This window comes from Cryptomeria japonica, chromosome 2 (assembly GCF_030272615.1).
Source record: "Cryptomeria japonica chromosome 2, Sugi_1.0, whole genome shotgun sequence".
NCBI classification, from domain to species: domain Eukaryota; kingdom Viridiplantae; phylum Streptophyta; class Pinopsida; order Cupressales; family Cupressaceae; genus Cryptomeria; species Cryptomeria japonica.
The window spans coordinates 10,800,004-10,861,594 of NC_081406.1; the positions used below are offsets into that span (position 1 = coordinate 10,800,004).

General features: G+C 36.1%; 1 protein-coding gene across 1 annotated transcript; it reads left to right on the plus strand.

The window, feature by feature from the left end:
* The first annotated feature begins 53,541 nt into the window (after positions 1–53,541).
* On the plus strand, positions 53,542–55,215 carry LOC131053538 (allene oxide synthase 2, chloroplastic-like). The gene has a single exon (XM_057988151.2). It carries the CDS (start codon positions 54,190–54,192, stop codon positions 55,135–55,137), a length of 948 nt encoding a protein of 315 aa, XP_057844134.2. The 5' UTR covers positions 53,542–54,189; the 3' UTR covers positions 55,138–55,215.
* Positions 55,216–61,591: the final 6,376 nt, after the last annotated feature.

The window sequence follows — 61,591 nt, forward strand, 5'->3', positions numbered from 1 at the left end:
TGAGGTGTTTTTATGATCCAAATTATGGATTTAGATTACAACACCTAGTCTATGACCTGTAGTATTGTAGACCCTTTTACAACAAAATTTAGAACAACAAATTCGTAAAGAGATGTATAAAACTCAAAAAGGTATCATATTCAATTTTGAATTCAGTTTATACAGTTTGCATTAAATCCCAAAAGTCACCAGACCCCTTCGAATTTGAAATGAACAATCGAGATGATTTTTTTTTCAACAAAACCAAAAATTTTTTAGAAGAACTATATATTTTTATTAGTCCAACTTCATAGGTCCATAAGTTTTCACTCAGAGCTCGAAATATGGAACCTCTTACACTATTGGAAACATCTAGATGACACTTCCAACCTCAAATTCCACTCCAAAGGCCTCCAAAAATAAAATTTACTCGAACCTAGAAAATAAAATAAAATATAGATTTTTGATATGTTCCTTTATCACTTGTGCCAACATCATTAGAGTTCTCATGAATTATTATCTGATCATTTTATGATGACATTCAAAGAGATTTTTTTCTTTTGACCTTCTATTTGATCATTGCAACATGGATTGTGGGTGATTTTGGTTCTCAGTTTTTCTTGCCTAGGTGTCAAATAGTGGTTTGTTGTAGAGAGATTTTGGTAGCTTGGGTATTGATGGTGCAGGTCGAGTGGGGTAGGTTGCCTTTTCCTACTCTTTCTATGGGCGGTTTTGAACATGAGTGGTGGTAGGAATAAAAAAACCCAATTTCCTATGATAATGTTCAAAGAAAAAAGGAAATTTGGTAGATTCTGGAAAGGGGCAAAGTTACTTCTTATTTAGAGCGTCTCCATGGCCATGACCCAAAGGTGACTAAAATGTTCTACAAATGATGGAAGAACAAAAAACTTTCTATGGGAAACAAGAGCATGGATATTTTAGAGGAGCTAATTGTGAAGATCATTGGGCTTTCTATGGAAGGTATAAATATTTTCAGGGATAAAAAATCTTCTAAGACCATAGTGAATATCTTTCTTAAGGGAAAGGAGGGGAAGAAGTTGGTTTAAAAATCGAATGGTGGTTAAGTAAAGTCCCTGAAACCTCTATGGGTGGGTGTGATTGAAGTCTTCATTCAATACTTTATAGTGGAAGGGCAGTCTACCACTATTTATGGATACCATTTTCATTTCTAGATCATTTTCAGCATTAAAATAATTTCTCCTTTCCATTTTACCTTTTGTGCTCTCTAGAAGCTAGTATTAAATAGCATAACAAAAATGACAAAAACCCTATTCTTCATGAGGTTTTAATACTTCGTATATTGAAACACTTCAAAGAACTATCATCTTCCCCTAAGGGTAAAGGCAATGAGAAAACCCCTACATAGATTGAGAACATGAGGTTTGAGGATGATATGGACACAAAAACACAGGATGGGGATGAAGAGTCCTCAGATGAAGATTGGGAAACAAAGGATAGTATTCATTTAGAGTAGAAAAAAGGTAATTACCCCCTTAGGGATGAAAAAGGTAGATTCACTAAAAGGAAAAAGGTAGGTCGGGATTCTCCTAGTTGAGTGGAAGAGGTTTTTGTGGCTGAGGAGTTGACTGAGAACTAGAATAGTATAACATAGAATGAGGTTGGTGTGGGGGAAGGCTACATGGGAGTGGCCTCTTCCCCTCCCTCTTCTAAATGGGTTGATGAGGAAAAAACTAGTGGCCCTCCCTTCCTAGGGGATTTCTAGAAAGACTCCCCTTTTCTTGGTGGCAATCCTAAGAACCCTCTAGACCTTTTGGGCATTGCCAGAGATGTTGTAGTTGACCACTTTCAGATAAATTCAAAGTGTTTGTTCCTGGAAATGAATCGAGTGAATATCAATATCCAGTCCTTAAAAAGGAAAATGGTTGCATTGGATAAGGGTGGTGCTCCATATTGTTCTAGGGTGGAGATGGAAATTTAATTACAGATAAAGAAAAGAAAAGATTTTTATCCATTCTTGAGAATGTTGCTAAAGAAGTAGCTCATTTGAAGACAAAAATTATAAAGGAAGGTTGGGGGTTTTGGAAGCTAAAATGAAGAGAATACATGAACCTCATAGATGGGGTGAATATGAGATACAAAAGTATTCATAGCAACATTGAAGGGACTAAAATAATTGTGGATCAGTGGTAGAAAATGCAGGCTTCAAATCTAGAGATAATATTGTTATTAATCTTGATAAAGTTGATAAGGATGAGCAGGTCAATGATGATAATGGCCCTTCTACCTGTGTGTGTGAAATTTGGAAACTATGTCTGAAACACAAACACTCAATAAATCATTGCATGCATGGTTAGTTGATCAAAATCAATGAATGTAAAAGCATAACAAATCGACCTATTGCCTCCTAAAAGATGCGAGCATAAATTTGCTCTCAGATTTATCTAAGCAATACCAGTGAATAGACTACACCAAGACGAAGGATTTGATCTATACGAATGCAAGATTAAGCTATGTGAAATCTAGATTCAAGCAATAATTATCAAGTTATATGATTTTATCAAGCTAACATAATTAAGGTAATATGATTAAGCTAATATGCAATAAGCTAAGATGTAATATTCTCAATCACTCTAGAGAAAAACTAACATGATAACAATAAAATATCTAGCCTCTTTTTGATTGAGAGACGAGAGCCTGAATTTATAGAAAATCCAAAGAGAAAGCGATGGTCAAGATTGATTGTTGATGATCAAGATTCTCCCAGAAGTAGCACAATCCGGGTGATTTGATATGATTTGTTGCTTTCTTTAGATTTGAAGGAGATAAGATTGACCTAAAATTGAGATAAAATCAGAAAAACTTATTTATTCCATTTTGCTTTCTTAAAGCAAGCTTTCTTTTATTTAGTCCCTTTTATTCAATTTTGCTCCTTTTTTGAAATTTATTATTCAAAATAATTCCTTTTTTCAAAAATTTAAATGGCAAATTTATTTATTAATTAAATATGCTAGGAAATTTAATTCAATAAATAGGATAATTGATTAAAGAGATTTTGATGATTTATTTAATTGAAAAGATTAATTTGCCATGTGACATTGATGATTTAGGAATTAATTAATTAGGTGCTCAAAATTGACTTAATTGCCTTTGGTTAGGACCTTGGTGATGTAGTCGAGATTAGGGGTACATGGTTTAGATGACCATTTTTAGGGTATTACATTTTCCCCTCTTGAATTGATGTGCGAGTAGCGCATTGATTCAAAGAATAGTTGATGTCAAAGAGATACTCGTTTTGAACTTGATGGATCACGAATGGATGAAGAGCGAGATATTCAGCTTGATTTAAAGCAATGAAACTGAACAGATTGATCAAAGAGATACTGATCCCGAACTTGATTGAACTTGGACCGATGAAGAGCGAAGATATTGATCTTGAACTTGATGGATCAAGAAGCGGGTACCGATCTAGAACTTGATTGAACTACAATCGGTTGAGCGAAGAGATAATACCGATTCTGAACTTGATTGAACAAGAACCGATTAGCAAAACATAATGTCCAACTTGATTTGATGTGAGGAAACTGAACGCCTATTTGGATTGAGTGTGTGATCACTATAAAAAAGTCTCTTTAAACCCTTGATTAGGTTTAAATGAATAATCATCTTGATGAGGTGTGATGAAATTGATTACCATTAAGAGACTGATTCAGATTAAGACAATATTTCCTTGATTTGGTGTGATGAAACTGATATGCCCTTAGAGATTTATTTGATTTGAAGAACATCAACTTGATATGATATGATGAAGTTGAGATGCCCCTAGCAATGAGGTCTTATTTGATGAGATTTGATTGATGTTCGATTAATCTTTGATTGAAAAGATTTGCTGCTTGACTTTTGATGTTTGAAAAAAAAATCTTGACTTTTGATGATGTAATCACTGATAATGATGATGTAATAAGTATGCCCCCTCAGAAGTAAAATCAAAACATGGCAAGATACCATAGTGATTTGAGGCAATTCGAGTGATAAAAAGATTTAACGATGATAATTTGAGCATAGAAAATGATTTAAGAATTGATTTGAGATAAATTAAAGGACTTCTGAGTTGATTGGAAAAGATTTGAGCATAGAGTGATGCAAAGATTGACTTGAAGATGAATGTGCCAAGTGGTCAACTTTGTGAGAATTTGACTAGAAAAGTGATGTTAGATTTCGATTTTGATCCCGAAATTGGACTCAGGATGGTCAATTTAACACTAATTATCATGAATGTTTTTTCGTTTTCATATGAAAATGAATGACTTAATGGATAAATATGATGATTCTGATGCAAATGTGAATGCCATGTAACTTATTTTTTTCTTTTGTAATATGATAATATGGATGCAAATGAATATGCAATGTATTCGTGGATCTATATGATATGCCCATGTATGCGACTAACATCACATGTAGGAATTGTGATGTCAATACACAGGTACTCAATCGTGTTAAAGATAATGATATGTAGTTGACCACTTGGCAGAGAAATGATGATCATTTTAGATTCAAGCTTTATTGAAAGGAAAGAAAAAGTAAAGTCATCATGCTAGAATTTCTTGAAATGCACAAAGCTTAGTATGAATGCAACCTAAGACTTTAGTCACTAGATTTTCTATGCTATTTAGCATCATCAAGCATTTTAAAATGTCGGAGATAGACATAAGCACCGAGGCATAAAGTGTCGGGATGACCTAAATGTCATGTCCTTTTGATTTAGTAAGTGAACATAAGCACCAAGGCATAAAGAGCCAGGATGATCTGAATGTTTCTTACGTGCAAACACACAAGACAAAGAAGAGATCCTTTTTTATCTTACTATGAAATAGTGATTATCTTGTCTGCAATTACCCTTTTATCATTCATATCCGAGGAAAGATTAAACATGAATTTAGATTGCATAATAAAGAAAGTTACTCAAAAGAGACAAGGAAATAGTTTCAAGCCCCCTATAGCATGCAAATAAATAGAGTCGAGGTATGTGTGACAATTTCACGTTGATGTGAAGGCACTTATCATAGACACCCAATTTATGAGATGTTTCCAGATCATCGAAATCATTCCTTCAAGTAGGAAACAAAGAAAAGTATTATGCCCCAAGTCCTTTCTCCTCTTAGTCAAGATAGACTTCCTTGAGTTACTTAGAGGGAATAATAAGAGAAAACCAATTTAAAAGACAACATAGAAAATTTCAATCATAGCTCAAACAATTTTAGTGATTGTTTTCGTTGTTGTTGCTTTGTGTGTTTGATGAGATGTCAATGGAAAAACCCTACAGTGGTTAGGAGATAGGTAACTGACTCGGATTGGATGAATCGATACTACTAACATAAAGTTGACTTGGTTAAACTTCTTAGGACATTTATATTGATCGATTGATTGCCCTAAGACTATGACGTTTGATCAGTTTCAATCCATTAGGGTTCCAAGAAGAACCAAGGTGTCACAAAAGTGACTGAAGGATATGTACAAGCTAAAGCAAAAATATAGGAAAGCGGGAAATAAAGAAGGAAATGTCAAATTTGCATTGATAGATGGAGCACTTTAGTACAAGAGGCACCTGCTTACCAAGTTTTCACCTTCTTGGCAGAGATTTCTTTTTTATATTTTATATTTTTATTTTTATTTTTTTTAGGACTTTTTAGCTGTAGAATTTCTTCAGGTGGATGGAAATGATCAGTTCACAGAGCTATTCTCCTACAAGTGTTGAGAGTTGGTAAGCTCTAGAGCCAAAGACTACGATAACAATGTAGGGACCTAGCCAGCTAGGTTCAAACTTCCCTTTTTGTTCTCGATATTGTTGATTTTTAGGATTCTCTCTCAAAACAAGGTCACCAACTTGGAATTCTCTATGTCGAACTTTCTTGTTATAGCCTCTAGATATTCTCTTCTGGTAAGCTCTCTGATGATCGAATGCCACTTGTCGACGTTAATCCAACAACTCGAGTTCTTGCAATCTAGATATTTTGTGATCTTCATCAATGATAAGACCTTGCGAAGAAATTCTCAAAGAAGCAATTTCAACCTCAATAGGAAAGACTGCTTCAGTCCCATAGACCAAAGAAAAAGGTGTAGCCCCAGTAGGTGTTATGATGCTTGTTCTATAAGCCCATAGCACTAGATTGAGTTGTAGATGCTAATCCTTTCCAGATTTGTTGATTGTTCTATGTAGGATGGTCAACTGAGTTTTGTTAGATGCTTCAGCTTGTCCATCACCTTGAGGGTAGTATATGGAAGACCAATGTTGTTTGATTTTGAACTTGTCATAGAGCTCATCTATATCGTTGTTTTCAAATTTCACCCCATTGTCAGTTACAATTGAGGAGGGGATTCCATACCTACAGATGATGTAGTTAAGAATGAACATAGCCACTTGTTTGTCAGTTTCTTTGATTAGCAGAACTGCTTCAACCCACTTAGTGAAGTATTCAGTGGTAGTTATGATAAACTTATGTCCATTAGATGATGAAGGATAAATTTGGCCAATGAGGTCAAGTGACCATTGTTGAAAAGGCCAATGTGTGATAAAAGGTATGAGCTCCCTTGCTGGAGCATGTATGAGATTGCCATGCAGTTGGCATTTATGACAAGTTTTAGCAAATTTTACATCATCTTTTTCCATATCTGGCCAATAGTAGCCAACCCTTAGCAATTTCTGAGCTAGAGTTAGACCATTTGAGTGAGATCCACAAATACCTTCATAGAATTTAGATAGCGCATGTTGAGACTCTTCAAGTTATAGAAACCTAAGAAAAGTACCATCTAAACCTCGCCTATATATATCGTTAGCGATGATGACATACCATGAAGCATTACGGATTAGGTTTCTTTTCCCGTTGCAAGTAAGGTTATAAGGGATGAATTGGTCATGTAAGTAGGAATATATATGGGTATAGAGAGATGAGTCATCCCCAATGATAGAACAAACCATATTGGAATTAGGGGAATCATAAGCTAGATAGCGAAGCTCTTCCACCGGGATCTCATAGTGGAACTATGTTTCTTGTAGTTGTGGTATAGATGCCAATGTATCCATAGCATCTGCTACTCTGTTCATTAATCTAGGAATCTGCTGAAATGAAACAAAGACAGTATTTCTTAAAGTCATCAACCATTCTTTTATAGGGCATTAGTTTTTTATCCCGAATTTGATACATATCATTGATCTGGTTGATTATCAACTCAGAATCATCATAGATGTATAGCTCAACAACTTTCCATTCAATAGATAGTTTGATTCCATTCACCAAGGCTTCATATTCTGCAATATTATTGGTACAAAGAAAGAGGATCTTGTACAACTTTGGAATTGAGTATATTTGAGGAGTAATAAAAGAATACCAACAATAGAACCTTGTTGAGTAAAAGATCCATCAAAGAACATTTTCTAGGATCACTGAGTAAGATGCATTATGGATTCATTTGGAAACTCTATGTTTAGAGGTTTATTATCTTCAAGTGGTGTGCCAACAAGTTGATCTGCAATGACTTGTCCTTTTATAGCTTTGCGCTCTACATACTCAATGTCAAATTTTGTGAGTATCATAAACCATTTAGCCAATCTCCTTGTGAGTATTGCTTTGCTTAGAAGATATTTCAGAGAATCAATCTTAGCAACTAGTTTGATAGAATGTACCAGCATGTAATGTCTCAATTTCTGTGAAGAAAAGACCACTACCAAACAAGCTTTCTCAATGATAGTGTAATTCATCTCATAGGACACCAAGATCCTGGTGATATAGTATATAGCTCATTCCTTGTTGTTCTCATCCTATTGAGCCAAAAGTACCCCTAGTGATGTGTCAGTAGCTGATATATAGAGAATAAAAGGTTTTCCTTGAATCAGTGGCGTCAAAATGGGTGGATTGGAAAGATATTCCTTGATCTATTTCAGGTGTTGTTCACATTCTTCATCCCAGTTGTATGTAACTCCTTTCTGTAATACTTTCGTGAACGATTGATCCTTATCTGCTAGTTGAGAAATGAAGCATCTTATTGATTGGACCTTCCCTTGTAGAGTTCTCATTTGACTTACATTCTTTGGAGGTGGAATTTCCATTATAGCTTTAACTTTTTTTGGATCAACTTCAATCCCTTTTGCTGAAACAATGTATCCTATCAGTTTGCTAGATGTGACTCTGAATGCACATTTCTTAGGATTTAGTCTGAGTTTAAACTTTTCCATTATGTATAAGATTAGACCCAATTCTAAGAGATGTGTCGATCTTTTTATAGATATGACTAGGGTATCATCGACATAGTCTTCCATGTTTGTGTACATCATGTCATGAAATATTATAGTTACAACTCTTTGATAGGTAGCACATGCATTGTTTAAGACAAAGGGCATGACATTCTAGCAAAAATTTCCCCTGGCACATGTGAATGTTGTTTTCTCTTGATCTTCAGGTGTGATTTTGATTTGGTTGTAGCCGGAAAAGCCATCCATTAGAGAGTACATTTCATAACCAACAGTCATCTCTACTATCATGTCAATGTTAGGCAGTGGAAAATCATCTTTTGGACATGCCTTGTTTAAGTCTCTGAAGTGCAGATGTAGATTGATTTATCAAGTTTCGAAATAGAGACAATGTTGGATATCCACTCAGCATAATCAATTGCTCAGATGAATCCCACTTTAAATAATTTCTCTAGCTCATCTTTAACAAGCAATGCAACATGAGGATGCATTTTTTGATTTTTTTTTTGACAGGCTTGACTCCAGGAGCAATAGAAAGATGGTGCATTATAAGGTCAGGATCTAGACCCGGCATATCAGAATATATCCATGCGAAGTTGATCTTTTTCTCTATGAAGAAATCAGTAAACTCCTTCAATTCTTCTATTGATAGGGATTGAGCCACATGTATTATATGTTGAATTTCCTCTATTCCAATGTTCATTGATTGTGTAGGTTCAATCAGTACTGATGGTCGCTCTTGAAAGTGATTAGGTAGGATATCAAACATCTCACCTTCAGGTGCTTGAGGGAGGTTTTCACCATCAAATACGTCTTTTATTTTTACTTTCTTTTTGGGTTCTGATACCGCCATAGTGTGGTTTTCGCCATCAGAACACTTGTTTTTATTTTTTTGATATTTGAGACTAAGATACTTGATATCTTCTTTTGTCATGTTCACACTTTGTGTGTTGATGGAAGAGTTCATGGGCTCAACTGCATTAAGATAACATGCTAAGGCATAAACGTTGGAAAAAGTAGGGATATCCATGGGTTGGTCTTGTAGAGTACGGTCAATAAGCTCATGGTGTACAAGAGATAAAGATTCAACAAGTTCAAGGGAATTCACAGTATTGTCATCACAACCTTGGACCGTCAAGTTGAGTTCTAGAAGACTACCTTGCGTTAGCATCTTGAGACTAGGAAGAGTCATAACGTGATTATCGAAGCGTATGTTAGTGTTTAGAGAATCTAAACTAGCAGACCTACCACTAGACTCTTCTCCTACTTCAGACTGGATTGCATATTATGGCTCAATAGCAATAACTTCTTCAGATAGAGTTTCAACATTCATTATAAAGTAGTCATAGTTTGGTGTTGAATAGGTAATATCATAGATGGAGCTCATTTCAGGCTGATCAAAATTAGAAGATGAAGCATCTGACTCCTCTTCAAGCGACTTAGTAAAAGAATGTATGGTATCAATATGAATATGTTTTATGCTGCAAGTTCCTTCTTCTTCTGGTTTAGTGATAACCTACAGTTGACATACCTGTTCACATAGCCTTGATGACTTTGCGAGTTTTTGTCTTCTTTCCCATTCAACTTCTTCTGGACTAATGACCTGTCATACTCGACTAGCCTCCGGTTCTTTAGTTGTGTTCCCATACCTGATTTATTTTGTCTCATTAGATGGAGATACAATAGATGAGTCATTTTCCTATGCTTTCTCTTGTCTTAATTGTTTCTCAATGTTTAAAGGTACAAATATTTCTTTGATTCTTTCCACCTATTTTCTCATTTCTTTTGGAATTTCTACTTCTGGTCTTTTTCTTGGTGGTACCTTTGGAAACTGGTTCTAAGCTTCTTCTTGTTCTTCCCGAGTTTGTTGTTTGTTTACTTCCTTTGGTGTTTGATGTAGCTGATAAGATTGTCGCTTTTGACTTGATGGTTTATCTAGATGGTACCTAAGTCCGGTTTTGTCCTTTGTAGACTTGGTTTGCAGCTTGATGGGTTTGGTAATTCCTTCTTGACGTTTTCCCAGAGGACCTATACTTGAATATCCCATGTGTTGGATTATCTAATAGCCTTTACCATATTGTTCATGGGAAATTTTAAAATGTTGGACTTCTCTATATTCATTTTCCCCTCTGTAAAGCCATTCGAGAACAACTGCCTCTTCTATTTCATTTACAAAGGAAGCAAAGGATTGCACAAAAGTACCATCATAGATAATGTTTGCAGGTGAAGTTTGTATTTTCATAGCTTCAGAGGGTTTTCTAGACTATCTAGGTGATGGGGGAAGAGACATCACTGAAAGTATAGGTTCTATCTTGTATCTGCCCATGTTGGCATCCGTGGTTTTTAGTTTCTTTTCTAAGTTCTTCATCATAGCTTCTAAACTCTCAGCTATAGAGGCTACTTTGTTGTGAGGAACAAGAGTATCAGTACATTGTTTTAATACGTTGCAAGCATAGCTGGTATCAACAGGAACACTGACCTCAACTCCATTATAGGGAAACTTCAAGAACTGATGGTATGTAGATGGCACCGCTTGCATATCATGAATCCATGGTCTTCCCAGCAAAATATTGTAAGATAGAGGAAGGTCAAACACCTAACAGATAACAACTATTTCCATGGGTCCTACCCTAATTGGTAATAACACTACATCCTTAGAGGTTCTTTCTTCTTCATCATAAGATTTCATTGTTATCTTCTTTCTTGGATCTATATCATTCTCAAAAAATCCCAATTGTATGAGTAGATTGTAAGTACAAATGTTCAGCCCAGTGCCTCCATTTATCAACACACATTCGAATCGGTGTTTATGGATCATGACTTCAATGTGTAATGACTGATTATGTGGATGAGTCAAGGAATTATCATCTTCTTCAAAGAAGGACAAGTAGTGAGGTAAGGTTAGGTGACCCACCATAGATTGAAACTGATCCAGTTCTAAGTCTTTAGGGATGTTGGTAGAGAGCAAATATTTATCCAAGATCTCTCTATGAGCATGAGAGATCTTAAGAAGTTCAAGGATACATATTTAAGAAGTAGTTCGTTTTATTTGTTCAACAATGTTGTAATCAGAAGAGGATGGTGAATCCAGATGTTTAGATGGGGAAGGCTTAGCAGTGATTGTAGCTATTTGTTTGTTTGAAGATGTTGGTAGTTTTGATGATGTCAATGGATTTGATGATGACATTTGATCAAAAAATGAGGAACCAACTCCTTTGAGAGTAACTTTTCCTTGAGCACAGGTCACAACGTTTGCAACTCTCAGTTTGTTTTTCTCTTCTTTGACTATGATTACATTGCAATGCTTTGATTGAGAAGGTTCAAGCATGTTGATGACGTTATCATTGTTGGTATAGGTGTAATTTATCTTGGCACCTCCCTTGGATTTAGAGGAATCTCCTTGCTCATAAGTAGGCAAGGGATCTTTGAAAGCTTTGTGATCAGAGTTAGTTGCATGATTCCCAACAACAATTTTGCCATTTTTGATAAGGTCTTATATCTCATGTTTGAGTTTCATGCAGTTATTAGTTGTGTGACCCTTATTTCGGTGATATTCACAGTAATCATTTTCCCTCCACCATTTGGGTTTGATTTCAGGGGGTATGTGAAGGATCATGGTGTGCCAAAACAGGCCCTTAAGTGACAATGAAATTTCATAAAATCAGAGTTATGCAACTTGACATGAAAATTTGAATAACTTGTGAACATTATTTTTAAAATATGTAAGAAGAGAATCTATAGAAAATTTAATGTATTTTATAAGCTACTAGTTCTTTTTAAAAAAAAAAATCCTATTTGATGAAAATTTCAAATTTCAAATTTCAATGCAGTGGTACTAAAATTTCAGGAAAAAGATAAGAAGTAGGCGTATGTATGACACCCTAATCACAATCAAATCATAATATTTTTTTATAATATTTATAATATAAGTATTAGACTCATGTCCAGATGTGACACATATTTTTTTATAATTTTTTATAAAGTAAATAATTATTTATGATTTTTTTACTACAAATTTTCAGAAATTCAGAAACTCCTACATCTGACCACCTTAACTTGGTCAAAACCTTATGATTTTTTTTTTTTTTTAAATTCCCTATAGTAGATGAAGCATAGGATGTGACGCATGGTTTGGATTCAAAAAATGTTATACCATTTGAAAGTTATGAGTGTTTTTCAATCAGTCTATCAATCAGGACTTTTGTCAGAATTCAATTAGAAAATAAATAATAATTATTTATTAAAGTTGAAATAAGACAAGCCTTATATTGCTAGAATGTTGAGAACATCCTTAAAAAAACCTTTTCATTTTATCAATTTTGGCTATTAAAAAAACCATCAACCACTAGTGTAAAGTCTGGTAAATCAAGGAATACTAAAAAACATGTTTTTTCAGTTGACTTTCTAAGCTTGTCACTTCCAAGCCAAATCCCAAAGCATTCCCAAGCCAAAATGTCAAATTTGAAATTTGTACAACAAAAATCGGATATCTGATAGAATCAGATATCCGGTACAATTGGATATCCGATTATATCGGGTATCCGATTTTAATAAGTAAATTCAATAACTAAATTTTCACACAATTAATCTATTGTTTATTAATATATTAATATATAATATATTAATATACAATATATTAATTTATAATATATTAATATACAATATATTAATTTATAAATAAATTAGTATATGATATTAGGGAGAGGGAGAGGGGGGAGTTGGGGGGGAGAGAGAGAGAGAGAGAGAGATTAGGGGAGAGAGAGAGAGAGAGAGGGAGAGAGAGAGATAGAGGAGGGGGAAGGGAGGGGGAGAGATTAGGGGAGAGAGAGAGAGAGAGAGAGAGAGAGAGAGATTAGGGGAGAGGGAGGGAGGGGGAGAGAGAGAGGAGGGGGAGAGATTAGGGGAGAGGGAGGGAGAGGAGGAAAGGGGGAGAGATATGGGAGAGAGAGAGAGAGAGGGGGGGGATATAGAGAGATTAGGGGAGAGGGAGAGAGAGAGAGAGAGGGAGAGGGGGGAGGGGGAAGGGAGAGAGAGAGAGAGATAGAGAGAGGGAGGGGAAAAGGGTCATATTGTGTCCTACGACCCATTAGGACACCATATGACTCCTTAGGTGTCAAATTTTTGTAAGCAATATTGGTACTGCTTTTTATATTGTAATAATGGTTCATCATGCCATCTTATGACACACTATGACCCCTTATGACACCATATGGTGTTGGTAGAGGTCATATAGTGTCCTAAGGGGTCATGGGATACCATATGATCCCTAAGGACAACATATGGCCCCTTATGACACCATATTGAGTCGTTATGAATCCTATGGTGTCCTAGGGGGTCATATTCTATCCTATGACCCCTTAGGACACCATATGACCCCTTATGACACAAAATTATGTCATTATGGGTCCTATTATGTCATATGACCCCTTTAAGACACCATACGAACCCTTAGGACACAATATGACCCTTTACGACTCTATATGGTGTCGTTATGGGTCATATGACCCCTTATAACCCCTTATGACACCATATGGTGTCGTTATGGGTCCTATGGTTTTCTAAGGGGTCATATTGTGTCCTACGACCCCTTAGGACACCATATAACCCCTTAAAATACCAAATTGTGTCATTATGGGTCGTATTGTGTCATATGACCCCTTTAAGACACCATATGACCCCTTAAGACACAATATGGCCCTTTATGACTCTATACAGTGTCGTTATGAGTCATATGACCTCTTATGACACCATATGGTGTTGTTAAGGGTTATATGGTGTCCTAAGGGGTCATGGGACACCATATGACCCCTAAGGACAACATATGACCCCTTATGACACCATATTAGGTCATTATGGGTCCTATGGTGTCCTAAAGGATCATATTGTGTCTTACAACCCCTTAGGACACCATATAACCGTTTAAGACACCAAATTGTGTCATTATGTGTCATATTTTGTCCTAAGGGGCCATATTGTGTCATATGATCCCTTTAAGATACCATATGACCCCTTACAACACAATACGACCTTTTACGACTGTATACTGTGTTCTTATGGGTCATATGACCACTTATGAGTCCCATATGGTGTCATTAGGGGTCATATGGTGTCCTAAGGGGTCATGGGACACCATATGACCCCTAAGGACAACATATGACCCTTATGATACCATATTGGGTCATTATGGGTCCTATGTTCTCCTTAGGGGTCATATGGTGTCCCATGACACCCCAGGACATCATATAACCCCTTATGACACCAAATTGTTTCCTAAGGGACACCATATGACAACTTAGGACACAATATGACCCTTTACGACTCTATATTGTTTCGTTATGGGTCATATGACCCCTTATGACACCATATGGTGTCCTAAGCATCATAGGACACCATAAGACCCCTAAGGACAACATATGACCCCTTATGACATCATATTAGGTCGTTATGGGTCCTATGGTGTCCTAAGGGATCATATTGTGTCTTACGACCCCTTAGAACACCATATGACCCCTTAAGACACCAAATTGTGTCGTTATGGGTCATATTATTTCCTAAGGGGCCATATTGTGTCATATGACCCCTTTAAGACACCACATAACCCCTTAAGACATAATATGATCCTTTACAACTCTATACAGTGTCGTTATGGGTCATATGACCCCTTATGACACCATATGGTGTCATTAGGGGTCATATGGTGTCCTAAGGTGTCATGGGACATCATATGACCCCTAAGAACAACATATGACCCCTTATGACACCATATTGGGTCGTTATGGGTTCTATGGTGTCCTAAGCGGTCATATTGTATCCTATGACTGCTTAAGACACCATATAACCCCTTAAGACATGAAATTATGTCGTTATGGGTCATATTGTATCCTAAGGGGCCATATTATGTCATATGACCCCTTAGGAGACAATATGACCCTTTACAACTATACGTTGTTGTTATGGGTCATATGACCTCTTATGACATCATATGGTTTCATTAGGGGTCATATGGTTTCCTAAGGGGTCATGGGACACCATATGACCCCTAAGGACAACATATGACCCCTTATGACACCGTATTGGATCGTTATGGGTCTTGTATTGTCCTTAGGGGTCATATGGTGTCCTAGGATCCCTTAGGACACCATATAAGCCCTTAAGACACCAATGTATGTCGTTATGGGTCATATTGTGTCCTAAGAGAGCATATTCTGTCATATGACCCCTTTAAGACATGATATGACCCCTTAAGACACAATATGACCCTTTACGACTTTATATGGTGTCGTTATTGGTCATATGACCCGTTATGACACCATATGGTCTTGTTAGGGGTCATATGATGTCTTAAGGGGTCATGTGACACCATATGACCCGTAAGGACAACATATGACCCCTTATGACACCATATTGGGTTGTTATGGATCCTATAGTGTCCTAAGGGGTAATATTGTGTCTTATGATAGCTTAGGACACTGTATAACCCCTTAAGACACCAAATTATGTTGTTATGGGTCATATTATATCCTAAGGGGCCATATTGTGTTATATGACCCCTTTAAGACACCATATGACCCCTTAGGACACAATATGACCCTTTAAGACTTTATACGGTGTTGTTATGGGTCATATGACCCCTTATGACACCATATGGTGTCGTTAGGGGTCATATGGTGTCCTAAGGGTCATGGGACACCATATGACCCCTAAGGAAAACATATGACCCCTTATGAAACCATATTGAGTCGTTATGGGTCCTATGTTGTCCTTAGGGATCATATGGTGTCCCATGACCCCTTAGGACACCATATAACCCCTTAAGACACCAGATTGTGTTGTAAGGGGCCATATTGTGTCATATGACCCTTTTAAGACACCATATGACCACTTACGACACAATATCTCTCTATACGATTCTAATCTCTCTCTCTCCCCTCTCCCCTAATATTTCTCATTCTCCTACCCCCTCCCCCCTCTCCCCTAATCTCTCTCTCTCTCTCTCTTCTCTCCCTCTCCCCCCTCCCCCCCTCTCTCCCCTATTCTCTCTCGCTCTCCCCTCTCCCTCTCCCTTCCCCCTCCCCCCTCTCTCTCTCTCTCCTCTCCCAATCTCTCTCTCTCTCTCTCTCTCTCTCTCTCTCTCTCTCTCTCTCTCTCTCCTCTCCCAATCTCTCTCTCTCTCTCTCTCTCTCTCTCTCTCTCTCTCTCTCTCTCTCTAAAATATGAGTATTGAAATCCGATATTGGATTTTATCGGATATCCGATTTCTACCACTTCCATTAATGTGGCAACGGTAAAAAAAAGGCAGCAATGGGAATAATTTTTGGGACCACAAATTTATACATTAAAATTGGATATTCGATATAATCTAATATCCAATTTTTGTAAATGAAAAAGAGCCTTGTGGGCCATTTTGTGGATTCCAATGGCCCACATTCTTCACATTCTATTTTTTGTGGACAATCATGAGTTTTCAGATAGGTTAAGACAAATTTGTGCTTTTGAGCGATTATTAAAGTCAAATATTACATTGTCAATCATTTAGGAGCATCTCGGTGGAGGTAAATGGGGAGTAGTAGTTGTCAGAAGTCTAAATGCAAAGGAAAGCTTTCAAATGACCAAATTGAAGTGTATAGAGAGAGAGGGAGATAGAGAAGGTCATAGGAGGAGAAGATAAGGTATGTTAAATATTGCTAATGTTACTTCAAGTGAAGAGGAAATTGAATTTGAAAATGTTGACCAAGTTATTGAAAATATAAATGTATATTTTGAAAGTGAAAATTTTGAATATGTTGAAAATGTTGAAAGTGATAATGAAAATGCTCCACATGACACGAGAATGGAGAGTGGAAATTTGGGAGTTGACAATGAAGGTGTCTATAATTTTGGTGTAAATATGTTTTTTTTGACATTGGAGGTGAAGATGAAGAAAATCTTGACATAGGATGTGAGCATGTGGAAAATTTTGACATTGGGAGTGAAAATGTGGAAAACTTTGACATTGAAGGTGGAATTGCTCAACCAAGTGAACAATATGTAACACCTAATTGCTTCAGAAATGAAGATCCTCTCATGGATGAAAGACAAATTCTAAATCCAACACCTTCAAGAATGCCAAAATGGTTACTTGAGATTGATGAGAACATTATTGCGAATCTTGAAAGTAAGAGGTCAACAAGAACCATTCGATTGTGGGCTACACAACTTTTTGAGAAATTTTTAGCAATAAGACATTGATCGAGCAATGCCAAAGTTTTGTTCAATTGCTAAAGATTATAAAGATGAGACCATTTCTAAACAAATTGAAGATTTGTATGAACAAGAAGATGGAGATAAATTCTATTATTGCCAAAAATCTATTTGATGCTCTCAATTCTATTGGAAAGAATACCAAGGAAAGAGATAAGAGAGCTGCTCAAAGAGTGATTACAACCTCCTTAGTAAGCCATCAATTGAGGAAGGCTCGTCAAATGAGACAAACTTGTGTTGATTTGAACATAAACCGTAAAACTTTGGATAGAGCACTTGCACGAAGACAAAGACTTGATGATCCACTTCAACATGATACATGGGCTTTTGGTGGGAGTCTTCCACGTGTTGATAGAAAGTTGACTGACAATGTGAAGGAGGAGATTCAACAATTTTGGCACTCTAATTATAGAGTATCACCCAATGTAAAGGACATTTTGAAATTAAGAATCGATAACCAAGACTGCACACCGCATCCCAAACATTTCTTGGAATCAAGCCAAATAATGTTGTACAATTTTTTTGTGAAGTACATCCAACTTTGCAAATATCACAAAGGGCCTTTGAATTTTTGAAGCCATTTTATTGTGTACCTCTTAAGATTTGTAATACTTTTTGTTGCAAGTACCATGAACTTTTATGCCACATTCGTTCTACGATGCATACTAATGAGATGTTGCAGGGGTGTGGTGCAATGCTATTTCCGAGATCATCAAGAGACTTGCAAGATCTATTTTTATGCCCTAGAGATGATGGGTGCTATTTCTATAGAAATGATTGTTTGAATGAGAAGTTCTCACAATGTGGTGAGTTGTCAAAGTGTATTTCATGTTTTCATGAGGGTAGTGAACAGAAGTTTGGAAAGATTTATGTTGAGATAAAAGATATGAGACAGTGAAATATACTTTGAAGAGTGGAGTTGAAGGTTCTAGATGCAAATTAGTCTCAAGAGAAGTCAGTGTTGCTGATTTTATTTTGGATTTTAAGGAAAATATTTTCTACAAGTATGCAAGGCACATCCATAGATCTCAGTGATTGGATCAATAGTTCAGAATATGTAAGAACTCTTTCCCAATTGGCACTATTGTATTGGTGGTTGATTTTGCAGAGAACTATACATTGCAACCACAGAATGAGGTACAGTTTCAGTACTACAATTCAATCTAGATTGCTATTTTTGTTCACATTACATATAGACATGCTCCTAATAGTATAGAAGAGGACAAGAAGATAATCAGGGAGTATCATTTTTATATGAGTGATGATAGATCACACTCCTCTGAGTATGTGCAACATTCTTTCGAGATTTTTTTTAAGTTCTTGTATGAGAAAGATATTGCAATTGATCAACATATCATATGGTCATATAACTGTACGGGTCAATTCAAGAATGATCGTATGTTTTATTGGTTGAGTAGAATGCATGTAGAGAGGCGTATACCTCATATTTGGTGTTTTTTTTAGGCAGGGCATGGGAAGGGAGAGCATGATGGAGTAGGTGCATGTTTGAAGAGAGCTCTAGTTAAGGAGAATTGAGGATTTCAAGTGCAAATTTCTCTGATGCACGTTCTATTATTGATTGGTGTAGTTCAGCATTGTCACATGGAGGTAATCTTGATTCAGCAGTAACTAGATTGTTTTGGTTGGTTGAGGAGGGCACATTGAGATATAGATTGGATTGTCAAACAATTAAAGATTCTTCAAAGATGCATTCATTTCTTATCTCAAATGCAAGTACATGGACCATTTGGACATGAGCATTGGCTTGTTTTTGTCAGAATTGTGTTCGATGTGAATTGGGATCAGTGCAAGTCAAGTGAGTGGGTTCCCTATGAGACATGGACCAGCTCTAATACCATGTGAGATTTTGCCAAGATGAAGAGGCAATGGAAAGCACAAATGAGAGAAAACAAAAATAGATGATAGGAATAAACTGTATTCTATCAAGATGAAAATATTGATCAACTGGATCATCAATCATTGTTACATACAATGAATATGAGCCTGCTTATATAGGCAAGGATATATGGATATGTGAGCACACAAACATGACATGTGGCTCAATAAGAAACACGGGTAGCTAGGAAATAGGTGTGGGTAGGTAGGAGAAACAATATAATATTCCACATGAGGTGGATCACCCACTAAATGTGGAGTGTAACAACAAGATCACAACATACTATCCCAATGTGACACAAACACCCAAGTGTCTCATACCCAAACCACTATGAAATGCATTTCCTAAGTAAACTTAAGTAAGGTTTAATGATATCCATGATGAATAATTATTTACACCAACACCCCCCCTTAAGTGCAACTTAGGGGAATACACTTTTGTTTACAATGCAACTAAGCAATGCAAGATGGGTCCCGGCTATGAGGCCATGTTAGGTACCCATGTAAAAATGCAAATGCATGAAAAACAATGCAATGAAATCTCTCACAAAGTGGGGAAAGAGAGAAAAAACCAATGGGAAAAAGCCCTCCCCCAAAAGAGAGATGAAAACTAGATACAAAGAACTCTCATAGAAGTATGTGAAGGACAAAACCCCATGTGAGGAAAAAGTCCCCCCTATATGAGAGAAGAAAAAGAAAGACTAGGAAGCCCCCCCTGAATTTGGAATCTGCACCAATGATAGAAGCTCAAAGATGAATGAAGAAACTGCTCCATGAATGTTGAACAACATTCCTCCCATTAGGAAGAAACAAAACCAAAGGTGTATCCATGAAGTCTCCCCAACCATGAAGGGAAGATGTATGAAAAAAACTCATGATGAAAGGAATCTCTGAAAACTGCTCAAATGTCCCCATGTCGATGCTGAAAGGTACCCCCTCCAAAGGTGGTAAATTGTGCCACACTGCTGAAAAAGGAACTCTAAGATCTAGTGGAGATGAATGTAGAACAATATCCAAATACTCATATGTCTACTCAAAAGATAAAGAGACCTCCTCCAAGTGTTGTAGAAAAGTATCCACAATCATGTCAACCTCTAAAGATTGATCAGGTAGAGAATGCACAAGAGGGTCAAAGTGATCCTTCCCAACAATCAAAGAAGGATCATCTTCATCAAACAGAAGATGAATGTCATGAATGGTGTCTCCCAAATCTGCAATGTAGGAGTCCATAAACAAACCTGCAATGTCTGTCAAGTAGGCATCCCAATCAACTGAAGCTAGAAGACATGAAATATCCTACTACACTGAATCATAAGGAGGCAAAACTGTTGAACTAGATGCATCATCAGGTGTAATAGGTGGTGCGATATCAATAGAATGAGATGAAATGCAAGGCTCAAGGATGGGGTCACATGTGAGAATCCCCAAGTTCAAATGCCCAAAGTTCTCCTCAAAATTTGAATCATCAACATAGGAAGAACCAACCTTATCAATAGGACAAAAAACTAAAAAAGAGTACAACCGAGATGCATGATCAACCACCCTAGTCGTAATGATAGCTCCAGTCTCCAAGTCTCTAATGATAACTAAATCAGGTGTGAACTCCACAGTTTTCTTAGTTTCCCCATGTGTGATTTGATAAATGGAAAGAAGATTATTTGTCAAGTGGGATACACACAACACACCATTGAAGGATTTATCCCCAATGGAAATAGATCCTTTCCCAATCACATACATGTATGTAAGATTTCCCATCAAAATCTGCGGTATGTGGCAAGGCTCAAATGTAGAAAACATAAACTGCAAAGATGCCATATGATGAGAAGCCCCCGAATCTAGAAGCCATCTCCCTGAATCATGACTTGTAGTAGCACAAAGAGCTTGTCCCTTTCCTTTATCTATCCCAAAAGAGTGATCATTTCCTTTATCCTTGGAAGAAGAAGTCAATGTAGACATTCTAGAAGGTACGTTGATTCTATTCTTCTCAAGAAGATTCTTCAACTCATCAATATCCTTCTTATAACGATGATGTTCATCATGTCCTGAATTCTTGCAATATCCACAAAAAAGATTGTCCTTGTATGATTTCCTCTTAGGTGAGAATGGTGAATCACCTTGTTGCAGAGAGGAAGATTGTGCTCCATCTTGTTGTGGTTTAGACTTAGGCTGCTTTTGATTCTTGCCTTTTCCTTAGTTACTTTGATTCCCTTTGTTGGCCACCAAAGCTTGTGACTTTGAAGATTTGAGAATCCCCATCATGGTCAACTTAGATTGCTCAAGTATCAACATCTCCGTGAATGAATCAAATGAGGGAGAAGTCTATGAGGAACTTTGAGCTAACCTATGGGTGTGAAAGCTAGATACAAAGGCTGCATACTCTGAAAGAAGTTTGTCCAACAAGTTATAAACCAATTGAGCATCCTTTTTGTCAATTCCACAATCCTTTAGCTTTTCTCTTAGCTTAGTTTCTTTTGTGACATAATCTTAGATTGTATCAAAATCCTTGGGATCTAAAGTTGTGAGTTCACTATCAAGCTTGTAGACCTTAATCTCATCAATTTGACCATACAATTTCTTAAAAATATCCCAAGCCTCTTTAATTGTTGTACACTTATCAATATGAAAAATGAGGTCATCTGATACATACTTTCTAAGAGTTCCAAGTGCCATAGCATTCTTAGTAAGCCATTCAATTTGAGCATTAGGATCAGCCTTAGGATCAGGTGGTGTTGTAATAGTTTCATTTACATAATGAATGAGTCCTTTTTCCATTAGTTTACTCCATGCCTTAATTTTCCATAATGCATAATTATGAGGAGTTAAAAGTGGAAATTTAGGAGAACCCATAGCACCAAAATGAAAAAACACAAGATAGAGAGAGACACAATCACACAAGACACCCCCCAAAATACTCAACCAATAAATCCCTCCAAAAAGGTGATTTTGGCACTTTATACTTAGTGCGTATACAATGGGCCACTTGCAAAACAAGGAAAAGTGGACTTCTGATTTCAATTTACAACTTCTAAAAATGAGATCTAAGAGACTTCAACAAATATTGCTAGTGATCTAAATTGAGATCCAAGCAAAATGTAAGTACCAAATATGCCAAAAATGGCTAAATATTGAAAGTACAATTTCTACTTAAAATCACTACAAATAGATGACAGATTATAAAAGTAGATGAAAAAATATGCACTTTAAAAAAAAAACGACACTTGAAAAGGAGTCCATATGAACCCAAATGAAGCCTCCAAAGTTGTAAAAACCGGGATTTCACGATGTCTTAAAAACTTATATCCGAAATCAGAAAACTTCTGCACCACTGTACAGATCATGAAATTCTACCCCAAAACAAAAAAAATTGTTCGGAAAAACGAGTCCATATGAGTGAGATATCGCTATTTAAAAATTGCCTGCAAAAGTATAATTTGTGGAAAATTTCCGCTACAACGTCAAACTTTAAATGACTCTAGATTTGGCCTTCGAAGTCCGATTTGGATGAAACAAAAGGCAAAACTGATTTTCTTGGTCCTCCTCAATCCAATGGTAACCTCAGATTTGACCCATCAAGCTTCAATAATAACCTGCAATAGAAAATTCTAAAATACACAACCCCAAATAGCATCAAATTTATCTCAATTAGCAAACCAATGACACTCTAATGGATTCAATACCATGTGAGACATGGACCAGCTCTGATACCATGTGAGATTTTGCCAAGATCAAGAGGCAATGGAAAGCACAAATGAGAGAAAACAAAAAAAGATGATAGGAATAAACTGTATTCTATCAAGATGAAAATACTGATCGACTGGATCATCAATCGTTGTTACATACAATGAATATGAGCCTACTTATATAGGCAAGGCTATATGGATATGTGAGCACACAAACATGACATTGGCTCAATAAGAAACACGGGTAGCTAGGAAATAGGTGTGGGTAGGTAGGAGAAACAATATAATATTCCACATGAGGTGGATCACCCACTGAATGTGGAGTGTAAAAACAAGATCACACCATAAAAGGTAGAAATTCTCCTACACACACTATCCCAATGTGGCACAAACACCCAAGTGTCTCATACCCAAACTACTATGAAATGCATTTCCTAAGTAAACTTAAGTAAGGTGTAATAATATCCATGATGAATAATTATTTACACCAACATTCCCCAATATCTAATTCCTTTATCTCAAACAATATCCTTGTCAAATGATGACATGGAAAGTTCACTTGAGTATGACCATCTATCAGATCTTGTACAACCAGGACATGTTTTTGCAGTTGTTTCACCGCAAGGGTATGAAGAGAGATTAAAATATTGGTTGGCATGATGTGTACAGGGAAAACATAAGCTAACGCAACTAGTGATAGATGATGATGGGTTCACATATCCTACAGGTTCAGTTGTTGTTGTGGGAACTTGGTTGCGATCATACATGATTAGAAAGAATGACATACCTGCATTTGAAGACTATGAGAGACACAAAACCATTCTTATGTATTCACACCTTATTATAGCTATGCATGTCAAGTTGTTGAAGCATCAAGTAAAACCGAAGACCAAAGACCTATGGACAGTGACTACTGTTGATCATGAAGCAATACTAGATACTCTTAAGCAAGGAGATGACCCTTCAGGAATACCTGAGTAATAGGTCTTTAATGGTGCCTTGTTTTTTTTATCATGCATTTCATTTCAAACAATGATCTTTAAACCTTAATATTCAATTTTGTTAAATGTATATTAAGGATGTGTTCAAAATGCAGGTCTATTGATGAACATTCTTTTTTGGCAATACTGTTTTTGCATGCACATAGCGGGTACACTCAATAAAATTCAAAGGGACATATTTTTACAACACGACTTATTATCATGCATTTGATGAGTTTTACAATTTTTGTTATTAGACAACACTATTTGACAATTTTTGATGATATAATTATTGCAAAACCTTTATGGTCATGCAAGTCTTTTTGATGATATACAACACTATTGCATTATGATTTTTGAGTCAATATAGTGGGTTCTCTTGATATAATTCGAAGGGACGTACTTTTATGGTATATAATCCCACCTTTTCATTTATTATCATGCATTTCAGTTGAAGTGATTATCATAAAGCCTTTATGTTCATGTATATATTTTATGTGTAGACTAACAATTCTTAAAAATACAGGTTCATGCTAGATCATTCGTCGTTGACTAGTTTACTCTTGGTGATGGTACATATTCCTTTGTGCATTAATGAGATTAAATTTTGTGCCTAAACACTAAGTGAAGTGAATGTATTTCCATTTAGAAATGACAATATCTACCATCGTGTTCAACCATGCAGAGAAATGCAGTGAGAAGGGCTTTAATCAACATGTGTCTTTCTTCAAAGTTATGCTTGTAGACTTTGCAGAGAAACTAGTAAGTTTTGTAATTATACAATCTTATATGTCTTAAAAATGTTTCAAATTATCTATTTATAATTTGACAAAATAATTTGTATTAAGTTTTATAATTTATTTCTTGTAGCACATTCATTTCACATTAAAAGGTTGCTTATTTTGGTCTTCATTTATATGCAGGCATTGTTGTACATAAGCTTTTCTCTTAGGACATGAGGATGTTTGATGCAGATGAAGTGGGATGTTGTATTTGTATATGGATGCGAATTGATGTAACTTTTTTATGATTATATACAATGTCCATGAGCAAATTGGTTTAGTTATATTGATGATATATAATGTATCTGTACATGAGTACATTGGTGTAGTTGTATTGATAATGATGAAAAATCATGTTTGCATATTTGTTCATGGATTTCACATGCAAGTGTAATGGTAATTATGTGTATACAATACATAGAAATATTTATGATCATTGAATGAGACTGATGAATTTTTTGCCAACTGAAAAAATGTTGCCCTATTAAAACTGTAGGGAAAATTGAAAAACTGAGATAGGATTTTGTAGGGACCCCTCTTGTGGCCCCATAGGTTCAAACGGGTCATTTACAGGTGCCACAGATTCTGAGTTAGGGTTCGTCAAAGTTTGACAATTTTTAGCACTTAGGGTGCTCAAGGGATGATGCCGGTAGGGTATGACCCCAAGCGTTTGACCGAATGGAGGGTGAACAATAGGAACATGCATAGGGTAATAATTCCTAACTAGACATGTCAGAACTGACAGTTCATTATCACGACAAGAAGAATGAGAAATTGGCCACACGACAACATTCGATTGAATGAGACTAACGAATTTTTTGCCAACTGAAAAAATGTTGCCCTAATAAAACCATAGGGAAACTTAAAAAACTAAGATAGGCTTTTGTAGGGACCCCTCTTATGGCTCTGTAGGTTCAAATGGATTGTTCATAGGTGCCACAGATTCCAAGTTAGGGCATACCAAAGTTTGACAATTTTTAGAACTTAGGGTGCTCAAGGGATGACGCTGGTAGGGTATGACCCCGAGTGCTCAACTGAGTGGGGGGGGGGGAATAAGAGCATGCATGGGTTAATAATGCCTAAATGGACATGTTGGAACTAATGATTTATTATCATGATGAGCAGAACGAGAAATTGGCCACATGACAACATTCGATTAAATGAGACTGACAAATTGTTTGCCAACTGAAAAAATGTTGCCTTAATAAACACGTAGGAAAACTTGAAAAATTGAGATAGGATTTTGTAGGGACCCCTCTCATGGCCCTATAGGTTCAAATAGGTTGTTTGCAGGTGCCACAGAATCTGAGTTAGGGCCCATCAAAGTTTGACAATTTTTAGCACTTAGGGTGCTCAAGGGACGACACCAGTAGGGTATGACCCCAAGCGTTCGACTGAGTTGGGGGGGGGGAAATAGGAGCATGCATAGGGTAATAATGCCTAATTGGACATGTCAAAACTAGCAGTTCATTATCATGATGAGGAGAACGAGAAATTGGCCACACGACAACATTCAATTGAATGAGACTGACAAATTTTTTGCCAACTGAAGAAATGCTACACTAATAAAACCGTAGGGAAAATTGAAAAACCGAGATAGGCTTTTGTAGGGAACCCTCTTGTGGACTCATAGGTTCAATCAGACTATTCATAGGTGCCAAATATTTTGAGTTAGGGCCCGTCAAAGTTAGACAATTTTTAGCACTTAGGGTGCTCCAGGGATGACATTGGTAGGGTATGACCCCTAGCGTTCGACTGAGTAGGGGGGGTTAGAAATAAGAGCATGAATAAGGTAATAATGCCTAAATGGACATGTCAAAACTAACGGTTCATTATCATGATGAGAAAACCACTAAATTGGCCATGCGACAACATTTGATTGAATGAGACAGACAAATTTTTTGTCAATTGAAAAAATGCTTCCCTAATAAAACCATAGGGAAAATTGAAAAAATGAGATAAGATTTTGTAGGGACCCCACTTGTGGCCTTGTAGGTTCAAACGATCGTTCACAAGTGCCATGGATTTTGAGTTAGGGCCCGTCAAAGTTTGACAATTTTTAGCACTTACGGTGCTCAAGGGACGACACCAGTAGGGTATGACCTCGAGCCTTCGACTGAGTGGGGGGGGAATAAGAGAATGAATAGAGTAATAATGCCTAACTTGACATGTTGGAACTGATAGTTCGTTATCACGATGAGTAGAGTGAGAAATTGGCCACATGACAACATTCGATTGAATGAGACTAACGAATGTTTTGTCAACTAAAAAAATGCTGCCCTAATAAAACCGTAGGGAAACTTGAAAATCAAGATAGGATTTTATACCTCTCATGGCCTCCTAGGTTCAAACATATCATTCACAGGTGCCATGGATTCTAAGTTAGGGCTCTTCAAAGTTTGACAAATTTTAGCACTTAGGGTGCTCAAGGGACGATGCCAATAGGGTATGACCCCGAGCATTCAACCGAGTGGGGGGAGGGGGAAATAGGAGCATGTATAGGGTAATAATTCCTAAATAGACATGTTGGAACCGATAGTTCATTATCAAGACAAGCAGAATGAGAAATTGGCCACGCGACAACATTCAATTGAATGAGACTGATGAATTTTTCGCGAACTGAATAAATGTTGCCCTAATAAAACCATAGGGAAAATTGAAAAATGGAGATAGGCTTTTGTATGGATCCCTCTCATAACCTCGTATGTTCAACTGGATTGTTTGTAGGTGGCACAGATTCCAAGTTAGGGTCTGTCAAAGTTTGACAATTTTTAGCACTTAAGGTGCTCAAGGGACGACGCCGGTAGGGTATGACACTAAGCGTTAGACCGAGTGGGGGGGAATAGGAGCATGAATAGGGTAATAATTACTAACTAGACATGTTAGAACCGATAGATCATTATCATGATGAGCAAAATGATAAATTGGCCAGGCGACAACATTCGATTGAATGAGATTGACGAATTTTTCACCAACTGAAAAAATGTTGCCCTAATAAAATTGTAGGGAAAATTGAAAAACTGAGATATAATTTTGTAGGTAGCCCTCTTATGGCCCCATAGGTTCAAATAGATCATTCACAAGTGCCACTGATTCCGAGTTAGGGCCTACCAAAGTTTGACAATTTTTAGCACTTAGGGTGCTCAAGGGACGACGTCGTTAGGGTATGACCTCGAGCGTTCGACGGAGTGGGGGAGGGAAGGAGAATGCATAGGGTAATAATTCTTAAATGGATATGTTGGAACCAATGGTTTGTAATCACGACGATCAGAATGAGAAATTGGCCACGCGACAACATTCAATTGAATGAGTGATGAATTTTTTGCCAACTGAAAAAATGATTGCCTAATAAAATCGTAGGGAAAATTGAAAAATTGAGATAGGATTTTTTAGGGACTCCTCTTGTGGCCCTGTAGGTTCAAATGGATTATTCATGGGTGCCACAGATTCTGAGTTAGGGCCCATCAAAGTTTGACACTTTTTAGTACTTAGGGTGCTAAAGGGACAATGCCAGTAGCGTATGACCCCGAGCGTTCGACCGAGTGGTGGGGGGGGGAAATAGGAGAATGCATAGGGTAATAATGCCTAGCTAGACATGTTAGAACTGACAATTCGTTATCACGACGAGAAGAATGAGAAATTGGCCATGCGACAACATTCGATTGAATGAGACTGATGATTTTTTTGCCAACTGAAAAATTGTTTCCCTAATAAAACCATAGGGAAAATTGAAAAAATGAGATAGGATTTTGTAGGGATCCCTCTCATGGCCTCGTAGGTCCAAACGGAACATTCATAAGTGCCATGGATTTTGAGTTAGGGCTCATCAAATTTTGAAAATTTTTAGCACTTAGGGTGCTCAAGGGACAACGCCGGTAGGGTATGACCCCGAGTGTTCGACCGAGTGGGGGGCGGGGGTGGAATAGGATCATTCATAATGTTATAGTGCCTAACTGGACATGTTGGAACCGATGGCTCGTTATCATGACGAGCAGAACAATAAATTGGCCACACGACAACATTCGACTGAATGAGATTGACTATTTTTTCACCAATTGAAAAAATGCTACCCTAATAAAACTGTAGGGAAAATTGAAAAAATGAGATAGGGTTTTGTAGGGACCCCTCTCGTGGCCCCGTAGGTTCAAATGGATCATTCGCATGTGCCACAGATTCTAAGTTAAGGCCCATCAAAGTTTGAAGATTTTTAGCACTTAGGGTGCTCAAGGGATGACGTCGGTAGGGTATGACCTCGAGCATTCAACCGAGTGGGGTAGAAAAATAGGAGCATGCATAAGGTAATAATTAATTTTATTTTTCATTAAATGACTTGTATTATATTGTTCATTAAATGAATTGTATTATATTGGTCATTAAATTAATTGTATTGTTCATTATACAAACAACACTTATGATGAAATTAAATGAATTATATTGTTCATTAAATAACCATTATTAACCATTGTTAATTATTGGATTAAATATTAAAGTTTTCCATGATAACAACATGCACACATCAACAACAATTTATATGATCAAATATCAACTTCTGTATATGAAAATGTCAAATGATTACAAGTGTATGTCCATACACAAATATGGCATAAATGCCAACTCAAACAAAATGTATGTCTATATACGTGAATGTATGTCCATATACAAAATATACATGCCAACTAGACATGTAAGCATCCCAAAACTATCTATAACATCCTAAGCTACTGATGGATCATCAAAACCGATCCTCTTCACCACATTGCTTGCCTCTGAAGGATCCTGCACAAGAAAAAACAAACCACAATTAAGATTAGTTATATTATATAACTCACATTCAAAAATTTAACATAAAAATGAACTATAATTAAACTATTCTTGTTTACCTCATCTCCATGATTCCTCTTTGGTTTTGTAGGACTATTGATGTATGTCTTCGGTAGAGGAGGTATGTTTTCAATATTTTCAGACACAACCTACATATGTTCACAAACATGACATTGATACAAGTTATCATATAATTGTCACTGATAATAACAAATTATATCTACTAAATACAAAATAAAATAAACACACATTTACTCGAGGAATCTCTTCTTCTTCTTCTTCTTCTTCAGGTATAGTGGGTGTAGCCAACAAGCATGTGAAGCCAGAAATTCTCTGTACATATACACAACAAGTATATGAAGCTATCAATCTATTTCTAGATGTGTATAATTATTATAAGTTATTTAAACTATTCATTTAATCATATTTGCATTCAATTACCTTTCCCTTGTCTCCAACTACACTACTAGATCCTGAATCACACACCATGCACTTGTGCTACTTGTTCCCTACAAGAGTAAAATAAGATATACATGCAAGTTACTACATAATCTAATTAATACCAATATAAATGATGAGCATGTATGTACAATAAAATACAAACGAATAGGTACCATAATACATGTATCGTAAAGCTATCAAGGCCAAATTAAATGGCCATCAAGGTGCCCTCTTGGATCTGTGTCAACTCCTCCTCTATCATCAACTATTAAATAGACCATGTAAATAAAAATCAATATTTAATATTACATGTAAATAAAAATCAATATTTAATATTATCCAGATTATAAATATTAATTTAAAATATAGAATAAATTGTGAAAATACAAATCTTACCACTACATCATCAATGTATGATGAAGGTGCCTCCTTGCCTCTAGCATGTGAGGACTCTCTAGGGTATCCTCCAGTCTATGTCATGACATTTGGTGCATCGTGCATCTCATGCACCTCATAATCTATGGTGTGCGCAGGAGGATCAATAGGCTGTTCAACTGGACCCAAGCATACGTGTCCACACATGACACAACTATGGGGCACACAAATGTGTGGAGCTGAGGAGGATGTGTCAGTGCCACTGGATGCACTGCTACCATCAAAAGTAGGCTGAGCTACTACCCCAACATGATAAACCAAAAGGCTACTCAAAGAGTGAATAGCTAATATGGTTTGTGATGCTGCCTCACAGATAATATTTGGATGCTACACTGGAGGTGGGAGATCAACAGGAAGAGGGGGGACATATGTGCCCTAGATTACTCTGACTACCCCAGATCTATTTTGGGGCATACCTAAACCCACACCTTGGAAAGGTTGGATGTCAAAGTAGTTCACATGTTTTCCTAAAACAAACTTATCATACAATTTTTTGATGAAGTAGAAGGGGACATCAAGATTATTGTTGGGTGTTTTATCAAAAACCATCCACCAATGATCCCAAAAGATTTTTTTCACAATACCATCATTTGTGCACCATTTAATAGAAAGTTTTGTTTTTTGGGGGTCTATGGGTTGAATAGTGTAGGGATTCACAAACAATGCAGTGATAGCAGCTTTGGATATCTTGAGATCCTTGATCTCCTTATAGGACAAGCCATCTGCATATTGTTCCCTCATAGAATCTCACCACAAAAGAGCGGTATTATGCTCCTTAGTGACGATTTCTATACTCTTTATGATTGAGGTGAGGGGATCAAACATTAGGTTTAGGTGAGGGATCCTTCAATAGACATCTGCAATCCCCCTTAATTGGTTCAAATTTTGTGTAATTAAATCATGAATTGAGGGGTGGTTTGGCAAATGAGGGTTTTGTGTAGGAGAGTTTGGTTGTTGCGGTTGTGGTTGATGAATGTTTTCACTGTTATCCCCCATTTTTAACCTAATTGAATGTAAACAATTGAATTTAGTTAACAAATTTGAACAATTTTGTATTTGATTTAAAAAAACCTACTTTTCATGAAAAAACCATATTTTGAATGAAAAAATAAACAAACATTAAAAAACATACAAAAATTTGAATGAAAATGATGAAAAACAATAAAAATCCTACCTTTTAATGGATTTTTTTTGCAAATTTGGGTCAAACAACTGAATATCAGATTTTAAAAAACTGTGCAGCCTGTGGGTGAAAAAATAACTCACGAGTTGTCATAGTCCACTTATATTGTCTCAAAAAATTGAAAATATCGGATTTTTATACTTAAATTACTTTAAAATAACATTATATTATATAATATAATAATATATTATATAATATTATATTATATAATATATACTATATATAATATATACTATATATATTATATAATATAATATTATGTTATATGTAATATATAATATATTATTATATTACATTATATATTATATAATTTATTTTTTAATTTAAAATTACCTATAAAAATCGGATATCCGATTTTATCGGACATCCAATTTTCTTAGGTGTTTACCATGCAAAGGTGTACTGACACCCAAACCAAGCAAAAATTCAACACGGATTTTTGCGTTTTTAGGCGAGTGGAAAAGGCTATTTTTTCACATCACCACTTTTTGGCCCCCCATGATCCTACACTAACCCCAGGATCATATGGTAATGTGATCAGATCATTTGCCAATAGAGTCTTAAGAGCTATTTCATAGGATTCTCCTAAAGGAGTGAAATCATGTTTAGGCTTTGAAATCCAAGGCTTATCTTTAAACCACTCTTTTGATTTCTTAGGATGGTTTTTTACAACACTTTCAGCAGCTTTGAGGGCCTATGTGCCACTAGTCAAAGAAAAATACTGTTAGTTTTGGTTTTGGTTTAACAATATCAACTACTCCATTGTTCACAACATTTCTATTATTACCTTTGCCATATTTCTAGTATTTTTTCTCTTTAGAACTAGTCATGTTGTGTTTCCTTATAAAGTGAGATTTCTCCTTTCTTCACAAGCACATCTTCTATTTTGAGAGCACTGTCCACCATCTTGTTAAATGAAGGATGTACTTGTATTTTATTATTATATTGTAACCAAGGAATCAAATTGTTAACAAAGATGTCCATCTTTTCAGAATCAGTAATGGGTCATGAATAAATAGAGAAAATCTTTCTCCAACATTGAAGGAAAGTGAGGAAAGGTTCTCCCATTCTTTGTTTTGTATTGCAGAGGTCAATTATGGTGATTGGATGATGGATGTTGTAGGAGTATTGTTGGAGAAATAGTTCGACCAACTCCTCAAAAGATTTAATTGCCATAGGAAATTTTGAAAACCACTCCATAGCTTGTCCTCCTAGACTTCTTGGGAAGAGATGCATAAGATATGTTTGTTCATGCATAAATTCCATGCATAGAGAGCATAATTCTCAGACATGGTCTTGAGGATCCGAGTTGCCATCATATTTGTCAAATTTAGGAATTTATGTTCTTGAAGGAAATGGAGGCATGTGAATATTCTTGTCAAATGGAAATGGGAAGATTGTGTCCTAGGAATATTGTACAGAAGATTTATCTTTGCCTTTCATTTCTTTAATCTCAATTTGAAATGCTTGCAATTGTTTGGTTACCAACAATAGTGGTGTCTCTTCTTATTTAATGGTAATGTTTTCAATGTTGTAGTCAACGGGAAGTCTAGCTCCTTGTTTAGCCAATTCTAGAAAAGTTTTTCTTTTTCATGGGCCATGATAATTTTCATCATTTTTCTGAAATCCTTGTCCTTTTGACGTTTAACTATAGTATCTTCTTTAGGTTCAGTAGGTTCAGAATCATTAGATGAGGTGTCACTATCAGTAGCATGAGTGCTAATGTTATCGCGAGCACTACGTTTAGAAGCCTCTCTTTCTTGTCTTTCCCCATACATATTAGAAGATAAGGGTTGATAAAAAATTGGTTGGCTTGAGGATGAAGGTTTATCAAAGACTAGTTGTTCTTGAAAGAATGGATTAGTTTGCAATGAGAAAGATTGCCTCTTACTTTCGTTAGAATTCTTATAAGAGCTCCTGGTTCAAACATACAATTATAATTGATGTGACCGAGAGCTGGAAGTGATATAGATATCAACATCAAATCGAAACTAGATGTTTGTTTGAGGTGATGATTGGATGAAGAGATAGAGACCAAGTTTGGTTTCAAGAATGATCTATCCTTTATAAGATGTGATCTAAGAGAATTAGATTGATAAGATTGATGAATGATTGATTGAACCAACTAGGATATAATCGATAAAATAATGTAACACAATGACCAAAGCATACTATCAAGGTGATATTCTTAGGATGAAAAAGACCAGGTATATGTTGTCCTGTGATGTATCAGGATTGACCAAGAAAGTATGACAAAGGTCTGTAAAAGATATCAGAATCATTCAAACAAAGTTTTTGGACTCAGGAAGAAATATTTTTGTACAACAAAATACTTGAGACCATATGACAAACTAAAGGTAACTAGATGACAAACTAGGTTACTTGTACGAGATGTTGTTATAAGTGTTCAAAACAGACAGTGAAAGTTGCAAGCTCGTACGACAATTCTCAGAGGCTCATACAACAATTCTCAAATAGTTGTACGACAAACTAGGCAATTGAGGTTTTGACTCATATGGAATAGGATCAGATAGGAAATGAACTTTGATAGAAAATAGGGTTTTCACCATTGCATTTGATGCTTCTGTTGATTATTCAGATTTTCCAGTTTCAATTTTAGATTATTCAGTGATAGTTTTAGATAGTTCAAGGATAGAGACACAATAGACACAAGATGTAAAGTGAATTCAAGAGCAACACACTAATCCTAAAGAAGTTGGTTGAGAGAGAAAACCTTTGCTTGTAGACTTAGGTACACACCTAATAGCTAGTGAGAATACGGTCATTGAGTTTCACACAATGGATTATCAATGTTGTATTAGCCAAATCCAAATGCTAATGGGGGCACGATATGGCAAGTATCTTGGGAGAGTTACTACCTCTCTTGCACAAAGATTATCCCCCTTTCGGAGGTGAACCAAGTAGCTTTTATCCTAGATTTCTTAGTAAGGGTTTCTATTTGAAGTTACCCCTTGAAGTTGCACAAGCACGATTGAGGCTTATAGCCCAACAAGGTACCAAGCAAGATGTAGTCATGCAAGCATGATTGAGACCGCGAGGCCCTACAAAATGCCCAATAAGAGAAATGTCAAAGAGAAAAATCAAATAACTTCGTCCTCCGAGACTTTAATCTCAAAGAGACCTATTTATTATAGTGAGTCAGACTACTTGGGTCTAGCTATAGTCACTTGGGTCATTCTCACAGGGTGATTACTTTTTCCCACTGTGGCAGGCCCGCTAAAGGAACACAAATCTCAAACTAGAAAAAGCTTCAAGGGTTTGGATTTTTTATTGTCTGTGCAGACAAGAGAATACTCTCCTACCTTTTAGACTTTTCTCAAACTCAAAAAAAATAATTTTATTTATTTACCACATCGCAATTTAGGTGCCTAGAAAACAATTAAGATTACATAAAGTTTGCTTGAATCTCCCTAGGCAATCTGCAAAAATAACGAATCAGTAATCATATTGTTTTTGAGTGATAACCGTATTCTTGGACAAACATTCTGCAAAAACTTGTCAGGTTGTGAAAATCACTTAGATAGATAGAAATTAGATTAGGGTTAGCATTAGTGCCAGAAAAATCAAATCAAAAAAGCCCTAAAAGTACTTTGGTTTTCATGCGAGAAAGCAGAAAATCATATAAACTTTCTCACCTGACCATACAAGAATTCTCACCTACCCATATGAAAGAAGATATAATATTGTACTATAATTAATATAATATCGTACGAGATTTTTTAGAGAATGTATGGACAAAATCCGAAAGATGAGAAATTGATGATTTGTGAGGCTGAAAAATTGAGTTTCCCGCCCCACAGTGGGTGCCAAAAATGCGTGCGTAAAATTTGGAATCTGTATCTAAAATACAAACGCTCAATAAATAATTGCATGCATGGTTAGTTGATCAAAATCAATGAATGTAAAACCATAAAAATTCAACCTATTGCCTCCTAAAAGATGCAAGTATAAATTTTTGCTCTCAAATTTATCTAAGCAATACCAATGACTAGACTACACCAAGATGGAGGATTTAATCTATATGAATGCAATATTAAGCTATATGAAATATAGATGCAAGCAATAATTATCAAGTTAAATGATTCTATCAAGCTAACATGATTAAGCTAATATGATTAAGCTAATATGCGATAAGTTAAGATGCAATATTCTCAATGACTCTAGGGAAAAAACCAACATGATAACAATAAAATCTCTAGCCTCTTTTTGATTGAGAGATGAGAGCATGAATTTATAAAAAATCCATAGAGAAAGTGACGGTCGAGATCGATTGTTGATGAGCGATCAAGATTCTCTGAGAAGTAGCACAATCTAGCTGATTTGATGGGATTGATTGCTTTCTTCAAATTTGAAGGAGATAAGATTGAGCTAAAATTGAGATAAAATTAAAAAAATGAATTTATTCCATTTTCCTTTCTTAAAGTAGGGTATGTGCACCAAGTTGTGGTACCAAAAGGGGGTCTTAAGATGCCACTTTTTTTTTATTTTTTTTGAAATCAACAAAATCTGAACTTCAACGACAAATTGAAGATAGTTACACTCCAAATTTGAAGATGCAACAAGAACAAGAGTCAGAGTGCTTCGATTCTATTTTCTAAACTTCTAATTTGTTTTAAAAATGGAGATTAAGGGCTTCAAAAAGGGGGGCCACAAAAGTGGTCCCGTTTTTATGCAAAAAACATAACATAGCATCTGTTGTGGCCCCACTAAAATGTTAACTTTTTTCTTTTAATTTTGAAAATCACTTCAGTGAGAAATTAGCTAACACGTTGTAGTTTATGCCAGATTTTTCAGCTAATTTTTTAATGAGTATAAGATTTTTTACTAATTTTCGAAGTGGACACATCTTGAAAAACATAAATTTGAGCGTGCTCCTCCCTATTATCATTCAGATCTAATCAAAAATCTTTTTTCTAAAAATTGTGTAGAATGGAGTATAGTTTCTAAAAATATAATTTTCTTCAAAATCCGATGAACGTGTAAAAAACTATACCCAAAATAGTGCATGTTGGTTTTCGACCAAAAATGGACACACTAACAAAAGAAATTATAGATGAAAGCCTTAATGAAATCAAAATGTGAATAAAATTACATGGTTGGATATCTAAGAGAGAGATTGAGGTTTCTATGGTGTTTTTTTTAGTTTCATTGAAACACGTGCAAACCTGATGGAGAGCACGACAAAAATTATGTGAAATTTTTTAATCTTCTAATAAAAACATGTCTCAGGCCTAAAATGGTTGTCAAACCCTTTGGGTTGGATGCCCAAGTACAATCCAATCCAAAGGGTTAGTGGTTTCCAATCCAAACCATTTGGCGAGCGCCAAATATGGCGCTCGCCAAATGCAAAATTTTAAATTTTCACATTTGGTGCACACCAAATTTGGCGTTTGCCAAATGTGAAAAGTCAATTTCCTACATTTGGCGATTGTCCAATTTGAAGGTTTTGTGAGTGTGTAGATTTTCCAATCTAGGCACAAGTTACATCCACCCTCGAAGGATAATATATACAAGAAATATAATATTTAAGTATGTCACATTTCAATATGTCTTTTTTCTTTGTTATACTTTAAGTTATATTTCATGTATATATTGGTAGGATGTTTGAGAGTGGTTTCAACTCTATAGGATATAATGTAGATTCTATTTTTAAGAGGATCATATAAAATTTCATACTTAGTCAAATTTCAATAATCAACATGCTCCTATTAGCATTCTTCAACTATGTATCTCACTGTCTTTATCATCCCCAAACTCTAGACCTACCTCTATCCCTCTCTTGTCTCTCTCACTTCTCTCTCCCTTCTCTAGGTAACCCAACTTCTCTACCTTTCATTCCTTCCTTAGCCCCATATATATCTTTGACTCCCTCCCTCTCTCTTCTTCTCTTTCATTCTCTTATTATTTCACTCCCCTTCCTCTCTATTCTCTTGGTCCCTACCTATCCCTTCTATCTTCTCTCTCCCCATATCTAGGTCTCTTCCTCCCTCCCTATTCACCTCACTACCTCTCCCTCCCTATATTATTACCCACCTCTCTCTCCCCCTCTAGTTCTCTCCCCCATCTCCATATGTATCTCCCTCTCCCTTACCCCTATCCATTTATGAACTCTCTCCCTCTATTCTCTCTCTCCAAACCTATCTATCTCCTCAATCCTTAGGTCTCTGAATCTCTCCATGTCTACCTCTCCATCCATCCCCTCTTAGTCATCTCTTTTCTCTTCTATCTATTCCATATCTCTATTGTCTAGGTTGTCAGTTCTCCCTCCTACTCTCTCTACCTCCCTCTCTCAAATTTCTAGGTTTCTCCCTCATTCCCTCTCCACCTCTATACTTGTCCATTAATGTCTCGTTAGACACCTGTCTTTATGCCCCTCTATCTATCTCTCATCTATCTCTCCCATCTAGGTATTAAACCTTTCTCTCAGGCTCTACATATCTCATCTCTCTATTTATCCCCTCTCTAGTTGTCTCCCTTCCTCTCCACCTCTCTCTCACCATCACCCCTTACCCATCTCCCTTTATGAACTCTCTCCTTCTCTTATCTCTCATCACCTCTTTATCTACCAAAAAATATAGACCTATTTCTCCCCCTTTCTTCTCTCTATTTCTTCTCTCTCCCCTCTCTAGGTCTCTCCTATACTCTCTCCCTCTCTCTCTCACCTTCCCTCCCTCCATCTCTCTTCTCTTCCCAGTGTTTCTCTCCACTCTCTCTCAGTTCTCTTAATGAATACCTCTCCCTCCTAACCTCTTTTTCCATATCTATTTTTCTCCTTCCCTCCATATTTACTCATCTACAATCTCCCTCTTTGTCTCTTAATCCCCCTATATCTCCTTCACCTCTGTCTTTCTACCCTAGGTCTCTCACCTCTCTCTTCCTAGGCTCTAGATATACCACTTCTATATCTCTCTCCTCTCCAATTCTTTCCTTTCCACCTCCTTACCCCTCTTTATCTCTTTGTCAACTTATCTCTCTTATTTTATTCTCTCTCTCCCTCATCTATCTACTCTTCCCTCTCTAGATCTTTCAGCCACTCCCTACCCACCTCTCCCTTTCTTCTTATATCTCTCTCTCTTTATTCTTCCATCTCCCCTCTTTTTTCTCCCTCCCCTGCATATGATTTAGATAATAGGTTGTAGGATATAAGGTTTATGGTATGGGGTACAATATTGATGGAACATTGTTTAGGGTAGTGGTCATATTGATACTCGAGACACCATATGACCCCTTAAGACACCATATGACCCCTTACGATACCATATGACCCATTAGGACACCATATGACCCCTAACAACACCATATCATCTCCTAAGGGGTCATATGGTGTTGTTAAGGATCATATGGTGTCCTAAGGGGTTATATGGTGTCGTTAGGGGTCATATGGTTTCTATGACCCCTTAGGATGCCATATGACCCATAACAACACCATATGGTATCCTAAGGGGTCATATGGTGTCCTAAGGATAAATATGGTCTTATATTACCCCTTAGGACACCATATGATCCCTAATGACACCATATGGTGTCCTAAGGGGTCATATGGTGTTTTATGATCCCTTAGAACACCACATGACCCTTAATGACACCATATGGTGTCCAAAGGGGTCATATGGTTTACTAAGGGGTAAAATGATGTCCTAAGGGGTAATATGGTATTCTATGACCCCTTAGGACACCATATGACCCCACACGACACCATATGACCCCTAATGACACCATATGGTGTCCTAAGGGGTCATATGGTGTCGTTAGAGGTTATATGATATCCTATGTGGTCATATGGTGTTCTATAACCCCTTAGGACACCATATGACCCCTAAAAACACCAAATGGTGTCCTAAGGAGTCATATGGTGTTCTATGATCCCTAATATTACCATCTAGTGTCGTAAGGGGTCATATGATTTCCTAAGGGTCATATGGTGTCCTAAGGGGTCATATGGTGTTCTATGACCCCTTAGGACACCATATGATCCCATACAACACCATATAACCCCTAATGACACCATATAGTGTCCTAAGGGGTCATATGGTATTCTATGACCCCTAATTACAACATATGGTGTCCTAAGGGGTCATATGGTGTTCTATGACCCCTTGGGACACCATATGAGCCCTCAAGACACCATATGACCCCTAAAAACATCAAATGGTATCCTAAGGGGTCATATGGTGTTCTATGTCCCTTTAGGACACCATATGACCCCATACGACACTATATGACCCCTCACAACACCATATGGTGTCCTAAAGGGTCATAGAACACCATTTGACTCCTTAGGACACCATATAACCCATAACAATAGTAGACGACCTCTTAAAACACAATATGGTGTTGTTAGGGGTTATATGGTGTCCTAAGGGGTCATAGAACACTATATGACCCCTTAGGATACCATATGACCCCTAACAACACAATATGACCCCTTAGGACACCATATAATGTCCTTAGGGGTCATATGGTGTCCTAAGGGGTCATATGGTATCCTAAGGGGTCGTAGAACACCATATAACCTCTTAGGATACCGTATGATCCCTTAGGACACCATATGACCCCTAACAACACCATATGGTATTGTTAGGGGTCATATGGTTTCCTAATGGGTCATAGAATACCATATGACCCCTTAGGACACCAGATGACCCTTAACGACACCATATGACATATCCTAAAGGGTCATATGGTGTTTCTAAAGGGTCATAGAACACCATATGACCCCTAAGGACACCATATGACCCCTTAGGACACCATATGGTGTCGTTAGGGGTCATATGGTGTCCTAAGGGGTCATAGAACACCATATGATCCCTTATGACACAATATGACCCCTAATGACATCGTATGACCCCTAACGACACCATATGACCCCTCAGGACACCATATGGTGGTCTTAGGTGTCATATGGTGTCATAAGGGGTCATAGAACACCAAATGACCCCTTATGATACCATATGGTGTCCTAAGGGGTCATATAGCATCCTAATGGTTCATAGAATACCATATGACCCCTTAGGACACCATATGAACCTTAACGACAACATATGACCCCTTAGGACACCATATGACCCCTAATGACACCATATGGTTTCCTAAGGGGTCATATGGTGTCCTGAGGGGTCATAAGGTGTTCTATGACTCCCTAGGACACCATATGACCCCTTTTAACATCCTAGTACATGACATGACCACGTGTGACAGCATATGACCCATCAAGACACAATATGGTGTCCTTAGGGGTCATATGGTATCCTAAGGGGTCATATGGTGTCCTAAGGGGTCATATGGTGTAATTAGGGATCATATGGTGTCATAAGGGGTCATATGGTATTATATGACCTATTAGGACATCATATGTCCCCTTAGGACACCATATGATCCCTAACAACATCATATGACCCCTAACGACACCATATGACCCCTTAGGACACCATATGACCCCTAACAACACCATATGGTGTTATTAGGGGTCATATGGTATCATAAGAGGTCATAGAACACCATATGACCCTTTAGGACACTATATGGTGTTGTTAGGGGTCATATGGTGTCATTAGGGGTCATATGGTGTCTTAAGGGGTAATATGATGTCCTAAGGGGTCATAGAACACCATATGACCCCTTAGGACACCATATGACTCCTAACGACACCATATGACCCCTTAGGATACCATATGACTTGTAACAACACCATATGTTATCCTAAGAGGTCATATGGTGTCCTAAGATAGATAGTAATGGTTTCCTAAGGGGTCATATGGCCCACCATGCTCTTGCACATACCTAGATGGGTTATATAGAGATATAAGATACCTAGAAGGGGAGACAGGCATGAGAGACCTAGATAGGGTGAGAGAGAGAGGGTTGAGATAGATGGAGGGGGATAGAGAGAGGTTGGTAATGATATATGGATGGAAATGTAGAGAGGCGGAGAGGGAATGAGGGAGAAACCTAGAGAGGGTGTGATGGAAAGCTAATGATGTAGATGATAAAGAAGGAATAAGAATTAGTAGGGAAGGGAGATATAGATGGGGATAAGGAGGGAGAGATAAATAGGGATAAGGAGGGAGAGGGGAAGAAAATAATGGAGATGCCTATAAATGGGAGGGAGGGATAAGAGGAGAGATGAAAGAATAAAGAGATAGAAGAGTATGAGGGGATTGAGGGAGAGGTAGACATGGAGGGACAACAAGACCTAGGGAAGGAGAAGATAGAGAGGTTGGGGGAAAGAGAGAAGAGGAGGAGAGAGTTAAAAAATAAATAGGGGTAAATGGGGAGGGAGATAGAGGGGAAGAGAGCGGGAGAGAACTAGACAAGGGAAAAATAGATAGGTGAGAGAAATATATTGGGAAAGAGAGATGAGAGACCTAGATGACAAGAGAGAGGAATGAGATAGGTAGAGGGGGGAGAAAGAGAGGTGAGTAATGAGACATGATGCATAGATAGATATGTGGAGAAGAAGGAAGTGATAAACCTAGAGAGGTGAGTGAGAGTTGATGACCTAGAATGTAGAGAGAGAGAATAAAAGAGGAAGAGAGAATTAAAAAGTGGGGGAGTGAGATATATATGGGGGTATGTATGGATGGGGAGGTAGAGAGGGAGAGGGGAAGAAAGAAAGGGAGATACATAGAGAGGGGAGGGAGGGAGAAGATAAGAGATAGAAGAACAAATAGAGGAGTAAGAGGGGATGGATGGAGAGATAGACATGGAGGGAGTGAGAGACCTATGGAAGGAGGAGATAAAGAGGTTAGGGAGGAAGAGAAAAGGAGGGACTTCATAAAGGGATGGGGTTAAGGAGGAGGGAGAGAGAGGTAGAGAGGGACAAAGAGAACTATAGAGGGGCCATATAGATAGGTGATAGACCTAGATGGCTAGAGAGGAGTGAGATAGATAGAGGGGGATAAAGAGAGGTGGGAAACGAGACCTATATCCAGAGGTAGATAGGTGGAGAGGAAGGGAGGGAGAAACCTAGAGAGGGTGGGATGGAGAGGTAATGACCTAGAAAATGAAGATAGAGAATAGGAGAGGAAGAGAGAAGACAAGAGAGTGGGAGAGGGAGATAGAGAGGGAGAGAGGAAGAAAGGAAGGTAGAGACTTGGAGAGGGGAGGGAGGAAGGATAGAAGAGATAGAAGAACAAAGAGATGAGTAAGAGGAGTTGGGTAGAGAGGTAGACATGGAGGGAGTGAAAGACCTAGAGAATGATGTGAGAGAGAGAGGGAGAGAGAGAGAGAGAGAGAGAGAAAAACCTAGAGGGGGAGAGAAACGTGGGTAATAATATAGGGAGGGAGAGGCAATGAGGTGTGTAGGGAGGGAGGGACAACCCTAGATATGGGGAGAGAGAGTATAAAAGGGATAGGTAGTGACCAAGAGAAAGGAGTGGGAGTGGAGAGAAACAATAAGAGAGCAAGAGAGAAGCGAGAGGGAGAGAATCAAGGATAGAGAAGTGAGAGAGACAAGAGAGGGAGAGAGATAGGTCTAGATTTTGGGGAAGATAAATAGAGTGAGATACATAGCTAAAGAATGCTAATAGGAGCATGCTGATTACTGAAATTTGACATGCTGATTAATGAAATTTGACTATCTGAAATTTTATATGATCCTCTAAAAACTAAAATCTACATTATAAGTCCTACAGAGCTATACTTAAAGGTTAAACTTCATGTATATATTCTCCTTCGAGGGTGGATATAACTTGTGCCCAAATTGGAAAATCTACACTCAAAAAACCTTCACATTGGACAATGTAGAACTTTTGGCACATGCCAAATTTGGCACTTGCCAAATGAAAAAAATGACTTTTCACATTTGGTGAGTGCCAAATTTGGCATGCGCAAAATGTGAAAATTCAAAAGTTTGCATTTAGCAAGCACCATAATTGGCGCACGCGAAATGGTTTTCTTGGGAGAATACCAACCCTTTGGGTTGGATTTGCCTTGGGCATCCAACCTATAGGTTTGGACGACTTTTTCATGCCAATGATGCATTTTTATGAAAAGATAAAAAAGTGGAACCTTTTTGGTACCACAACTTGGTGCACTTACCCAACAAGCTTTCTTTGATTTATTCCATTTTCCTTTCTTAAAGCAAGCTTTCTTTGATTTATTCCCTTTTATTCAATTTTGCTCCTTTTTTGAAATTTCTTTTTCAAATTATCTCAAATTAATTCCTTTATTTTTTTAATTTAAATGGCAAACTAATTTATTAATTAAATAAGATAGGATATTTAATAAAATAAATATGATAATTGATTAAAGAGATTTTGATGATTTATTTTATTAAAAAGATTAATTTGCCATGTGACATTGATGATTTAGGAATTAATTAATTAGGTGCTCAAAATTGATTTAATTGTCTTTGGTTAGGACCATGGTGGTATAGTCGAGATTAGGGGCCCATGGTTTAGATGACCAGGGTATTACATTACCAAGACCCGTGGGAATATAAAAAAGACTAGGGAATAGGCTAAGCTCAAACTGCAAGATTTGATGAACTTGTCTCATAAGCTAGACCAAAAGGAAGATAAGGTAGTTGAAGCCTTGAAGAACTAGTGTTAATTCTCTATTGATCTTTGTTTTGGGCCCACTGTGTTGGAAATCTATTTTTTTGGTTTTTGCTTGATGGTGAGCTATGGTTTAGTCGTGTGTTTATTGTTTGTACCTATTTGTACTTAAGGTTTCAAGATCCCTTCGAAACCTGATTTTCCTTAATAAAAAACATATTATTATTTGAGATGAGAATGGGAAGTGTGGAGTTTTATTGTTTGAGATGAGAATGGGGTTATTATGTGATAGATTGGGGGACACCTTGTATGCTTTTGAAACCTTTCTAGAATCGGTTCCCTCACAATTAATGGATAAAGCATTGGTGGTGTTTATGGGTTTACATTCTCTGCTATCTTTTGGTTTTTTGGCCTTAGCTCCTCCACGACTGGAATCTCCCTTGCAGACCATTCCTCCTTTGATCATGGATAGAGAACCCCCTGATGAGAGCTCAAGTTCTTGGTTTCAGAATTAACTATGTGTGCAGATATGTTGTTGTCTTTTTTTGATGCAGGTTTCTAATCGGTTGATATGTTTTTTGGCAACCTTGGGAAGCCTTGAGGCTGTGGATCACATCTCATTATTTTTTGGGTCATATGGATAGTGTTATGTATATCTTTGAAAGCCATGTAATGGGAGGGTGATCAAAATCAAATATGTAATTGGGAATATGGGGTTTTTTAAATTTTTTGTTTTGGGCCATAACCGGAGGTTTTCTTGCGGGTTCTTTCTTGCAGGTATGCCCTTTGAACCCGATTGTATCAAAATTCAAAGTTAATAAAATATAGTTTAGTGGCTTGCCCACTTTTATTGAAAAAAAAAAATTACTATTATAATTAGTAAAATATTATTATTCTTAGTGTTATATTATATTATTTTTTAATATTATTATTATTTTATTATTAATATTATAGATATATATTTATTATTATTATTATTTTATTAAAATTATTATTATCATTATAAACTAGGATTATGGATAGGGTTAAGGTTCAATTAATTCATGTAATGGTTTAATTTATTTAGGGTCAATGTGGAATTAATAGTAGATTTTGTCTTCATATAATTATAGTTCAATTAGGGTTTTTATTTTCTTACAATTAGGTTTGCAATTTAGTTTTGGTTGGTTTTTAATTTGTGTTAGAAATTTATTAGGGTTACAACACATTTAGTATTATCTTTCACCCTCACATATAGGCTATTCAAAGCAAGCTATGTACTCAACATGAAGCCTTAAAAGGCATATTGACCTCGAAATAGTTTGAAAGAGAGGGAGACCAAATAAGAAGTAAATTCACACCACAAAAAAATAAAAGATTAAGATGATGGTTGGTAGTGCACTTTGGATCTTACTAACTCCAAGATATCTATTAGAGTGCTTATTTCAATATCTTGATTATAATTATCATCTTGCTATCTCTTTTCTATTAGATGATTTTACTTACTAGTGCTTAATAGTGGTTGTGTGGAAAAAAACTTTAATTAGTCCTTAATTATAAATCCTTGTTTGAAAGAGAAATGGAAAGTATTTCAATGTTCAATTGATTCAAATCATAGCCTTAAAAATGTGATAAAATTATAAAATGACTAATAGTTATTGTAATTAGAAAAGTAATAATCTATACTAAAACTAAATTCACCTGCTAATGTAATACTCAAGCATTCCCTCCTTATTGCATTAATCCAAACAAGAGTAGAACATTGCTAGGGTTAAATCCAACTCTTCTAGAGAAATGATAAGGCACCTTCACCAATGCTCCTCACCCACCTAGGAAACACCGAACTAACAACATCAATGGATATCCTGACTATAGAAACTACAACTATTTGCACAACATAAAAGTATTCCCACCCTCCATGCACAATGAGATACATTTCCTCCAAAATTCCACCTCCTCCCAATGTGTCTAATGATCCTCTAGTGTTGCACATCAGACACCTTTCCTTTGAAAGTCCACATCCCCTCCAAGTGTTTCTAATGCCTCCTCAAGTGTTGTACAAATCAACAACCATATGTGATTACACAAAGTGCATCGACAAGGAAATCTAGCCTCCCCTTTCTCCTTGAAGGAACAAATATCATGTCAAGCCTCCTCTTTTCTTCAAGGAAACCAATATGATGCTTCTCACATAATGAATCATCCCTAAACAATAAGATAAATTGGAATCATTAAAACCCTCCTACCTCCATTTCCTCCAACCTTCAATTTGTCATCTTATGTACTCTCTAAAGCACAAATATTTCATCAATGTCTGCATCTTGAGATGAGTTGTTTGTATACATTGAAAAACCACACAAGTGTCTTTCACCTTTAATTGCAGTGAGAGATTTACTTCTCTTCAACTTCTCAATGATTAGATCTTTGGCCTCCTGAATGTAATTGATCTGCACATGTCCAACTTTTTGACATTAATAGGATTTAAATTCTTTCCTTGTTGAAATGTTAGACTTCTTCTTAGCAAGAAAAATGTACTTTACTAAACAATTAAATGACTATTATTTTTGATAGAGATAATAGTCAATTAAATGACTATTGTTAACTTTGCTTCCTTCATCAATTAAAGAAGAAATCATAGTTTCTAAATTGGGATTTATTTCATTCAAAGTAAAAACAATATGATCAAAACTTGAAGGAATACTACTAAGTAATATTTCCCTTTGGATTTTTACACTATCAATTTGATTAAGGAGATAATGAAATGTACTTATATGTTGAACAATATTATCTCCCTCTTTCATCTTCGATCCAAACAATTTTGTTTTATGACAATTTTAGCACTTGAAGCTTGTGAATAAAATAAAGCATTTAAACTATCTCATATTTCCTTTGATGCATAAGATAAGACAAGACCAATCAATGTTATATCCCTACTATCTTTAGCCATCCATTTTTTTGCTTCTTCTATGTCTTGTAGTTTCTTAACAGTTCCAATCACAATATCCTATAAATATTTTTCAATTAAAAATAACTTTTTTTTTATGTATTTGTGATATATGAAAATCGTATCCTTCAAATTTAGCAATAGTAACTAAATTCTCCACTTAGGAGGATCCAGATGGAGACAATGATTCTCCCCTTTCGAGTTAGCTCCTCATCGTCTTAATTGGGGGTTGTCATGGATTGGTCCCCTTTTGTGTGGTGGGAGTTAATTTTCCCCTGATAATTTTCTTCATGGTGAGCCTTCTTATTGTCCTATTTGTGGGAACCCCCCAATTTCTGGGGTTTGTGATTTAGGCATTTTGGCATTTCTAATTTTTAGTTGTAATGATAGCTTCCTCGCTATTCGTTCTTGGTGTTAATTCTTCTATCTATGTCACATGTATTCTTGTTTGGTTTCTTCCTGTGTTTTTGGGTTATGATCTTCGTACAATGTTTGTAGTTGGTGGTGGCTCTCTTTTCAATGAGAGGCTTGTGATACGGTTTGCAATTGTTGTCCTAGTTTGGCAGATCTGGTAGATGCTTCTCTTTGTGATGAGTGTTGGCATGGCCCTCCTTGCTCATGCCATTGGGATTCCTCATGCCAACAACTGGTGTGGTGCAGGGTTCTATCATTGGGAATTCTTGGAGGTTGTGTTGGCCTCTTTGTTGACCCCTATTATTTTGAGGTTTTTGGTGATGAAAGAGATCTAGGGTTTTCCTTTCCCCTATGGTCCCTTGTTGTTGCAGGTTTGTGGAGGGAGGAGTTACATATGCTACCCATATTATTCTTGGTGCTCATTTCATGGATTTATGGTGTTTTGGGCAAGGCTCCCTTCTACTATTGTGGAAGAGATGTTTATTTTTGGTGATGTTATGAGGTCCCTCTGTTATGATCTTGCTTATTCTTAGTTGAGGGTATTTTTTGTCCCTTAAAAATGACTACTCTCATGTGTCTTCCATTGAGGTGGAGTGCTCTCCTATTGAGGTGGAGGTCTTTCATGTGGGTTGGGTTGTGGATTGGGTTTTTTTGTAGCCAATTTCCTCTTTTACCTGTCCTGTCAAGGTGAATTCCTCTCGTATTGAGGTGGAGAGTATTTGGGTGGGAGAGGTTTGGTGTCTAATAGGATTGCGTTTCAACACTAGTTGAAGGTTTTGGAATCCTTTTTAAAAGCCAACTTTATAGCAAGATTTTTATGGTTTTTCTTCTTGCTTCTTGATATGAAGGTTATGGGAGCATTTTGAAAACCCATTTATAAGGTTAAGGGAGCCTGGAAAAACCCTACTTTCATGATTATCTTAGTTGTATTTGTAGGCTTTGTGGATGTTACAGCCCAATTGTTGATGCCTAGTTGTTGTCGTCAAGCTGTCGATTGGATGTTGTATATATTTCTTCTATTTTTTTTTAGCATTCTTCTCTAGGGTTCTAGATTACCACTAATTCTAGAGGTTTCGGGTCCTTTTCAAATCTGCTATAAGGGATTTTAGGTCTCCTCAAAACTTGTTTGACTCTTAATCAAAAACTAATTTCTCCACTTAGACAACCTGATTACTCCAAAAGATTGAAATAGCTTCAAATTGTTGTACTCGTGATTTTTTTAAAAATATTTATATCCTTACACCCCCTATAGAAAATAATATTTACACATACCTTTAAAGAAATGTGTCTCATATTGTCCTGCGATCTAGTTACATGGCAAACATTCAATGCCTTTTTCATTGTAGCACTAAGAACTATATAAAAAAATGAATGTTTATGCAAATACCAATGTAGATCCTTCACACACCTTGTCTCTGCACTTGATGAGTCAAAACTCAATGTAGAAAGCTCATTCTTCCACACATAAAGACAATTCAATTGATCAATAGGAGCCACCTACCTAGTCTGGTCACTATTGCCCCTGTCCAAATACCAATTGTACATCAAAACTTTGAAACGATGATTATAACAAATCTTTTTGCTTTGCAAACTATCAACATTATAATAAGTGGTTACTTAAGTTCTGCAATATCTTCATGCCATTACAAATACATGTCAGCTAACATGTGACAATAAAAATAAATAAATGGAAATACATAACAACTAGTATGATGAAACAAAACAATGGAAACTTAAATTATCTACACAAGTAATAATTTCAATTATCCCATTGACCATACACCTTGACCTACTAGTTCTCATGCCATGGGGGTCACTGGGAAACCACCGAGCTATGTTCCCTCTATATCACCAAGTATAGGGAAAAGCCATTTGGTAAATCAAACTGCAAAAGAAAAATGAAACAACCAAAGACTGAACTAACTAAGAAGATAATATAACCACCAATTACACCATCCTCTTGATGTCACACCCAGGAAGCCGCTTTGATACCATATGAAAGAGAAACGGAAAATGTTTCAATATTAAATTGATTCAAATCAAAACCTTAAAAAAGTAATACAATTCTAAATTGACTAATAGTTATTGTAACTACAAAAGTTTATTAATCTAAACTAAAACTAAATCCACCTGCTAATGTAATACTCCTCCATTGTTTAATTAGGCACAGTGTTCAATTGGGATTATAGTTAGGGTTTAATAAGGATTAAATTTAGAATTTAAGTAAAATTAATTCTCACATATAGTTAGTGTTAGGGTTGTTGATTTATGGTTTAGAGTTTAAGGTATATAATTTAAGCTTATAGTTCAAATAATATAAGGCTTATATTATTATTATTATATATAGTATTATCTTAGAAAATGCTATTTTATCTTATTATTTTATTATATTTTTATTATCATATTATTATACTATAATTATTAAATTATAATTATTGTTAGATTATTATTATAGGGATATAGTTTTGTTAGAGTTAGGTTTTAATTAAGATTAGAGAGATTTCAATTAATGTTGTTGTTCACTAAGGGTCAGGGTTAAGGTTAGTTTTACGATTGAAATTAAGTTTATGAATACAATTCTAATTATTGTTAGTGTTGGAATTACAAACAATGTTAGGGTTAGGTTTAGTTATAAAGTTAGAATTATGGATAAGATTAGGGTTAGAGATGCACATTGGGTTAGGCTTAGCGTAAGTGTTACAAATAGAATTAGATTTAGGTTTGGGTTTATAGTTAGAGTTTAGGTTATAGTTAGAGGTAGAGTTATAATTAGTGTTTGTGTTTGAGTTTGTAGTTAGGGTTAGGGATAGAGTTAAAATAACTATTATAGTTAAGTTTAGGGTTAGGATTGGATTTAGGATGAGAAACAAGGTTAGGGTTAGAATTATAATTACAACTAGTCTTATTTTTATATGTAGGATTAGGGTTAGGGTTAAAATTATAGTTAATGTTAATTAGGGTCATTGTTTTTGATGAAGATAAATGAGTTTTACATGGAACCGAAACCAAGAGTTTTACATAAACTAGCCATCAACCAACCAAATAGAAACCAACAGCAAAATAAGGGAACACCCCAGACCGAGCTCAAAAGAAAAAAGAAAAAATAGGCAACAAAACAAAGCACAGACAAACACTCAATTAAGCGAGTGCACCATCTCCTTGTTCTTCTGGATGGTAACCTTGTTGATTTCCTCCAAGTCTTCCATAATGAACTTGGAGGTACCCTTACTGGTGCTCCTGCTTCTGGTCTTGGAACTAGGGCTCGTAGTTTTATTACCACCCACAGCAGAGTCTGCACCACCCAGTTCTTTCTTTTTGTTACTGTCACGAAGATAATCACCATCAATAGGATTGGATTTGTACTCCACTGCCATGGCATTGATCTTTTCCAACCCCTCCATACTATTTCTCATGGCCTCCTTGCTTATGTCTACCAAATTCTTAAGGTTATTCTTGATCTCCTCCATAGACTGCTCAACCTTCTCAATTATTTGCTCATGATTACATTTCATAACCTCCACATCATGGGAAAGCTTCGGGGTCATGATCATGAGCTTCTTTGTTTTATTGGGCTCAGGTGAATTAGTGAAGATATCAATTATCTCCTTAATCCCCTCTCTCAGGGTATCAATCTCCTTCCCCACCCATTTCCAACAGTTCTCCTAGCTTCTAGTCATTTCCATCACTAGATTCATCAGAGTAATTTCCTTTTGTAAGCCACTATGCACATATTTAGGCAGAGTCCCCTACTTCTCCTTCAGGACATGAAGAGGAATGTCCAATTTGATTTCTTGGTCCAAGGTCTTGGGACCATAGTCTTTAGCAACCAACTTCTTCTTTTTGGAATAAGGCTCAGTTTGAGAGATCATCTTGTTGGTTGATTTATATTTACTTGTAGCCTATCTGGGGGGGTTCGTGCTACTATGGGTTCTAGGAGTGACCAACATCTCACCCTCTTCAACCGGCTTGTAATCAGGGTCAACAAGAGGTTTGGTGCTCCCACTATCCTCTATCTCCATATCTATATCAGAGACATCTTGAACATCAGTAATAGGGATTTGGACTTTCTCAGAGAGAGAGAGCACAACTTCATGGGCTTTGGCGTACTCCATAATGAGCAGAATAAGCCCTTCATGGAGGACAGGATTATTCGAATTCGTAACATGTTTTTCTAGACTATTCTCCAAAGAAGAAACCAAATAGAATGTAATCGAAATAACTTTGCCATGCCTAAAGTGATTTAAGATGGTAAAATGATAAGAAAAGATACTGACATATCTGCCATCAAGCGTAATGTATGTCATAATGAATTCAGCCATATCCGCCCAGGGAGTCATTAGGTCCTTTCTGTTGTAGCCACCATCTATGATTTTATTAATTCTTAAACACTCCTTAGGGTCATTGTTATACTAATAAATTGTGTTAATTTTATTGTTGAGGTTAGGGTTAGGGTTAAAATTATAATTCCTACTATTGCTGGGGTTGCAAATAATGTTAGTGTTAGGTTTAAGGTTATGCTAAAGCTTAGTATTTTGGATTGGGGAATATGAGGTTTCAACATACATTTCTCAATAACCTTTCCTTTCTTTAATATCCCTCGCCCATTTCTTTGCTAACTCGCATGTATCCTCATTTATATTCTTTGGTTGAAGGGCATCCAACTTTTGTTTGTTTGAATCTCCTTCCACTTGATATGCTTCTTCCTTCAACTTCTTATCTTTCTAGCATTTTTTTGAAACAATAGATATAGGACTCAAATCTATCACTAAGAGAATGTCAACAACATCCAAAAATGATTTCCTTTCACTCTGTATAATGGAAAGACAACTCAAGCTATTAGACAAATCAGTGTTTTATTTCCAAGGTGATAAAACAATAAATTGCTTCATTTTGTTAGGGTACACATTGATCTACTTTAATTTCTCCACTTTCTTCCTTATGTGTGTTATTTTTATTGTAAAAATTGACAAGGGTAATTTTAACCCTTGCAAGGCTAACTTGCACTAGAATTGCCTAGATTAAGGTAAACTTTAACTAGCTTTGCATAGATTTGGGAAGTTATTATAGATACACCTTAGAGAAAATGGCGGCTACATTATTGCGGCATTAAATTTTTATCCATCCACATTGTACACTTTTGGTGAGAGACAAATAGATATATAGATAAAACTTTTAACATCTACAAGGCTACAAAATAGCCTATGGAACAACCAACCTTATTATTTTGGATCTTTTGCATTTCAACCTTTTTCTTATTTAAGGAGATGATAAGCATCCCTATCTTCTCAATATTCTCTTTAATGAATAAATTGTGTCAAGAAACAATTATCGTTATATTGTCATGCTTATCTCTTATGTTCTTGAAGACATCACACTCCATAGTAAAATATTTTCTAATTCCATTAACACAAAGCTATATAAATATTCCCTGCAACCCATTCAATGTGATTTAACATATAGAATATGATCGTCAGCATATAAAAAATTGAAGGATTTATCAATCTGTCGGCTACATTCTTGTTGCATTAACCCTCTCATTCATTTACATCTATTCGAGTAAATTGAAAAATGAAAAATTCGTACGATTTGGGTATAAAGTAAAAAGGAAATTATATGATCAGAAAAGAAGATACGAAGAATTCTCAGCACTAATCGTTGGATTGGAAAAGAGTCAAATTGATCTCCAAAAGTGAGTGATTACAGGAATATTTGCTGCTAAACCGTATAAATTATTACAAGCTATCAATCAGCAGAAATAATTTATGATGAGCGCGTTGAATGCGTGTGGACAGTTTTCTAGTACTAGGGTTAAGTTATAAATTTTGAAGATTCCCAGTTGTCCCCTTCAAGTAGTGGAAATTTCCAAGATTGATTGGATTGATTGATTCTCAGGAGTGGTGAGCTTTCCCCCGGAAAGTTGTCTTGTCTCACGCCGAGATATTATTTTCCGATCAAAAATTTGAGCCCAATAGGTAGTAATGGAGTGCAGAGATGAATCGGTGATCTCTAGGTGCTCTTTGAGAATTTTGTTTAAGCCAAACGATTTTTCCAAGGGCGTAAGAGAGACAATTAAAGCTATATAAGCACCTACTTGTGTTTTGGGTCATGGGATTGAGATTGCCACCAATTTATTGTTTGGTTTTAGGGTGAGAGTGAAGGTGGGCATGGCTTGTTCGAGCTATGGAGGAGTACAAGAGGTCCCTGGAAGCTATGGCTTGTCTATCAGCGGAGCCATTGCAGATCGCTACGACTACTTCGTAAAGAAAGGAGTAGAGCCTTTCTTCAGAAAGCGCATGGAGAAATACAAGAGCACCGTGTTCAGAGTGAACATGCCGCCTGGACCGCCTATATCTCGCGATCCTCGCGTCATAATTCTGCTGGACGCCAAAAGCTTTCCCATTCTCTTCGACATGAGCAAAGTGGACAAGACCAACGCCTTCACGGGCGTCTACACGCCCAGCACAAAATTCATGGCGGCTATCGGGTGCTCTCGTATTTGGACCCTTCTGAACAAAATCATAGCAAGCTCAAGCACTTCTGCTTCTACGTACTCAAGACCAACGCAACCAAATGGTTTCCGGAATTCAAACGTGCCACGGGAGAGCTGTGGGCTAAGCTTGACAGACAATTTGCCCAGTCCGGCAAGGCCGAATTCAACAGCGAGAATTTGCAAATGTGTTTTAATTTTCTGTGGAGGTCGGTGCTGAACAGAGACCCAGCGGAACCAGGGTACGCAAGCCTGGGAACTCAAGGGCCTAGTTATGTGTTCAAGTGGATTGGGCTTCAGCTCGCTCCAATTGCCAGCACGGGTGTGCTGCCCAAGATGTTGGAGGAGATCACAATCCACGCACTCCCTCTGCCGTTCCTGCTTGTACGTTGGGATTACAAAAAAGTTTACGATTTCTTCTGGACATATGGCAGGCATTTGCTGGAGGCAGCGGAGCATCAGTTCGATCTAAGTCAAGAGGAGGCATGCCATAATCTGGTGTTCACCATATGCTTCAACACCTTCGGAGGAATGTTCATTTTTTTTCCCTCCCCCATACAACGTATTGCCACCGCGGGCAAGCAGCTGCATGCAGATCTGGCAGAGGAAATAAGAGGTGGCATTAAAAAACACGGAGAATTGAACATAAGAGCCCTAGAGAGCATGGCGTTGCTCCGTTCGACTGTGTATGAAGCGCTGCGGATCGATCCACCCGTGCCGTTCCAGTACGGGCATGCGAAAGAGGACCTGGTAGTGGAGTCGCACGATGGGAGATATGCGGTGAGGAAGGGAGAGATGCTTGGTGGGTATCAGCCCTTTGCAACCAGAGATCCCAGAGTGTTTCATTACCCCGATGATTTTCTTCCTCGGCGTTTCATGGGAGAGGAAGGGGAGAAGCTGTTAAAATATGTGCTGTGGTCGAACGGGCCGGAGACTGAGCAGACGACGGTGCATAACAAGCAGTGTGCGGGGAAGCACTTCGTGGTGATGATATCACGCCTGCTGGTGGCGCATCTGTTCGTTCATTACGACTCGTTTGAGATCGACCCATCCACCACAACAAAAGTCGTTCTTACCTCGCTGCAAAAGGACACTTCTTCATTCCCCTTCTCTCAGTTAAATGTAGGAGCCTAGACAAGGCATGTTAATTATTTGACAGGAAGGCTGAAGGGGTAGTTATTTCAGAAGTGTTGTGTTGTTTGTTACCTTCAGAGCAATGTTAAAAATGTTGTATTGTTAACTTCATAGCAATGTCAACATGTTTAAATGTTTTCCGAATGGTGTTGTTTGTTGTTTTTTTTCGTTATTTTTAAAAGTTCTTTAAAAAAATATAATTCTGAATAGAGTTAAATATATTATTGACATCATTTAGATGTATAAAATATGGACTTTGTCATTATAGGGAGTGCCTTTTGGCTATATATTATTGCATATGTTATTTTAAAGTGTATTTAAAAAATTTGATCTTAGCAAATAGTTTACTACAATTCTTCAAATTTATCAGATTTCTACAATTCATGTTAATGATTGTAATATATTTTTGGATACAATTGTGTAAGAATTTTTGCAAACTTTTTAGGAGTAAAACGAATACAATTTTAATTATATTGTACTATGAATTTGGATACAAGAATATAAACAAATGAGCGGCTTGTGGCAAATAACAACCATCATTAAATGTGTATAATATTGATAGAAAAAGGACCTATTGAGCCATCAAAAGTTTCAATTACATAAAATATTGATCATCCTCCAATTTTAATTATTTATTAATTCCTAACCATGTTCATACTTGATTCATTGATCAATAATTGATTGTGTAGCATGACCAACTTTAAATATAGCAATGTCACGAATCATATTTATCAATAATTATTTTATTAAGAAAATAATGTTTACTTTTCGTTTATGCAATGAAATTGAAATGGAAATGAAATTTTTCTTTTAGTAAAATGAGATGACAAAAAAAAATAGAAATTCAAATGCAATGAAATTATTTACATTACTTTACTCATGTAAATGCAAATTGAATGATCAATGTTATTTTTATTATAAATTGGGATCGTCACCGCTAATGAGCTATTGAGTGCAAGTGGATACAGGAACAGGTGAATGCGAATGAAGGCGAGAACATGGTTCAGGTAGAGTTGTCTTAGCTCATGGACTTCGCTAGAATAGATGGAATCTCACACACCACTATTAGAACATATAAATTTATATATGATGGTTGTATGATTTGATCTTGTGATTGATTTAAAATTCGAATTGCATGAGTGCTTGCAAACTAGATACTTTATTTAAAGAAAGATTTGTTTTTAAAAGAAGATTAACTATGGATATTGATCGTAGATTTATACATTCTTTGTATGTAGATACATGTAATTGATGAAATATCCTACTTATGTGTTCTCTCTTGTGTTATGATATATATATATATATGTGTGTGTGTGTGTGTGTGTGTGTGTGTGTGTGTGTGTGTGTGTGTGTGAGTGAGAGAGAGAGAGAGAGAGAGAGAGAGTTTGAATATTCAATCATATATATGTATATAATTATAATGTGTGTGTGTGTGTATATATATATATATATATATATATATATATATATGTATATATATATGTATATATATATGTATATATATATACATATATATATATATGTATGTATATCATGAAATTTGATTACCTTACTTTTTGAAAATTATGTATATGTATACATATACATAATCATTAAATATTATGTATAAATATACATATACATAATCTCTAAGTTCATATTTTCATATATATATATATGAATAGCAAGTGAATTAAACGCCAAACATAGTGGCAGATCATGCTTTAATTACAAACAGTGAATGCATGTTAAATACAATGCATTATTGTCATCAAATGATGAATGCAAAGTGCAGTTGTTAGAACTGAACTACAGTCAAGTATTATGTGAGAAGCTTATTGCATTTCAAATGGAGTCGACAAGTGAAGTCGACTTGGCATAAAGTAAATACCACTAAGATTAAGTAGTCATAACAAAGAGAGTGGTAATAAATGTGATTCCTAGGAAACTACAAGTCAAGGAGACATTGATATTAATGTCGACTCTTGTAGTAAACAATGAGAATTTGATATGGTTACAGACTTTAGCAAGTAGAATTGGTAATAAACTTGAACACTACATGAATGCATTGTTTTGTAGATGTACGTGGAGAATTTTGAGAGGAAATAAGTCTCATGACCAAGTTAGCTATTAGATGTGGAATGAGAGATTTGAACAATATTGTGAGTCTCCCAAAAAGATAGGAGACAAAATAGCTCGAGTTTAGCATAAAATGGAAACTTACCTATGATACCAAAATGTAAAGACGTAATTCATTCTAAATTCAATAATAAAATGAAATGCTCTTTATTCTTAAATAAACTCATAATTCCTTTAATAAGTTTATTTTGATACACTTTTCCTTTCATCACTCTAAATGATGTTTCCAATGATATCATAATAATCATGAAATTTCTATAAAGAGATAAAAATTCTTTATTCAATAAGAAAATGTAGTAGTATCCTATTCATATCTACATACAATATTTAGGCCTTTCTAATGCCTTAAGTTCAAATTATAAAAATGAAATATAAAGTAAAGGATGAGATACGTTCATTGATCTGCAATCCAAGCTATCTTAAATACAATCTTTAGAATGAAGACAAGAACAAGATTCAGGTGCTTTTTCCACCCAACCTTTAAGTTTACACTTCTCTGGAATTCTTGGTCAATCAAGAATACCCGGCCCTGCACGAATTGCTTAGTGTTGGTAAACAGATTTGTCACTTTCCTAAAATTTATTTGTTTTCTCTGAACATAAATATAACTCTTGTACGCCCCTTTATGAAAGGAAACAATATACCAACAGTTGAATGAATTAATTAAACTCCAACCTCTGCATTAGAGGGTAGCTCTTATATGATTTGCAATGAATTTAATATAAAAAATGAAATGTTGACACTTTTTACCAAAAATCCTGGAAAGGCTTTAGCATTCATCCATCAACACAAATGAATGCCTTCTAACTAAAATAAAGGAAATACTCTGACGATTAAATAGGAGATCATAGACTCTGATTCACACACATTCACTTTTTAAATTCAAAGCATAGCAAATGCACAATAGGATTGACATCTAATTGATACTCTTTGATGCCTCACAGGACAAGGGGGATTAGCACAACTCCATAGACAATGAATCTAGCAACAATTAATAGAAACCATGAACTCAGAAAAAAAACATAGAACTAACTGATCATAAAATGATATCATGCCCATAGCAGATTTCTCAAGAAAGATTGGTAATATTTAAACACATAGATTCTTGAAGGTTGTACACCATAACATTTTATTGATAATCAGTCATTCCAGTTTAAATAGTTCATAGAAAAACAAAATGGATATTGTTTGCTGCTCGAAAAATCACAGTTTTTCCCACCCCTTTCTTTTCTTTTTTCACATATATATAGTCTCTCTTTTTTTTTAAAGAGACTTTCAGTTATCAATAACTGATTCTTGAAAAGATTATTAATTAATCTTTTCTTTTTATCATCTTCCTGATAACATTTTTAAAAATCTTCAAATCTTTTATCTCAAAATTTTTATAGACCCGTACTCAGAGATAAATAACTTTTGAACGTGATAATATTTGTCTGATCTCTCCGATGCGAATTTAGAAAACTAGGTTTTCTAAAACATAATAAAAATTCAGTGCAATCCAACTATTTACTGAGAGCTCAATTTCTTATGAAATTTTATTTATAAAATAAATGGGCCTAGTAGAGCATAACCCAGAAATAATTTTTGAATAAGACACATAAGACTTGAGATTCAATTGTTTAGGTATATGGGTAACCCAAAAATAAAACAATTAAAATCTGCCAACCGACATGGAGTTTGGCCATAAAAAATTCAGTATTAAAATATTAACAATAACTATTTTTAGCTGATTATGAGGCTTTAGGCATGAGAAAAAATATAGGGGTAACATTGGCTCTGATTGGGGACCAGGACTGTAAAGGAATAGGAGAATCTAGAATGTCTCTAGAAGAGATTAGTGCCTAGCATCCATTGGGTAATAGAGTCAAGGAGAAATAGAGCATGGGGAGCTGCTTGGAGAGAGGGAAGAGGCAACAAGGAAAAACTAACAAGCCAAAACCCAAACTAAACAAGGCTAAAAACTAAGACTAGCTACACCTAGATCACACCATAAAAATTATTTACAAAAATATATAGGTAGGAAAATCCCACCGTGAGAACTAGGGACAATAACTTCTTACACAAAACCATCCACCGACTAGGAGAAGAAGGAGCCTTTCCGAAAAAATGGCTTGTGTTCAAATGAAGCAACCCAAAACCATTCTCTTCTGGCAACTTCTTCAATTATGAACACCAAACTAACAATATGTAGGAATTTTGTGAACACACATTCATGCTCAAAAAGCCATGTTTCATCATGAACTTCTGAATTTTCTAGAAACATCTGCATAGTACTTCTCAAATAATGTTCTATTTCTAGCTGAAAAAAGTAATGCTAAAAAATTCCTAGGGAAAAGGCTGCATCATTCTCACAATCACCACTATTAAGACCATCATTCTTAAAATAATTTTTATCATTTGAAATAATCTCAGAATAGAGACACACTTGATCATGCATGGGGTCCATCTTAGCTGAAACAACTTCAACATCTTTTACTGAAATAAAATCTGCAAATTCCCTATCCAAACTTAATGCATGAAATAAATTAATATCTGAATCCTTCTCCTTGAAATCCCCTTCCTTAATGGATGAGAAGAACTACTCTATGATCTCTTCTTCACAAAAAGAAGTACTATCCAAACCGGCCAACAGTTCTTGGGACTATAACACTTCATTAATTTGACCATTATTTTGTTTCACTTCTAAATTTTCTTTTTCAATCAGATTTTCAGAATGGGAATTATCTTTACCAAGACATGATTCCACCTTATTTTTAACAGAATCTTCACTAGGAAGACATAGTATTGCTTTACCGTCAAAATGAAATGATTCTACGAAGGACTCATCACAAGCTTTTAAACATAAAGAATCATTTTCATCAACTTCGTGTATAAGATTGAAAACTTCATACTCTGGTTGCATGTAAAATTTTTATCCTTTATACTTTTTGGAACATGATAAATTTCCATACTATCAAAACTAAAAGTTTCTATTTCCGGGTAAGAGAAAGACCTCAAAAAACCTTTTTCATTCAAGCTTGCAGGTTCTCCAATGTTGTCTTGATTATTCTCACTTACCATTGTCTGACTTGCATGAGACTGAACTGTTTCTTGCTGAACTTCTCGCTCATTCATGACAAGGTAATTGTAGGAGAGATATGAAACCGAGATGACTGGAGCCTCATCATCATCAAATTTAATTCTTCTTTCAATTGGAATACCTTTTTTTATATTCTTGCAACAACCTTGTCTTTTCTTTCAGCTCTTTGAGTTTGTGAAATCTAACACAAAGACTTCTCCATAAAAGAGAAGATGCATGATCATCTGTTATACTTAGTTTGGTTTTTACAGCATGAGAAATGCTTTCCTTGCAACGATCCCAAAAGTCGTGCAATATTTTAACATCCATCTCAAGAATTTCCAAGATGGTGGGATTTGGTCTTTTCCCCAATCTTGGAGCCTTTTGATTTTTCATGATGATTTAATAGAGTCGCCAATCCTGCACACATGGAGATAAATCTAAAAATTTGAGGAAACAAAATGCACTAATCTTTGATTCCGAGTCCCCAACAAAGTCGCCAAAAATCTGTTGCTAAATTAATTTGTCCCTTTCCTGAAATTTATTTGTTTTCTTTGAACATAAATATAGCTCTTGTATACCCCTTTATGAAAGGAAACAAATTACCAACAGTTGGATGAATTAATTAAAATCCAACCTCTACATTAGAAGGCAACTCCTCATATGATTTGCAATGAATTTAATATAAAAATAAAATGTTGATACTTTTTACCAGAAAGCATGGAAAGGCTTTAGCATTCATCCATCAACACAAATGAAAGCCTTCTAACTGAAACAAAGGAAATACTCTAACGATTAAATATGAGCTCATAGACTTTGATTCATAGACACATTCACTTTTTAAATTCAAAGCATAGCAAATGCACAACAATATTGATGTCTAATCGATACTCTCTCATGCCTCATAGGACAAGGGGGATTAGCACAACTCCATAGACAATGAATCTAGCAACAATTAATAGAAACCATGAACTCAGAAAAAAAACATAGAACTAACTGATCATAAAATGATATCATGCCCATAGCAGATTTCTCAAGAAAGATTGATAATCTTTAAACACATAGATTCAAAGACTACACACAATAACATTTTATTGATAATCTTTAAACATATAGATTCAAAGACTGCACACCATAACATTTTATTGATAATCAGTCATTCTAGTTTAAACAGTTCATAGAAAAACAAAATGGATATTGTTTGTTGCTTGAAAAATCATAGTTTTTCCTGCCCCTTTCTTTTCCTTTTTCACATATATATAGTCTCTCTTTTTTTTA

Bases quoted from the DNA above. Each gene is read 5' to 3' on its own strand.
- LOC131053538 (XM_057988151.2), top strand. From the start codon at position 54,190: ATGTGTTTTAATTTTCTGTGGAGGTCGGTGCTGAACAGAGACCCAGCG.